The sequence below is a fragment of the Impatiens glandulifera genome, chromosome 1 (assembly GCF_907164915.1).
Source record: "Impatiens glandulifera chromosome 1, dImpGla2.1, whole genome shotgun sequence".
NCBI lineage: Eukaryota > Viridiplantae > Streptophyta > Magnoliopsida > Ericales > Balsaminaceae > Impatiens > Impatiens glandulifera.
In genome coordinates this window covers 1,041,442-1,107,613 of record NC_061862.1, presented here as the reverse complement: position 1 = coordinate 1,107,613, position 66,172 = coordinate 1,041,442, and the positions used below count along the sequence as shown (strand labels likewise).

The 66,172-nt window shown below is 34.0% G+C and overlaps 3 protein-coding genes across 3 annotated transcripts; all 3 read right to left on the bottom strand.

The window, feature by feature from the left end:
- Positions 1-30,485: 30,485 nt before the first annotated feature.
- On the bottom strand, positions 30,486-31,889 carry LOC124921208 (peroxidase 72-like). Its single transcript, XM_047461837.1, has 4 exons — positions 31,520-31,889; positions 31,252-31,443; positions 30,994-31,159; positions 30,486-30,901 (listed from the first exon to the last, which is right to left on the bottom strand). Exons 1-4 carry the CDS (start codon positions 31,760-31,762, stop codon positions 30,486-30,488), a joined length of 1,017 nt encoding a protein of 338 aa, XP_047317793.1. The 5' UTR covers positions 31,763-31,889.
- A 13,074-nt stretch (positions 31,890-44,963) lies between these two features.
- On the bottom strand, positions 44,964-46,699 carry LOC124920655 (peroxidase 72-like). The gene is made up of 4 exons (XM_047461195.1): positions 46,106-46,699; positions 45,835-46,026; positions 45,582-45,747; positions 44,964-45,489 (listed from the first exon to the last, which is right to left on the bottom strand). Exons 1-4 carry the CDS (start codon positions 46,346-46,348, stop codon positions 45,074-45,076), a joined length of 1,017 nt encoding a protein of 338 aa, XP_047317151.1. The 5' UTR covers positions 46,349-46,699; the 3' UTR covers positions 44,964-45,073.
- A 374-nt stretch (positions 46,700-47,073) lies between these two features.
- LOC124921274 lies at positions 47,074-55,974 on the bottom strand. Its single transcript, XM_047461908.1, has 17 exons — positions 55,758-55,974; positions 53,521-53,756; positions 53,381-53,419; positions 53,244-53,297; positions 52,785-52,859; positions 51,838-51,903; positions 51,636-51,678; positions 50,769-50,814; positions 50,036-50,129; positions 49,904-49,956; positions 48,817-48,901; positions 48,594-48,696; positions 48,420-48,512; positions 48,148-48,214; positions 47,847-47,913; positions 47,718-47,771; positions 47,074-47,479 (listed from the first exon to the last, which is right to left on the bottom strand). The coding sequence occupies exons 1-17, from the start codon at positions 55,972-55,974 to the stop codon at positions 47,351-47,353; spliced, it is 1,521 nt and encodes a 506-aa protein (XP_047317864.1). The 3' UTR covers positions 47,074-47,350.
- Positions 55,975-66,172: the final 10,198 nt, after the last annotated feature.

The following is a 66,172-nucleotide window of genomic DNA, read 5'->3' as shown; positions in this document are numbered from 1 at the left end:
GCCTAGGGTGTTGGTCATAGGTCTGGACCATGAAAGATATCAGATCTTCACGTCTTTTTAGGTGCGACCATTTTACTTTAAAAAGGTAATGTTTCAGAACAGATATCTTTAAGCACTGATAGTTATTCCACTTTTGTTTGAAGTTCAAATAATCTAAGATAACCTATTTCCGAACCGGTCAGTTATCAGTTGTTCATCCCGATGCGGTTATTTGGTGCATGCACCAAGTAACCGGTCGGTTTACTCTGTCTGATAAACCAGGCGGTTCTTTCACAGATACCTTGAAAATTTGAAGTCCAACAGTTTAGGAGGAACTACCGGTTTTGTCTGTCTGAACCGGTTTCCTTTTAAGCATCCTTAGGAAGGATCTGACTAATATCGGTTAATCCAAGAGTAAGTCTGAATTGAGAGAACTTAGCTTCCTGTAGAGGCTTAGTGAAGATATCGGCTACTTGTTGATCAGTTGGTACGTATTCCAGCCGGATGTGCTTCAGCATGACATGTTCCCGGATGAAGTGATGCCTTATGTCAATATGCTTGGTTCTGGAGTGGAGAACCGGATTGTAGGTGATTGCTATGGCACTTGTGTTGTCACAGAAGATCGGAGACTCTTCGGCTATGACACCGAAGTCCGTCAGTTGTTGTTGGATCCAAAGGAGTTGTGAACAACAGCTTCCGGCCGCTAGGTATTCAGCTTCTGCAGTTGATGTGGCCACCGATGTCTGTTTCTTGCTATGCCATGAAACAAGCCGGTCACCTAGGAACTGACATGTTCCGCTGGTGCTTTTTCTGTCAATCTTACAATCTGCATAGTCTGCATCTGAATAACTCGTTAGGTTAAAGGACGAATCCTTTGGATACCACAGACCGACATCAGGTGTTCCCTTTAGATACTTCAATATTCTCTTTGCGGCTGTGTAGTGGGATTGTTTTGGATTTGCTTGGAATCTTCCACACACGCCGACTGCAAATAGAATATCCGGTCTACTTGTTGTCAGGTATAGGAGAGAACCGATGATGCCCCGGTACGCAATCTGGTCTATCGATTGACCCTCATCATCCTTGTCCAATTTAACCGATGAGCTCATTGGAGTAGCCGCTGAGGAACATGTGTCCATCCCAAATTTCTTTAGGAGCTCCTTGGTGTACTTGGGTTGGCTAATGAAAGTTCCTTCTTCGAGTTGTTTAACCTGAAGACCTAGGAAGAAACTTAATTCTCCCATCATACTCATTTCAAACTTGTTAGTCATCAGGTTTGAAAATTTATCACATAACTTAGGATCGGTTAAACCAAAGATGATTTCATCTACATAGATTTGAACAAGTAGGATATGTTCATTCTTTTCAAATTTAAATAACGTTGTATCTACCGAACCGATTGTGAAATCATGTTTTTATCAAAAATGCGGTTAGTGTGTCATACCAGGCTCTAGGTGCTTGCTTTAGACCGTATAAAGCTTTATTTAGCCGGTATACATGGTTTGGAAATTCAACACTTTTGAAACCGGGTGGTTGTTCAACATACACCTCTTCACGTAGGTCACCATTCAAAAATGCACTTTTAACATCCATTTGAAAAAACTTAAAGTTTTTGAATGCAGCAAAGGCTAGAAAAATCCTAATAGCTTCAATCCTAGCTACAGGGGCAAATGATTCTTCAAAATAAATGCCTTCTTCCTGTTTGTAACCTTGTGCCATTAATCTGGCTTTGTTCCTCGTGACCAAACCGTCTTCATTGAGTTTGTTTCTAAATATCCATCTTGTTCCTATGACCGGTTGATCTTTCGGTCTAGGGACTAGGTACCAGACTTTGTTACTCTCAAACTGGTTTAGCTCTTCTTGCATTCCCAAGATCCAATCCGGATCTGACAATGCTTCATCTATTCTTTTCGGCTCAGTCTGGGATATAAAAGCGGAATTAAAATATTCCTCCAGAAGTTGACGCCTAGTTCGAACAGGTTCTGAAGGGTCACCTATAATTTGCTCAGGAGGATGTTTAGTGTTCCTTTTGAAATTCGGTTCAGGGATGTCTACCAGATTACAGTTTGCTTGATCAAGGCTAGACATGTCGGTAGGCTGAACAGGATTGTCAGACCGACCGATTTCCTCGGATTGGACCGAAGTGTCAACTTCCTGTCGTGGGACAGCTTGATCCGGCTGGGTTTCAATATTACCCATCTGGTCATGGACAAACCGCCTAAAACTAGTGTCTCATCTTCACTATCAGAATGGATATTGTTGTTTTCCAATCTGTTGTGTAGATCAAGGCATGATGCAGTGTTACTTTCAACCGACTCATCGAAAACAACATGAAGTGTTTCCTCCATGGTTAAAGTTCTATTGTTGTACACTATATATGCTTTACTTACTGCTGAGTAACCTAACATGATCCCAGTATCGATTTTTGCATCAAAAATAGAGAGAGGGGTTTTACCATTTATATGTATATAACATTTACAACCGAAAATCTTGAGGTATTTAAGGTTGGGAACCCTGTTAAAATAAACCTCATACGGTGTTTTGTTGTGAAACTTGTTAATCAAAGACCGGTTTTGTGTATAACATGCAGTGTTGATAGCCTCAGCCCAAAATTTCTAAGCAATGCCCGAATCGGCTATCATGGACCGTGCGACTTCCTTGAGAGTCCGGTTTCTTCTCTCGGCCAGGCCATTTTGTTGAGGAGTCCTAGCACTAGACAACTCGTGTCTAATGCCGGATTCATCAAGAAATTCGGTTAAGGTACTATTGGTAAATTCGGTACCTCGATCACTTCTAATACTATTGATGCGAGTTGATTTTTCATTTTGTAAGCGTTTAAGCAATGTGATCAGGTTTGATGCGGTTTCACGTTTAGATGGTAGAAATATTACCCATGTAAATCTAGAATAATCATCAATAACTACCATGGTGTAAAGCATACCTCCTAGGCTAATGACCTGAATCGGTCCAAATAAGTCCATGTGAAGAAGATCTAAGCATCGTCTAGATTGGATATTTCCTTTACTCTTAAAGGTTGATTTAGTCTGTTTACCCATTTGACATGCTGAGCAAACCTTATCCTTGTTAAATACTATGTCAGGAATACCTTCTACTAGTTTTTTACCGCGAATGTAGTTTAATGTTTTCATGTTCAGATGGTTTAATCTCTTATGCCACAACCAGGTTTGATCAGTCTTGTCTATCATGCATATAGGATATTCTACCTTAGTTTTCCAGTCTACTTTGTAGATATTTCCTAGCCTATTTCCGGTGAGCAGTATAGTACCTTGAGAGTTCTTAACTAAGCATGCATGTTTAAGAAATTCTACCGTGTATCCAGCATCACACATTTGACTAATACTTAGCAGGTTAAAGCGTAGGTTTTCAACTAAGAGCACATTATCAATTGTCAAGTTACCATGGACAATCTTACCCTTGCCCATAGTTCTACCTTTTGAGTTGTCACCGAAGGTGATTAGTGCACCGGTTTCTATTCTGATGTCGGTTAGCAGATTGTTGTTCCCGGTCATATGCCTGGAGCAACCACTATCAAGGTACCATTCAGAGTTTCCTAGCTGTTTCTTTATATCCTGCAAAATGTACATATTTACAATTGTTTGGTACCCACATTCACTTGGGTCCACATGCGGTTAGTCCTTTGGGTATTCAAACTTTGACAAACCGGACGGCCTTCTTTGCTAAGGTTTTAACCGTCCTTTTGGCACTCGGTTTTGAGTATCTCGGTTTTTCTACGAAAGTCTTAAATGAGGGTGATCTTTGTTTTGACCTATACGGTTGACGATTGACTTTCCTATTTTTGAGCAGGTCGGCTTTTCTCTTCTCAGGGTCAAGCCATTTCTCAGAGTCGGTTGGACCAACATAGTTGTAGTTTAGTTTTTCTTCCGTATAGTATGCTGTCAACTCTTCTTCAGCGGTTAAGGAGCTTTTAATGGATTTTATAAGAGGAAGGTTACTCCTTGTAAACCTTACTTTCTCTACGGGTTTTTGGTCTTTGGATCTATCCTTTTTGTATCCTAAGCCGAACATGCAGAAAGGATGTCTGTAATGACTACACATTTTCTTTACTATATCACTGGATCTCTTATATGCGGTCATCTTATACTGGAGTCGGGCATTTTCTTCTTCGGTTAGTTCTTTAGCTGGTTCACTAGACTGTTCGGTCTTAAGTGGTGGTTCAGGTTCTGACTCGGTTTCTAAGATAGGAGTTTTATCAGGTTCTATGACCTTTGGTTCGGTTAGGACGGGTTTTACTGGTTCTGTCGGAATGGGTACTATGGGATCGGTTCTAAGGTTGAGTTGCTTAGGTAATAAGGCTAACAGATTTGTATACTCTTCTACCATATCATTCAATGCATTATATAGCTCATCTTTAGTAAATTTTTCACAGGGAGAGTTAAATACATGTTCCTCATTTGCCATGAGGCATGTGAGTTCATCATCACTGTCACTGTGAGCCCATAAGCTTCCTCCATCATCGGCTATCAATGCTTTCTGGACCTCACTTCCTTCACCGGTTTGTTGATAGTTATTTCGGTTATCTTGGTTGTCCGGTTTCCAGTTATCCCTCCTTGGTTTTCTGCATTCCCACTTAAAATGTCCCAAACAGTTACAGTTATAACATCTTACATTGGATTTATCACCATAGTTGTAGTTTGTCGGTTGGCTTCTTTTCATGAACCTCCCAAACTTCTATGCAAGCATCGCCATGGCATCCTCGGTGAACTGTTCGGCGGTTCTGATTGGTGCAGGTGCAGGTGCATGTGCAACCGGTTCTATGGATGTGATCAGTGCTCTGGTTGAGGTTGAGACGAGACTTCTTCTTCAGTTCTAGATCTCATTTCGAACTCATATGCCTTAAGATCTTCGAATACATCATGCAGCTTCATCTTGTTTAGGCTGTTTGATTCCCTCATCACCATTGTCTTTATGTCCCATGCACTTGGAAGAGATCTTAAAGCTTTCACGATGACCTCCTTGTTGTCATACCTCTTACCAAGAGTTGCTAGCTCATCTAGCACACCAATGAACCGGTCACTGTATTCTTTCATTGTTTCTCCCGGTTTCATTTTGATGCTTTCAAACTTCTGAGTAGCTACCATTACCTTGTTTTCTTTTTTTCTTTCATTTCCCTCAAATATCTGAATAACCGTGTCCCATGTCTCCTTTGCGGTTTTGCAGTCTCTGATCTTGCAGTATATATTTCTGTCCACACTGTTGGAGATCCGGTTTCTGGCATGGTTATCCAGGTTATTTCTTCTCCTATCTTCAGCTGTCCATTCCTTTCTGTCCTTATCAATGATTATTGGTCCTTCGGCCAGAATGGACTCCATCTCATCATCCAAGGTGATTAAATGTAGGTGCATGCGTGTCTTCCAGTTGGCAAAATCATCACCTTCTAGCATAGGAGGCCTATCGAAAGACATGCTTGCTTGAGTATTGAAACTAACTACTCTGATACCAATTGTTAGGATATAGGTCGTCGCTGGAGGACCGGGGTTGGGCCGGTCAACGCGTCTCACTCAAAGGGTGGTGATTAATCCTGTTAGAGATTAACACCGGGGTTTCAATACTACACAAACTGTCACAAACCCTTGAACTGAGTTCAAGCGCGGAAGAGGTTTGTTTCAGGTTGAAGCAGCACACTTGTATGATAGGCAGAACTAGTTTCGGATGATGAAGGTTTGAAGATTGATGGGTCGGTTTTTGTAACCTGGTGATCCGGTTTGGATAGAGTTAAGTAGGTTAGAGCGGTGTAGGTAAGTTAGTACAGGTCAGTTAGAAAATGGAACCGGCAGAAAGTAAATGACAAGACAAATTTTATGGATGTTCGGAGATAAAACTCCTACGTCACCCCTTCCTCTCGAAACCGCGAGAAGGATATTCACTAAGGAATACAAATACAATCCGATCGAGACTTATTTCCTGCTCGATAATACCCTTACAATTTACACCGAAATTGTAAAATACACACTTCAACTTTAGCACTTATGCTTTCTAGAGAGATAACACACTATTTTCACTTGTAGGTTAAATGTTCACTATATTCTTTCAAATCTCTCTTGTGTCCCATCTGAACTCTTCTTCAGCTGCTCCTTTTATAGGTGAAATATGCCAACGGTCATATTTCACTCCCTTGAATCTGATTGGCTGAGCAGAGGTTCAGTGATTCAGACCCTGCGGTCATCTTTTCAGACCTGGCGGTCAACTCTACAGACTGTGCAGTCTGTTCTTCCGGTGTGTAAGACAAACCTGCTAGGTTTGTCTTTTACTCAATGTGGTAACTGTTGGTTAGACAGTTGTCTATACTTGGAAGATCTCCTTTCTGACTTATCCCGAAGTGGAAAGATCCTGTAGGACTGTCTTCTGCAGCCTGCAGACTTTCCTCAGACTTGTATGGATATGAAAGTGTTCAGTCTGTTCCTTTGGTATCATCTTCAACAGATACCCGAATTGTCTTCTTATACTGTTCGGTCATTTGACTTAACCGAATGGCTTATGGTGTGATTGGTTTAACCGGACAGATTCCGGTTATTCCTTTACTTTGTGGCTGATCGGCTGTCTGGTGTTTCCGGTTTTTAGTTCTGGCCGATCCTTTGTTTGTGCAGTGATGATCCAAATGTTCCTGGTCGGTTTAATAGCTTGACCGGTTAGTCTTCTTAGCCAGTTCATTTGTTTGACCAGGCTGGTTCCTTGTTCCTACATGGAAGGTTTATTTATGTTAAGTTCTGTGAACCGGTCTAATTTTATCTAACAAAATGTATTATCTGTAACGGTCATTAATTAACCGTTACAGATATGCCTTCATTTATAACGTTCTTATTGTTGCATATCTGTAACGGTTTTGTTACAAAACCGTTACAGATGTATTACCTATAACGGTTTCCTCAATAACCGTTACAAATAAGCCAGCCGTCATTCCATTTTTCATCTCCATATCTGTAACGGTTTTCATCATAACCGTTACTGATATTACTTAAATAAACTTTTTTGGATCAGGTATCTGTAACGGTGTCTCAATAACCGTTACAGATATTGTAAAGGAAGACGAAAAGACGTTGACTATCTGTAACGGTTTCCGAAAGCCGTTACAGATAGTCTGTAATAAACCCGCGAACACTTTCTTTTCTTTCTTTTCTTTTCTTCCTCCGTGCTTTCGCTCCTCTTCTTCCCGATCAGCGCCGCTGTCTATTGAAGTCGCCGCCGTCTGTTGAAGTCGCCGCCAGGTAAGTTTTCTTCCCTTCCCATATTCTTCCTCCACCGATCATCGAACCGCCGTTAATATCCGCCGATCATCGATTCTATTTTCTTCCAACCGCCGTTCTTCGAACCAAATCTCCCTCCGGGTAAGTTAAACTCTCTTCTCCATCCGCTGTCTATTGTGTATAAATATTTGTGTACATTTGACTATATTTGTTTAGGATTTAGGATTCTGATTTAGGATTTCTTTTTAGATTCTGATTGATTCCTACATCTATTCATTTGTAAATAGTTGTTTTGTTCAGTTTAATGATGGTATTTTGTTGTTTTTTACAGAGGGGAAGGTTTTGAAAATTAGTCCACAATCCATTCATATTGTCGTTCTTGGATTAGTATCAGCTGTTAATTATTAAATATTGATAATAGGTATTCAATGACAACAAATATTGAGAATTTATCGAGCAACAGTACCTCTAATTCAACAGATTATATAGAGCTCGATAATTCAAATACAACACCTGAAACAATTCCCGAAAGTACGGTAAATGTTTCCAATTGTTTAGAAAGGAGAAGAAGTGTTGTTTGGAATCATTTTGAGATTGTAGACAGCAATGGAGTTAAAAAAGCAAAATGCAAATATTGTAGTAAGTTGTTAGGAGGTGAATCAAAAAATGGAACTCGTCACCTACATGACCACTTTAATCGTTGTCTACAAGGACCCAAACATTTGGGTTTAAGACAACAAGTTTTGACAAATACTTTGTCAAAAGATGGTAAACAATGTATTGGAAACTACACATTTGATCAAGATGGTGCTAGAAGAGAATTAGCAAACATGATTATCATGCATGAATACCCTCTTGCCATGGTAGATCATTTTGGATTTAGAAAATTATTGGGTCTTCTACAACCATTGTTTAAGGTTCCAACGAGAAATACATTAAGAAGTGACATATTGAAAATTTGTGAATATGAAAAGACCAAAATAATGTCTATGATTGATAACAATGCTAGTAGAGTTGCCATAACATCTGATATGTGGACAACTAGCAACCAAAAAAAAGGATACATGGTTGTTACAGCACACTTCATTGACCATACCTGGACATTGCAAAATCGAATATTGAGGTAATATACAGTTTTTATTTATAATTATTATTATTTATTTGGGCAGTTCTAATTTATCTCATTTAAGCCTACTTTATCTTATTTGTAGGTTTATTTATGTGCCATGTCCACATACTAAAGAAAATATTTCTCATGTTTTGTTAACTTGTCTGATGGATTGGAATATTGACACAAAGTTATCCACTATAACTTTGGATAATTGTTCAACAAATGACGCTTTAATGAAAGACATAATAGAGAAGCTACAGAGAAACAAGTTAATATTGTCAGGTACACTCCTTCATATGCGTTGTTGTGCTCACATATTAAACTTAATTGTGAAAGATGGACTGGATATAATTAAAGATGGAATTGAAAAGGTACGTGATAGTGTATCTTATTGGACTGCAACTCCAAAAAGAGAAGAAAAATTTGAGGAAATTGCTAAACAATGTCGTATAGATTATGCTAAAAAGTTGGTTCTTGATTGTCCTACTAGATGTAATTCAACATTTTTAATGCTTGAGACAGCCTTAGTATACAAGGATGTGTTTGTTAGAGCTGAGCAAAGAGAGTTGCAATATAAAAGTATACCAACTAGTGAAGAATGGGAATTTGCCGACGAAATTTGTAAGAACTTGAAGTCATTTTATAACGTGACTCAATTATTCTCTGGCACAAAATATCCAACAGCTAACATGTTTTTTCAAAAAATATGTGATATATATATGAAATTGTCTTCATGGATCAATTCTTCTAATTGGGTTATTAGTCAAATGGCTGCTAATATGAATGTGAAATTCAAAAAGTATTGGGATGATATACATGGCTTAATGGGAGTGGCAATTGTTTTAGACCCAAGATATAAATTGGATTTATTAGAGTTCTACTTTCCCAAGATATATGAAGATTCTTTTGTGTCAAAGATTGAAGAAGTTCGTCAATTATGTTATAACTTGTTAGAAGAATATCATCACAAGACTGATTTTGGTAAACGATATGGTGAGGGTAGTTCTTGTTTGAATTCATCAAATTCTGACAATGACAACACTTTAAGTGATCTCCAAAGGTTTATGAAAAGGAAGAGATCAAAGATTGTACATGTGAATAGTGAGTTGGATGCTTATTTGGAAGAAGATACTATAGATTGTGGTGAAGATTTTGATATATTGATATGGTGGAAGATGAATGCTTACAAGTATCCACTTCTTCAAATTATTGCTAAAGATATTTTAGCAATTCCAGTATCCACTGTAGCGTCTGAATCTGCTTTTAGTGCTTCTGGAAGGGTGTTAAGTTCTCACAGGAGTAGATTAACTCCAAATATACTTGAAGCTCTAATGTGTACTCGCAATTGGTTATGCGAGTTTGAAAATATAGGTAATTTGAATATTTTATTGATTTGTTTTTAAACTCTTTATCCTATTAATAAATTTAATATATTATTCTTCATTTTTATTAGATGTTGATGATGAAGATGTTAAAGTGGAGGATGAAGAAAGAGGTATGAATTTTTATGATGTTATTAATCAATAAAATTGTCTTGTCTTGTTATTTATTAATATTCTTTTTTATGAATGTAGAATCTAATGTTATTAGTGCCAATTGAACATGGTACTAGCCTACTAGGTCGTTTTTGAATGTAGTAAGAGATGATGAAAATGAGAAGAAGAAGAAGGTTAGATTTTTTTTTATTAAATATGTAATATATATAATAATACTTCATTTTATTTATTAATATATTTTTTTATTAATACAGAATGTGATCCTAACCATTGAAGAATGAAGATGAAGAATGGAGATTTAGTCCAATTAGAGTTTTTGTTATATTTTGAAACATTATTATTATTGGAAGTTTATTTGTTTTGGTATTTAATACTTTAAAATTATTATTATTGAATGTTATTTTTGTTTGGTATTTAATATTTTGATAATTTATAACTCTAAATATATGAATTATTTTATTTTATTTTATTATTTATATTTTAAATTTAAATTGTTATTCGGTTTCGGTGCACCGCGGGGAAACCCCGTACCCGATCGGGGCGGGGATGGTTTATATTTAAAAACCAAGTTGGAAATCAGGGCGGGGATCGGGGCGGGGTGGGTAAATTCGGGGCGGGGATGGTATTGTCATTCACCGAACCGAACCGCCCCATTGCCATCCCTAGTTGTTATAGCAGAGGAGGATATTCCTGAAAACTTCAAATACAGAGTTGTAAGTATTTTTAAGGTTATGGAATTAGGTTTTGGATGAATTAGCTTATACCCATGGGTTTCTTATAGATTTTGATAATTTCCTCTTCTTCACAATCTGTGGTTGAAATCTGACTTAAGTTTCTGAAACAGGGTTTTGCTTGCATGTTAGGGTTTAACTGTGTTTTCTTCAAATTTGACTGTTACTAATAAGGTGTGATGCAGCTTGATATACTTGTACTTAAGTGTTTTGGTACTCTCTGGATTTTGTTTCATTGAGAAAAAGTATGCTAAGTTTGGTACTCTCATTGTTTCAGATTACACATAGATATTATTTCAATAACATTTAAACATATTAGACCTGTTCAAACAATATAAGTTTAATTTTAAGTTAATTTAGTATTATATCATAATCTACACTGAAAAATCCCTAAGCTGATAATAGCTTTTCCCTACCATATAAACAACCAAATTCTTGAGTCAGATCCTTGCTTTAATTTCACTGTTATGTTTTAAATAGTTAACAGAAACTTAATATTCATGTTTACTAAACTTCATTATATGGTAGATACTCATATAATGTTACATTGAAGATAGCAAATAATAATAACATATAACTTGTTTAAATCAACAATATCTTCTCTGATCTTCCTTTATGCTATCTTGAATTGTTGAATCAGGTTGCATTAATTTCAATTCTTGCTGTTTGAATTTGTCATTGTCTTTGTTGCCGCGGATTGTAGTTTGCACTTCAAAATTCAGGTTAGTTCTTATTTACAATCAATGTTAGATTGTTATAAGTAGATTATTGATGTTAGGTTAGTAGATAATTTGTAGGTTAGGTTAGTGGATAATGTGTATGTTAGGTTAGTGGATAATTTGTATGTTAGGTTAGTGGATAATTTGTATGTTAGGTTAGTGGATAATTTGTATGTTAGGTTAGTGGATAATTTGTATATATGTTAGATTATCGATGGATTGATAGATTAATTTAGATTATTTGTATGTTAGATTATTATTGGATTGATAAATTAAGTTAGATTATTTGTATGTTAGATTATTGATGGATTGTTGGTTTATTTGATTAAGTTAAATTATAGGATTATTAGATTAATAAATGATTTGTATGTTAGGTTATTGATGTTAGATTGTTGAATTATTAATTTGTATGTTAGGTTAGATGGAAATCCCAGACAAAACATGGATGACTATACTTCGTACCGATCCTAAATATAGTGAGGGGGTTGACAAATTCATAGAATTTGCTGAAAGGTCTACGGGTAGATCATCGATTGCATGTCCTTGTGTAAGGTGTGCAAATCGAGTATATGAGAATAAGAGTGTGGTTAGATCTCATCTAATTGTATAGGGCATAAGACAAAATTATGGTTTTTGGTATTTTCACGGTGAAAAGAGATCAATTGGACGTCAACTTGTAAATGTTGTTACCGAGAATGTGGAGGAAGATGAATCAGATGATGAAATTGAAGACGAACCGATCAATGAACCACCAAATAACGAGACTAATATCATGGAAGACGAACCTGTTGAAGTTTGTGAGGATCATCTAATGGAAGATATTATTGTTGAGGATCATTAAATGGAAGATATTATTGGTGATTTGTACCCTAATGTCAACATTGATAATGAACGGCCGAGTGAAAATGAGCCTCCCGTTGATGATGCTAATACGTTTTACAAATTGTTGGACGATTCGAAACTACCTTTGTATGAAGGTTCTCGCATTTCCAAAGCCTCAACTATTCTTAAACTTCTTCACATCAAGAATGTAGGTCAGTGGACAAACACGTCATTTGATTTATTGTTGAGTTTATTGAAGGAGGAAATACTGCCAATTCATAATCAACTACCGAATTCGTATTATGAGTGCAAGAAATTCATTAAAGACATGGGCCTATCGTACAAAACAATTGACGCGTGTAAGAATGATTGCATGCTTTTTCGTAAAGAAGATAAGGATTTGCAGCAATGTAAAGTTTGTGGGCTTTCTAGGTGGAATGTCAATAAATCTAATGGTGCAATTCAAACGAAGGTGAATGGTAAGTATATACCCAACAAGTCGCTGCGCTATTTTCCATTAAAACCGAGGTTGCAAAGATTATACATGTGTTCCAAAACTGCTCCACACATGACTTGGCATAAAGATAACAATTCCGAAGATGATGTGTTAAGGCATCCTACTAATTCAATGACATGGAAGACCTTTGATAACTTGTACCCAAATTTCTCAACAGAACCTCGAAATGTGCGACTTGGTTTGGCTAGTGATGGTTTTCAACCTTTTGCTAGCGGAAAAACATCGTACAGCATTTGGCCCGTTATTCTCATCCCTTACAACGTCTCTCCTACCACATGTATGAATAAAAACAATTTTCTTCTTTCAATGCTCATTCCAGGACTAAAAAGTCCCGGTGATTGTATTGACGTATTTATAGAGCCACTTATTAAAGAGTTGACGGAATTGTGGAATACCGGTGTGAAGACATACGATGCAAGCAGAAAACAATATTTTAATTTATGGGCAGCTCTTATGTGGACTATTAATGATTTCCCGGCTTATGCAAATTTGTCTGGATGGAGTACAAAGGGTAAATTGGCATGTCCGTCTTGTAACCAGAACACCGCGTCTTTGAGGTTAACAAATTGCCAGAAGGAGTGTTACATGAATCATCGACGATTCCTCCCGTCTAATCATCGATGGCGCAAAGAGACCGATACGTTTGACGGGCATACGGAGCATAGAGGTCCTCCTGTACTATTATCGGGTTCCGAAATTCAATTGCAGGCGCGAGATCTAAAGGAAATTTGTTTGACAAAGTACCTGCCTAAGAAAACGAAAGTTATACATGAATCCCGAGGTGATAATTGGAACAAATTCAGTATATTCTTTCAATTGCCTTACTGGAAATCTTTGATGTTGAGACATAATTTGGATGTAATGCATATTGAGAAAAATATATGTGATAGTTTGTTGGGAACTTTAATGAATTTCAAAGAAAAGACCAAGGATGGAATTAAAGCAAGGAAAGATTTGGTCATAATGAACATAAAACATTCCTTATATCCGGTTGAAGTTGATGGTGTTCTTCGGTGTCCTCTGGCCCCCTATGCATTGTCCTCAGAACATAAGAAATGTTTATGTCAGTTTTTGAAAGATATTAAAATGCCCGACAGTTTTTGTTCAAATATTGGGGCGTGTGTAAACATGGAGGAGAAAAAAATTTCAGGATTGAAGAGTCACGATTGTCACATTCTATTACAATATCTCCTTCCACTAGCTACACGTGGCCTACTTCCCGATGATGTGTACGATGCCGTGGTGAATTTAGCAAGGTTCTTTCGATTGCTTTGCCAAAAAAGTTTACAACGCGGGCAATTGGAAACATTACATGACGATCAAGAGTCGATAAATACAAGTACAACATTCTCCATTTTCATCACTATGGAAGACTTATCTAATGGCACATCCTACACATATGAACTGGGTGATCGTGAGCGTGCTCATTGGTACATTTTAAAAAATTGTCGCGAAGCTGAAGAATATTATAAGTAAGTCCATTAATGTCATTATGAGGTATGATTTTAGTAATAATTTAATCTGTCATTTGCGCAGCAATTTCGTTCAATCATGCCCTCCTAATATTTCCAATGAGGCTCGGGATAAACAATACGTTAGATATTTCCAAGAAAGAGTAAGTAATCGTCTCAACAATTTTCTTTTTTAGTATATGACAATTAGTTTAACAATAATTTCTAATTAATATATAGGTGGAGCAACTAACCGATCAATCCGATAGGACAACGAATCTTAAGATTTTAGGACGCGGGCCTACATTGTATGCAAAGAAATATAACTCGTGCAAAATAAATGGGTACAAGTTTAACACTGAAAAACATGACGAGAGCTTGACTACCCAAAATAGCGGGGTTTTGGTTATTGGTAATAATGGGACCGAGACTATTAACTACTATAGAGTGATCAATGAAATCATAGAAGTGATATTCTTTTGTGGAAGACGAGTGATTCTCTTCAAATGCAAATGGTTTGATGTTTATCACAAAGATCGGGGCATTAAAGTTGATAAGTATGGTTATGTTAGTATAAATATCAACAGGATTCTACAGACTCAATTAAATGAATCATTCATAATGGCAAGCCAAGCACAACAAGTCTTTTACTCTACAGATATGGCATCAAGGCTTGAATGGAAAATTGTGACACCAATAAATCCCCGTTATTCTAATTAAGGTTGAATTATTTTCTATGAAGGGTTACTTGTAAATTTGTCTTATAAACATTACATTCAATATTTGCAGCTATCATGGCACCTAAAAGAATGCAAGGTAAGAGTTTAAGCAGCGCGCTAAACGACCTTGTACAAAGGACCGAGGAGCATTCAGAAGATCCCGTGCAATTGTGTAACTCTATCGGGGAAATTGATTTGGACCTTGATGATGTCATGAATGTTGATAGTGTACCAAACACTATCCCCGATGATGATGATGATGAGACACAGCCCCCGTCTGAGGAGCAAGATGAAGGTACTTGTGTTTTTGCTTAAGTTAGTTGTTGTGACCCTATATAATTTTTTGTTTAATTTTAGGATCTATTTCGAGGAGGAGACGGGGCAAGAACAAGAATAAAGCTGTTGGTAGATTGCAAGCGGGGCAAAAGATGACTCTTCAATTTAACCCTGTTGATGGTAAACCAATGTGCGAGAATAGGACAGCTTGGTCGAGGCATATTGGGAGTGTCATTCGAGACTCCAATGCACTACCTCATAGGACTTTGCGTTGGTCGGACCTGAGCTCCACACAGCTAGATCACATATGGATGGCTATCACGGTAACTTTTTATATTATTAAGTCCATTATGTATTCAACACAATCTATAATCGTATTTTATTGTTCACTATTTAGGATCCTTTCGTGGCTGTGGGGGATGACATCAACAACTATCGAAGACAAAGTTTATTTCAAGCCAACAAATTATGGGATAGATGGAGATGTCATTGGAACACCATGTACATTAAAGCCCGTGAAGGTAACGAGCAAGCGATTAGGGCAAATCCCCCTCCCGAGATCGAAATAAGTGATTTGAATTATCTACTTGATCGTCGCTTTCTCACGCCGGAATTCAAGGTAAATTAATGTGTTTATAAATAGCTCTTACATTAATCATTCATTAAACACTAATGTTTTCTTATTTGTAGAAAACAAGTACTGTGAATGCGCAAAATAGGTCGCATGTTGTGTACAAGAATCATGCGGGCAACATCTCATTTTCGCAAGTGGAGAAGCAAATGGTTTGTTTTATCATTGAATAACAAAGTTTATAATGTTATTACGTTTTTATTAATTATTAAATTTGTACAGGAGAAGACTACCGGTACGTCGCCTAATTTTGGGGAATTATTTCTGCACACTCATACAAAGAAACTGACTCTGCAAGATCCAAATCCGGAGGTTCCCCCTATTATTCAAGAAAAAGTGGTAAATCGTGTTTATTAGTTATATTTCTTTTATTTATTTTATGTATGTATGTAATCAAATGTAATTTGTGTTTGTAGACTGCCTTGCGAACTGCTATAGAAGAAGACCCGAATAGAAATGAATTGCAGTTGGCTGAGTGCGCATTCGGGTCTTAGGGACATGGGCGAGTTGTGGGTTTGGGCTCTGGTGTCACACCTAGATCTTTTAGACCTGATGCTCGTGGTGGTACTAGCACACAGTGCAGTGACACACAAAATTTCCGTGATCAAAACGCACTTTTACTAGAGGAGATGCAAAGGATGCGAGAGGAGCGTGAAGCTGAGAAGCTTCAGTCACGGAGAGAGCGCGAAGAAGCCTTACTCGAGCGTCAAATGGAGCGTGAGGAAGCACAAATGCAGCGTGGAATGGAGCGCGAAGAATTATTGATGCAGCGTCAAGATGAACGAGAAGAAGCTCGAAGGGAGCGTGATAGAATGCGGGATGAGATGCTTGAGATGAGATCGACGATGAACTTCTTATTATCCAGGATTCCCCGTGATCAACTTCCACCTGCCCCTCCCACTCGAGATGATGCCCCTCCTACTTAGAGATGATTCCCTTCCACTTGATCGTCGCTTTCCCACTTGAATTCTGGTTAGTCGTCTAATGTAATTTGAAATACGTTAATTAATGGTTTTTGTGAATTTGTGATATGATTGTAGTTTTTGGATGGATTATAGTTTGTGGATGGATTGTAGTTTGTGGATGATTATTGTGGATGATTATTGTTTTGAATTTATGATTGTAGTTTTGGGTTTTTGGTTATTGATGATTGTGTACTTTTTGGTTTTTGGTTATTGATGATTGTGTATTTTTTGGTTTTTGGTTATTGGTTATTGATGATTGTGGTTTTAAATAGGTAAAAATTTGTAAAAAAAAAACGATTAGGGTTTAGTAACGGTTAAATAATTTCAAAAACCGTTACTATAAATCTAACTGTAACGGTTTAACAAATGAAAACCCGTTACAGAAACAAAACAAGAATCTGTAACGGTTTTCGAAAACCGTTACAGATACCACATTCTTTCAGTAACGGTTTTTAGCCGGCTAAAACCGTTACTGTTGTTCCATTACTATCTGTAACGGTTTTCGAAAACCGTTACAGATTCTTGTGTTGTTTCTGTGACGGTTTTAAGACGGCTAGAACCGTTACTGTTATTCCTTGACAATTAGTAACGGTTTCCGAACGCCGTTACTCATACCTCTGAAGTTTCTGTAACGTAACTTTTAGTAACGATTGGTAACGGTTTTATTTGCCGTTACAGATATGTTTCAGTAACGGCGTTCGATACTTTCAGTAACGGTTTTCGCCCTTACTAATACCTCTTTTTCTACTAGTGTTATACACTTTAATTTATCATATTGTAATACTTGATAAATTTCGTTATTTTTTGAGACATCAAAACAATAATTTATTTTTCCGAATCCTAAACATCACACAAGGTCACAAACTGTACTAAAGTAGTTTTGAAAAATAGACATTTTTTACTATTTTGAGATTGAATTAAAATTAAAGTATAGAACTTGAAATGCGACTAGAAGAGTTTTAACTGAACTTGATGTAAAACAGAAACGTAGAACAGAGCATGCGACTTAAAATGTTACAGTTTAGGGTTTCTGGATGATAAGCGAAGGATATCAAATGATGACGACGATAAGCGAACGAACAAAGCAGACTAAAAATGCGGGTTTCTGAACGATAGACGAATGATGACAAACGATGGTTTTGGGAATTCCTTTTTTTTGGGTTACGAGGTTTAATAGGATCGAAACGTCATTACGCACTCCGATATTTGAAAATAAATAAAATTTTGATAAAATTTTAGGTTACGAGGTTTAATAAGAATACGAAGCATCATGTAGCACCTCCGATACTTGAAAATAAATAAAATTTAATTTTCAACCTGCCACGGGAATTGCATGCCTAATCGCACCCTTATCATAATTCACCTTTTTATAGTTAAATAAATAAATAAAAAATGATAGTTAAGTAAAAAAATGTTAAAAATATAAATTGAATAGATCATTTAAATAATCTTACAATTTCAATTCGAAACCAAATGTTTGTTCATAATCCAAATACAATAAAACTCCAATTTGAAACCACCAAATTAGTATTTCCGATGGTGTCGATTTGAATTAAGCAAATTTCTCAAACAAAAGATTAAAGGAAGAAGAATTATAGAGGGAAATTTGACGAAATGACCATAATATTAGGTCTAATTCAAAAAATGACACACGCTTCATAAACCTTGCAAAAATGGGATTTTTGTTATGAGAAATGTCCGTCTTGCCTTTCTCGCGCCCACTTACTACTCACTAACGCATATTACCACATCCGCATTTCATGTAAAACGCATGAGTTATTATACGCGTATTACATTAAACACGGATATTGTAAAATGCATATTTTCATTATACGTGTTTTACAATATTTGCGTTTCATGTAATATCCGTATAATAACTCACGCGTTTTACATGAAACGCGGATGTAGTAAAACGCATATTTCATATATATAAACTTAATTTGCTCTCATTTTAAAAAGAGCCTTTTCATTCACGACTCTACTCTCCAACTCAGTTCAACATCATCATCGATCAACTCTCATCATCGTTCGTATTTCTTTTCGTTCATATATTTAGGTGAGTTTAGGGTTTATGTGTAATATTTTTATTATTTTGGCCGTTTATGTGTATATTGATGAATAATCCTTAGCTTTTAGGGTTTATATGTGTATATGATTTTGTTTATATATATCCGATATTCCATCAATATTTGCGTATTACATCTACATAGCATTTTGTAATGTTCTTATTTTGCATGCATGTTTATAATATCCACGTATTGAAACTTGATTTGAATTGTTTGTTATGGTTTATTCAATTTTTGCGTATTATCTGATTTTACTTACTTGAGTTGTTATGTTTACTCCAATGTTGTTTGTTTTTTTATTAATTGTTGTTCATTTTTTGTAGACGACGTCAAACATAATTCCTGAGTTTGTTGCTAAGGTCTAATGAAAAATCAATCTGTCAAACATTACCACCAAGTTTGTTGTAATGGATCTAATGGAAATGGTAGAGCAAACTCAATTCCGATTTTATTCAAAGGAGTCACGTTAATGCGGTTCTCAGGACGATAATCCATCGAATGCTCCTGATGAATAGTAGCTTAAATTCTATGCATGTGAAGTTCCTCGTGAATGGAGAGTAGTTGTGTTTCAGGATAAAGAAGTATGCCTTGGTCATAGGTTTTAAATTTGGAAGGTTCTCTACGGTGAAAACTATTTTCAAACAATTTGGGACATGTGACCAATGCATACTCCTTCATCCTAAAGCACAATTCCTCTCTATTCACGAGGAACTTCACCTGCATAAAATTTCATCTGCTATTCTTGAGGAGCACTTGATGGATTATCGTTCCTGAGAACCGTAGTGACGTGACTTATTTGAATAAAAATCGGAATTGGTGGTAATGCTTGACAGATTGGTTTTCCATTAGACCCTATCAACAAACTCAAAAATTATAATTATGCCATTTATAAAAAAAAAAGAACAACAAGTAAGTAAAAAACAAACAACATTGGAGTAAGCATAACAACTTAAATAAGCAAAATCAGACATTATGCGAAAATTGAATAAATCATAACAAACAATTCAAATCAAGTTGCAATACGCGGACATTTCAATATACACATACGTACAATTCTCGTGAAGTAGCATTACACGAATATTATAAACTCTAAACCATGCATGCAGAATAAAAACATTACAATACACTGATGTAGATGTAATACACAAATATTGATGGAACATCGGATAAACGATATCATATACACATAAACCCTAAAAGCTACATAAACCATAATATCTAAGAATTGTCCATTAGTATTCACATAAATGACCAAAATAATAATAACATTACACATAAACCCTAAACCCACGTGCAAGTTGGAGAAAGAGAGAGTCGTGAATGTAAAAGTTTTTTTTTAAATGAGGTCAATTAAGTTTATATACTATGAAATACACGTTTTACCACATCCGCGTTTCATGTAAAACGCGTGAGTTAATTATACGTGTATTACATAAAACACGAATATTGTAAAATGCGTATAAACTCACGCATTTTACATAAAACGCGAATGTGGTAAAACACGTTAATGAGTTGTGAATGAGCGAAAGTCCTATTTTGGCAATGTTTATGAGGCGTGTATCATTTCTCAAATTAGTCCCATTATTAAGATCATTTTGTATATCAAAATAAAGAGGATAGAGAAAATTAATTTTTAAAATAAAATATCATATATATAATTTTTTAGGATTTAGGGTTTAAAATTTAAGGTCATATATATAACTAGTAAAATACCCTACGTTGTATGGGAAAAAATATAAATGAAGTTTTTATATGATATTTAATTCAATATGTTTATATATAATGAAAGAAAATATTTATATAAAATTAATAATAAAATAATATATATTTATATTAAAAGAAAATATATATACATATATGAACTTACAATATTTTAATTTTTTTATAAACGAACTTATATGAACTAAATATTCTTATATAAATATAAACATGAACTTACACTATTTTAATTTCTTTATTAATTCTATAAGTTTTGTTCTTTTAATGTTAAAGAATGAAATTTTTTAATGTAAATTTAGTGGTGTTCTGCAAAATGTGTTCATAACAATCATTAAGAGATACTAAATCGTTGGAATAAGCACATCTTCAACAAAAACGGTGTCACCCTCCTTTACACCAAGTTTAGACAAAGACTTTTATACCCACCTGCTTCTAAGATGTGCTGAAATCTTCTTTTTAAATTTATGTAATTGTAATGAAAAGTGATCAGTTATGTTTACATGTTGTGTAGATGAAAGTTAAGATTTCAATTCCATTTAGGCCATCTGGTCCATTAGAATCATTCTATGTCATCTCCATCTACAAAATGTATTTTCATAACTCAATCATTAAAAAGATACAAAATCGTTGGAAGAAGAAAAACCTAAATTTAACCTCTCCAACAAAAACGGTGTCACCTCCTTCACACCAAAATTTAGACAGAGACTTATATACTCCACATACTTCTAATACGTGCTGAAATCTGATACAACTAAAATTATTTCATTACACACTCTTCACAATTAACTACATTATAACTATCACTTTATTATTGTCACTATATTTAACCCTAATACATTTCTCTCTTGTATCAAAATCTTCTTTCTGAATCTATGCAATTGTAATGAAAAGTGTTCAGTTATACAATTATCAATTCAAGTTTAGTAATGAAAAGAGAATTCAACATAAAAAATAAAGGGTTTATGTTTTGTATCATCATCACAACCAAAAATATGTTTATAGGTTCATTCATAAACACTTTTGCATTATACTTCTGAAAAAACGTTAATAAATTTATGGATACAAAAAGATGTATTTGACTGAGATATGAAAATAGAAACCTCCCACTTTGAAAGAGAGTAATATTTGAAAACAAATTTGTATCTAAACATTAATATGCTACTTCAAATATTTTAGAGACATTAAGATTTCTTTTAAAAAAAGGTAAGACCTTGATTTTATATTATTTCTCTTTGAGTCAATATGAGTTTATAAGCTGTATATATCACTTCTAAGGTACTATTTCCCGTGACAACACTCATACAAAAACATTTAATACCACATCTTTCAAAATTTCCTTGAATGATACCCATTTTTCATGTGTTTCAGGATGATCTATTTTGTTATAAACTACCAAACATGTTTCTGAATATATGTAACTGAAATGAAAAGTTGTTAGTTATATAATTATCAATTCGTATTTAGTAATGAAAAGAGAATCTAACATAAAAAATAAAGAGTTTATGCTTTGTATCATCATCACAAACAAAAATATGTTTATAGGTTCATTCATAAACACGTGTGCAATATACTTCTAAAAAACTGCTAATAAATTTATAAATACAGAAAGATGTTCCTAGTTGAGATACAATAAAAATTGAGACATTCCACTCTAAAAGAGAGCAATATTTGGAAACAATTTTGTATCTAAACATTAATATAAGATTTTAAATATTCTAGAGATATTAAGATTTCTTTTAAATAAAGGGTAAGAACTTTATTTATATTGTCTTCTCTTTGAGCCAGTATGAGTTCATAAGCTGCAGGTATCACTTTGTGGGTACCCTTTTCAATGGCAGCACTAATACAAAAAACATATAATGTCACGTCCTTTAATATTTTCCTTGAATGATGCCCATTTCTCATATGCTTTTGGAAGATTAATTTATTTATAATCTACCCAACATGGTTTTTCAGAAAGCTCTAGAATAAACAATTATATTTCAAGCCGAACTGAATCATATTCGTATTTTGGCAGTTCAGATGAACTATCAATAACTGTACCTGGTTTTCATAATGGTTATAAATAAGCAGTAGCACAGTATGATGACATTAATGAATATATAGTTTCATTTTACCAAAACAAAACATCTTTCTGTGTGACTAAGAAATTCATGGATTAAACCAAAACCTTGGTGAGCTCCCTCGAGTAAACCAGGCAAATCTGTGAACCATTTTTATGTCATAATCGAATTAAACAATGCCTAGAGTTGGAAGTAAAGTGATGAATTTTTATATAATCTCATAATTAACCCTAGATTCAATTATAAAAAAAGTTTAAAATTGGCTCAAACTTTAAGCAATTAGGAAGAATAAATTTATTTAGGCAACTTTTAGAAATAAAAAGTTGAGAAAATGGTGGAAGGTGCACTCTCCTCTGAAAATTATATAAAAAATTTATTTATTAAAGGAGATGAGAAAGTAAGAACCTCTCTTTGTCATTTCGTCGAACACTTGGTATCCTACAACTATCACATCACTCCTCCGATTCTTCTCATCTCTCATCTTCCTCGTCGTCTTCATCGCCATCGTCGTCTCATCGGGAGAAAAAGACAATGCACTCACCATTTACGATGTCCTGCAACAGAACAATTTTCTCAAAAAGTGTAACAGAATACAAGATCAATCGAAACTCAGAAAAATCAATGTGTACCTTAAGGATACCTATAGTTACAGCGTGGAATGTTAGTAGAAGACGACGCGATGAACGCCACATCCTCCTGTGCATCAATCTCATCTTTCTCGCACAGCTGGCTTCTGCATTACTTATTTATCTATCAAATAATATAAAGATAAAATAAAATATAAATTAATTATTAAAGTTATAAAAGAAAATAAAAAAATATTAATTAGAAAGAACAAATTAATATATATAAAAACAGAATTAGTAATTTCAATTAGTAATTATGAAATGAGATAGTAATTATGAAATGAGAGTTAAATTAGTAATTATTATAAAAGAAAATTTGAGAATTACTGTTATTATTAGGTATATTATATATATATATATATATATATATATATATATATATATATATATATATATATATAAAAATATATATATATATAAAAGATAAGAGAGAAAAAAAATTAGGAAAGTAAATTAATATATATAAATTTAAGGTGAGAGAAATGTTATTTGTTTTTAAAATATTTAATTTTTAAATAAATTAAAATATATATAATTTTTTCTTTTATTAAAAAAAATATAAAACTTATTTGTGTGAAAATATAAAAAAAATTATATTTATATAAAATTATTGATAAATGAGAATTATTATTATTATTATTATTATTATTATTATGTATATTATAAATATTTTTACATAAAAATAAATTGATATTTAATATTAAATATAAAATTATTAATAAGGTAATTTATATTTTATGTAATTTGTGTGAAAAATAATATATTTATATGAGAAAGAAAATAAAATAAAAATAAAATAAGAAAGATAAATTAATAATTATGGTGAGAGAAATAAATTAGTATATATATATATATATGATGAGAGAGAAAATAAAAAAATATATTAATTAGGAAGAAAAAATTAATATATATTAACGAAAATAAAGATAAATTAGTAATTATGAAATAAGAGTTAAATTAGTAATTATTATAAGAGATAATTTGAGAATTATTATTAGTAGGAAAAATATAAATAATTTTTTTATAAAATATTTAATTTAATAAAAGAGAATATATTTATATGAAGAGAAAATATATAATATAAATATATAATTAATTATTAATAATTGTTTCATAATATAAGTAAATTTTATGAAAATAAATAAATATGTAAGCGATTAATTTCCTGGAAAAATATAATAATTATTAATTTATCTCTCATTTTGTAATTACTAATTTCTTTTTCTATCAAACTTGTTTTTTATAAGACAATATGAAAAATATATATATAAATGAGAAGAGAAAGTAAAAAAAAAAATTAATTATTAGAGATACAAACTTAATATTAAGTGTTCTCTCCTAAATTTATATATATTATTTTTTTCTTCCTAACTAATATTTATATATATATATATATATATAAATTTGTTAACTTTAATAATTAATTTATATTTTATTTTCTATTTCATTATATATATATATATATATATATTATATTTTATCATTAATTTCATAATAATTCAAAAAAAATTATATTGTCTTACAAATAAAATTTATATTTATTTAAAAAATAAAATAGAAAATTATTTAAAAAATAAAATTTTAAAAACCAATATTAAACATCACCCCCAATTCATATACGCTTACCATATTTCTACACATTTTATAAGAATTTCTCTCTCTTATCATAATTACCTATACATAATTAATAGTTTATTTCTCTTACCATAATTATTAATTTAACTTTCCTAATTAAATTTTATTTTATTTTATTAATTTTTCTTTCTTAATTATATATTTTTTTTATATTATATCTCTTATATATATTGTTTGTATTCATTAATTTTATATAAACTTATATTTAATATTAAATATTTATTTATTTTTTTATATAAATATTTATGATATAATAATAATATATATAATAACGTTTAATATTTAATATGATTGATTAAACTCACATTAAAATTACAAATTTCTACCTCTTAAATATTAAATATTCATTCCTCTTTCATATTAATAATATATCTTTCCTAATTAATTTCCTTTTTTATTTTCTTTCTCATCCTATATATATATTTTATAACTCTAATAATTAATTAATTTTTTATTTTCTTCTTCCTTAATATGATAAGAGAGAAACAATTATAAAATGTTAAAAAAATATAATAAGCCTATATGAGCTGTGGTGAGAGAGTGGATGTCACCCTACATTTATTTTCGTCATAATATATTATATATACGAAGAGAGATAAAATACACAAATTAATTATGAGAGATAAATTATATATATATATATATATATATAATAAATATGAAGAGAAAATAAATATATATATTTTAACTATTTTTTAAAAATTAATTTAATAAATATGGAGACTAATAATTTAAAAAAGATTTTCATTACTTATTTAAAAGGAAACTTAATATATAAATGAAAAAGTGATAAAATAAAAAATTAATTAATTATATATATATAATGAGAGAGAAAATAAAAACGGAAATTAATCAGGAAATATATTATAGATAAATTAGTAATTATAGATAAATTAGTAATTATGGAAATATAATTATGATAGGAGAGAGAAACTCATATAAAATGAGGAAAATAATAATTATATTAAGGAAGAGAAATATATATATATATATATATTATAAAATAAATGTATATATATTATGATAGAGAAATAATTAAAATAATTAAATTAGGAGGAACTTAAAATCAGAGCTTTCGATTCTTTGCATCATGTTATTTAAATAATAATTCAATCTTTTTTTATTAGACGTATGTACTTGTACAACTAGCTCATTTAAACGTTTGTACTATTAAAAATTGGCTCATTTAGTCTCTTTTAGTAAACCATTATTAATTTTTGTTTTTTAATTTATATATTTAATAATTAAATATTAATATATTTTCTCTCTCATTCCTTCTCATTTATTACTAATAAATGAACCTTAATTTTTTTTTTTTTATCTTTTTTATTATTTCTATATAAATATTTATTATTGATTATTTTAATTTTATTTTATATATATAAGCATTCATCATTAATTATTTTAACTTTATATTTTTTTTCTTTCTTATATTCACATAAATTATTAATTATTTTAAAATTGTTTGGTCCCAATATGATTGAATATAACAATAAAAATCCTTTCAACAATAAAAATTCTTCAACAAAAATAAATAAATTAATTAAGAAATAAAAATTGGATAATAATAAAAACTCATTCATCAAACCCAAAAGAGTAATAATCAAATATTAGACAAAATAATGCACTTACTACTAATACTATAAGTCGTGAATAAAAGTTAAATAAAAAATTATTAATTTTATTTTTATTTATATTAAATTAAATTAAATAAGAAAAAATTATTCAAAAAAATATTACAGTAAAACATAACATTTATAAATAAGTTGTTAAATATTTAAAAAAAATGAGAATTTAAGCTACGAGAAATAAAAACTAATAAAAAAAAGGAAGATAACGTATAAAAGAGAAATTAATATTAAAATAATAAAAAAAATAAGAATAAAATAAATTATCTGATTTAATTAATGAAAAATGAGGAGAGAGAAAATATATTAATATTTACTTAATAAATATATAAATTTAAAAATAAATATATAGTACATATGTTTAAATGATCATTTATTAGTACATACGTTTAAGTGAGCTAATTGTACAAGTACATACGTCTAAGTGAGCTTTTTTCCTTATATATATCTCTAATCTCTAGTGGTGGTGAGACCGGCCAAGATGCCAAGATGTATGTCGTCCAACCTGACCCAGTTATTTAGGAGTATCGAATTCCTCCCGGGAACACACGAAAGAAAGATATGAATTGGGTAAATAAAAATGGAAAATGGATGTTTCCAATTCATCAAAATGTGAAGCTTTTTCTAAATCCATATGATCTACTAAAGTAGATCGGTATTGCCCATATAATGAAAGCAGATCTTGGTCTATGGAGTCCCAAGAAGGTAAGAACTCCAACTTGTCCGATGCTTCTTCGGCCAAATACAATATACAAGTGGAACCTGCACTTTGAGCAAGCTGTGCGAAAAAACGCTTCTTTTTTCCGGTTCCGTAACAACTTGGGCGAAATAGGGTTCTACCGGGAAACCATAGATTTTTTAGTTTTTGTCATTGGTTACTTGTCGAGCCACTGAAATGGAATAAGATAAGAATCTCCAGAGATCTTTCCTCTCCACTTACTCGTAACAGGCTTTCCCTCTGTAGAAGACTGATTCTTTCTTTTCGTGAAACTTTCGGAGTAAATAAGACGACCTTCGTCAACACCCGTACGAGAGCTGATTTAAGCAGAATGGAAATTAAGGTTAGATTTAACACAAAAGGACAATGAGACCATCCTCTAGTTAGCATTGCATCCCCTTTAACCGTAAAAGATAAATAGTTTATGGTTCGTAAAATATATGCTGTTTATTTTTTTTGAAAAAGAGAAGAAATAGAAAGCATACCACAGGTCGATGAGAGAGTGAAATTGCTTTTAAAATTCATCTGCTCCAGTTCGAAATCCTCAGCGGCGAATCGAAGATCCCTCAGAAACGTAAAAGTAAAAAAGGAACATGTGAGAGAAAGAAAAGTTCACAAATATTTGTATTGTTTTTCTCTTATTTATGTTTAATTCTCATTAATTTATTATTTATTAAATTTAAAGTTTTTCTTTTATTTATTTCTAATTTTTTATTTATTAAATTGAAAGTTTTTTATATTAAGATAAATTAATAAAAATAATAATTAGAAAAGAGAAATTAGTAAAATAAAATAAAAATGAATTAGTAAAGATAAATTAATAATTATGGTAATAATGATAAGAGAGATACAGTTATAATGAGAGCCTGGATGTCACCCTACATTTATTTTCGTCATAATATATTATATATACGAAGAATATATTATATATACGAAGAATATATTATATATACGAAAAGATAAAATACATCAATTAATTATGAGAGATAAGTTATATATATATATAATAAATATGAAGAGAAAATAAATAAATATATTTTAACTATTTTTTTAAATTAATTTAATAAATATGGAGACTAATAATTTAAAAAGACTTTTCATTACTTATTAATTACTTATTAGGAAGGAAACTTAATATATAAATGAAAAAAATAAAAAATAAATTAATTATTAGTTATACAAAATTAATTAATTATATATATATATAATGAGAGAAAATAAAAATGGAAATTAATTAGGAAATATATTATAAATAAATTAGTAATTATGGAAATATAATTATAATAGGAGAAAGAAACTCATATAAAATGAGGAAAATAATAATTATATTAAGAAAGAGAAATATATATATATATTATGAAATAAATGTATATATATATATTAGGAGAAAAAAATAATTAAATTAAAAAAGAGAAATGACTTGATGTATGAATGATTTATAACTTTAACCTTTTAAATTAAAAGTTATTAGTTATATATAGATTATTTGTATGTTTATCAAAAACCACGTCATCTCGATACAATATATGAGAGAAGCAAAATGGAATAGTCTCTTAAGACAGCAGAAAGTGAAGAAACAAGAAAATTTTGAAAACGAAACGTTCTGAATCCTTTTTCAAGGGAGATGAAACAAAGAACGAAGATCATTCATTCCAATCAATCTCCATGATCTCTTTCAACTTTTTTATGTTTATCTGAACCGAAAATGAATAGCAACTGCGAACAGTCAATCTTTATTAGAGGCGGAAGAAGTCAATCAGAAAAAAAATGCAAAAAAATTGAAGAATTTGTTAGAGGATGCTTTGAGGATATTCTTCGATGCAATGCAATGAAGCGCGAGAATGTCCGATCAAAGCAAAACCTACATCTCTATCATGAGATTAGTTTTTGCCTCGTAACTAAGCCAAATACGAAACGGATTCTCTCTTAGTTGAGAGAAATTCATATAGCTACTCAACAAGGCATTTGGTTGGATAACAAGATTATCATTCTATAATCAATCAATCTTGCAATTGCAATTGAATACAAAACTAAATGGAACTAGATAACTTACGATGACTTTGAGAGCAGCCGACTGCGTAATCATAACCACCTAGGGTTTTGATTTTCATTCTTAGGCCATCTCCAACCCAAATACCTATTCTTAAACCCAAAATGCAGTAAACATCCCATCAAACAGTAATTCATCTCCAACCCAAAAACCCAAACTCAAACTCAAAAGAATATTCTCAGAATATTCCTTTTTATAATAATTTTTAATTTTTTCAATATTATCTATATATTTATCTAAAATTACAAATTGAACCCATAACTTTACATCAACTTATTAATTACTTTTAAATTCTAATTATAAATCAATTATTTATATAACTGCATTAAACAAATTAAACATTATTAAATAAACACAAATTACATTTCACAAACAAAAAATACAACAAAACAAATCTTTTGGATTATTGTACTTTTTCGGTTGTTCTACGTGTTTTATTTTATTAAAATTGTTTTTATTATCTATTATTTTTTTATCAATATTGTTTATTATTATAAATTTATAATACTTAAAAAATATAAAATATAAATATAAACAAATTTAAATATAAGTTAATCATATAAACAAATTAAAATTATCATGAATTAAATATATAAATAAATTAAAATATAAATAAATTAAAATATAAATTATATAAATAAATTAAAATATAAATAAATAAAATAGGTATACAAATTAAAATATAAATAAGTTATGTAAATTAATTAAAAACAAACTAAAAGGACTAAAATGAAAATTTTGAAAACTTTTGAGTATGTGAATAGTGTCCCTGCAAATTTGGGTATGGAGGAGAGAGAATTTGCAGGAAAACTCAAAATGCAGTTGAGTTTGCAGGTGGGTTGGAGGGCTAAAACCTATTTTGGAGATGAGTTTGCAGGTGGGTTGGAGATGATCTTATGGGCTTCCAATGTATATATATATATACCGACTCATATTTGTGCTTCCATACATTATTTTGCCCTCGACTTTTTGCGCTTCATCATATTCTCCACCCTGAATTTCCTTTCATCATTTTTTACCCTTAATCTTTCAAATGTTAAATTGTCTTCCATCATTCTTGGTAGATCAGAATCAGATGACCCCACGTTTTTTTATTCTTTAATTTTGTATGTTATACTAATCCGAGGAGAATGAAAACAAAGTTATAGCAATGTAATATGTCAATTATGACAAAATGAGAAATAAAACTATGGATTAATGAAAGAAGTTGTATCCTTTGAAAATAAAAAAAGTAAGCATTAAACAATGATAGATTTCATTGAAACGAGGCAAATACAATAATACAAGTTAACAAGAACAACAACCCAAGTCAAAATGAGTTCTCTTTAGAAGCCAAGGAATCAATAGGTGTTGATTTTCCTGCAATTCTTTCGGATCTCTCCCTTTGGACCTGTCAAAGGAGAGATGTTTCCCATCTTGACCATAGACAGAGCAAATTGGTGTAAGAAAAGGTCATTGTTATAAGCATAAGTCTTCACCAGCTCCATGGACTGTTCGCTCTTGGTCAAGAGAATTTGGTCTGAGCTCAGGAGTCCCTTGTATGCCAGCAAGTTCTTGAAGTAACTGTTGTCAAACTTAAATGGCGAAACATGGTCCAAGAAGAACAAGTTCTGGTCTCCTCCAGATCTCGGGCACCTGCCTCTCAATTGGGCCGCAAAAGTCTGGTCTAGCGAGTAGTCGGGCTGACCATTCCCGGTCTGGTTGTATAGCCTCTGCCTGAAACTGGTGCACCTTGAGTTTCCTATGGTGTGACTCCCTGTGCCAAGGTTTAACCAAAAATTTAACATGCAATAAAATGGTAAAAGACAGTTGGTAATAATAAGTTAGTTAATTAATTATAATTATTACCCGACAGGGCAACCATGTCAACTATGTTTAAGCCTTGGAGCTTGAATTTGGTGAGGATGGTTTGGAAGGTGTTGTTAGGAGCAGGAATGTTGTTATTTGAACCACTCAAGCTTGCACCTTTTGAATCTCTTCTCCCCAAAGGCACTTCCCAGCTTGGCCCTCCAGCCTTAAATTTGAATTTCAATTAGAATAAATAAAAATATGGAAGGCATGGCTTGAAATGAAAATTTGAATTGAATTGAATTGAATATTTCGTACTAAGATGGTTGAGTCTCGGGCAGCTATAGCCAAAATGTCGGCACAAGAGACGGTGTGGGGACACTCTTTTTCGAGAGCATATTTGATTTCATCCACGACCTCAAAACCTCGAATTGAGTTCCTGTTTGGGTTAGATATTTTCTCGCTTACTAGACTACCGGTGCTGTCTAGAAGTATCGACGCATCACAACCCTGCATGTAGAATTGAATTTTAAAACATAGGACTTATAAGAGTAAAGTTATAGTGTAATTAAAATTAAGCAAGGACCTTGACAAAGCAGTCGTGGAAATGAAGTCGAAGCAAAGAAGCAGCCATTCGGGGGTCCTTGGCAACAGCCTTGGCCACAATATGCTTCACAATCTCTAGTGCGTTTGGGCAAGAATGGTCATAGAACTGTGGGTAGAGATAACCGCCACCGTTGATTGGTTTGTGAGCCAAGCTCATGTGAGGAGAGGCTATTGCAGTTACTACTGCAACCAGTAAGAAGAAACTTAGGATGGAATTGGCCATTTCTTCACACTTGGTTTTTCCTTTTCTACTAAATGTGAATGTTTGATTGATGTGAGGATGGAATAAGATGATATGGGTATTTATAGTTTAAGCTATAGGAAGTGTAATGTGGAGTTGGAGGGAAGAAGACAGCATAATGGAGCTGGTATAGATTAGCAATATAACTTTATAAATAGGCATATCATAAAGGAAAAACTTTGACTTTTTTAAGGGGTTCTAATTTACTCTGTTTTTTTTGGCTGATTCGTTAATTTTAGTTTCTTTCATCTACTTTTTCCTTTAAAGGAAAAAGAGAATTTTTTTGTTTGAATGGTTGATTAAAGAGCCTTAAACAGACTGTGACTGTATATTTATTCTTAGACAATATCACACCTTAAGAAAAACGGGTGCTTGCCCTTATTTCTTAACAATAATTTATTCTAAGCTAAATTTGCAAAAGAATCATCTAAACTCTTTTAACTTATAAATATCGGAATCAAATAAGTTATCATCACCCAACAATAATGGACTCTTTAGAAATCGCTGGCTGTCGAAAAGACATTTGGTAACAAAAGACAACAATTCTTAACAAGAGTTGTCTTGTACTATTTTTTTGTGGGGAATAAAGCAAAAAGAAAATAGAGTTAGTCAACCTGAAAAGTTAATAAAATTGCCATGTCACGAGAGCTTGGAATAGTGGGAGTAGAGTTACCTGCTTTTTGACAAATATTAGTTACCTACCAGAAGATCAAATATTGGTCTAGATGTTTGGAGAACAGCTCATCCCACGCAATGAAAAGAGGCGAAAACATTTGGGAGGAGGTTATCAAGAATGCAAGTAATGACCACCCAATCCAGGGCAGTATTTAAACCACCCCACCTCCTTGTGAAGCGACCTCAAGTCCAAAAGAATCAAGGAGTAAGGGAGGAGTCGACAAAGAAATTCTAAAAAAGTCCGGAAGAGCCAAAAAGAGAAGAAACCAATGGGAACCGAATCAATTAAAGAAAACCAACGAAAATCTTGAAATATGGGGATTCTTGATGTTGTTCCTAGAACATCGTTAAGGTCAAGCTCTCCTCAAAGAACTGAACAAGTTATCCCTTCTTCTAGCCTAACATCAATAAGAGGTGGATGCTAATCATAAGTTATTGGGTTCGAGCCCGTCAGACAATAAGTTCTACGTCTAGTTAAATCTGAATAAGTTCGATATACCAGCAAGCACTACTCCAGAATAATTGGTAAATTTGATCGGAACATGGAGGGAGAACACTCGCATTAGCTTTAGTGACAAGGATCTGCCAGAATCAGGGCCCAGCCATGCCCGGGCCTTATACGTTAGGGTTGAGGTGCAAGTATGTACCCCTTCCCTTGTACTGATAGACAATGGCTCCGCCTTAAATATTTGCCCACGACGGACTGCTTCGAAGATTGGAATGGATTTGAATCAGCTGACACCCACCGAAGTCTGCATGCATTGCATGAATATTATCTTGGCCAAGACTGAAGTTCTTGCAATGATGAATATCCTTTGACAAGTTTCCCTAAAGTCGACCACGTCTTTACTTCGGATCACATCCCGTCTTTATGACGAAACTCTTTATCAATGACCCATCCTCATATCACCTCCGGTACCTCCTCTACTTCGATACCTTTTCTCATCCAAGGAAAAGTGGAGCCCATATACCCCCCAAAATCGGTAATCTACCCAAACTCTCATGGACATTCTCGGAAGAGAAAGAAGCTTGTTGCCTCAAGTCAATCTCCATCCTTCTCAGAATCAATCATCCGAGATGGGATTCTCAAAGCAAAGATCGTGGAAGGCAGCTGACCAACTTACGAAGTGAAAGGAAGATCACCAACGACTTGCATTCGGGCTGAGACATTTCAAGACAATTGAAAAGAGGTTCGACGAAATCAATCCCCATGCCCAGTTACCCTGATCCGAAGTCAAGAAACTAATCCTGATCGATTAGAAGGAAATTGAAGGGATAATAAATCTTGCACTGAACTCCAGCATTGGCCATTAGGGATGCGGTGCATCTTTGTTTGCCGGGCTAACGCTAACTTTTCTTCAGCGTAATGGCTCCGCTCAAAAAGAAAGCCGGTCGTTCCCACCGGGTTTAAAGAGATAAACTGAGGACAATGAACGTCGTGACCATCCTAAAGAAGGCTCTACTTCCTCCCGCCGACCTGGCAGAAATACTAAAAACCCTTAACCTTATCCTGGAGCGCCTTCCTCTCCTCCGCTTCGTATCTCCGGGGTCCAAGGTTCTCTTCCATCGATTCCTCAGAGAGCAGAGAGCAATAGGCTCGTACCGACCTAACCCCATTTATTCTATTTAAAAACTAGCTGCCTCGTCTCTTTCTGGCTTATGAGCTCGCCTAAGGCTTAGCTAAATGCTGAAGTTTACTAGAAAGGAGAGTGTGATGTGTCCTTCCTTCCTGCTTTATGAGAGATTAAAGATAGGCCTGAACTTCAGCAATATAAACTTCCACTTTCCGGCTGATATTATTATATATTTATATAATAATATATTCGTCATGGTTTCACCTACTGTAGACACCCTAATTTTCCCCCCCGGGCTGAGATCTCGAAAGGTCTGACTGGATGGCACCGAGTTGTGCAGGTACACATATGCCGAGGTGACCAATCAGGATGCACAGGACGTCTGAGCAACGAGAAGGCCATCTGAGTCATACTAGGAGATACACGGAGGCGATCGGTCAAGACGTACTGAGACGACCAATCGAGACATATGAAGTGTTTGATCCTCGAGGAGGTTGAGGGCATCAATCAATCTGTAATGACTCGAGACTGAGAAATGTTAGGGCATTCAACCAATACAATACTACCGACATGGACGTTAGGGGCGAGACGAGGTGAACCGCTGAACTGCCACTCTGAAAGGCATTGAACAAAGGGACCCTGCTCAGGGAAGTACCCCTTTTACCCTTATGTCCTCAGTTAGCCAATATCTCATCAAACGCAAAAAATCTAACCGGTTGTCACTGACACAGGTCAATACGAATAATGACGAGGTCAAATCCGAAGACGCTCGACCAACGGGTGAAGATCGATGTAATTGAGCTCGACCTTCGGGTTCATCACTTCTCCGCTCGACTAAAAGGTTCAGAACGAATGCCAACATCCGGATAGATACTTTAAAAGCAAGCACTAATATCTAAGATAGTTTCAACGGCTTGAACAGGAAAAGCACTGACAACAGGACCTGTAAAACAAAAAGAAATAGTTAGAGTTTCGGTTCCTTAGGCTTTCCCATCAAGAGCTCAATGAAGAACTCTAAGACAGACGCAAGCCGTACTTAGATGACAGGTGGTATACTTTGATCGTGGGCTATAGCCATTCGTTAAACGACCACGTTAGCCACCGTAGGACCTTTTTTAAGGTATTAAGAAGAACCTCTATATAAAGAAAGAGAAATGCTCCTTTGGACAGACGCAAATCCTATTCCTAGGGCATTGGATGGGCATCAGAGCCATCGAGGAGTGGAACGCACTACCAAGGTGAGTAAGCTAAGATATTTTTTAGGGCTCGTGAATTATTACCTTTGATTCATCGTAAGTTACTCGAAGAGGGCTGCTAAAAAATATCCTAAATCAGTACGGACCAATCATGGCACTGCACTAATCTCCAGAGTGTCAAAGAGCTGGACCTAAAGCAGACAGTAATGGATGACCCTATTGCAACAGATTACACTAAGCCATTTGAAGTACACACGGAAGCTTCAGACTATGCCATAGGCGGTATGCTAGTACAATAAGGTAAGCCTATCACATATAAGATAAGATCCAAAAGCTCAATGAGACTAAGAAGCGCGTGTGATTCAAGAAAAGGAGATGACAACAATAGTGCACTATTTGAAAATGTGGAGGTGGTTCACGATTCGTGGTCAATACAGATATTGCGGCGACAAGTGACTTTCTGACCCATAAGAAACTCGCGCCAAAATAGGGACGATGGAAAGCAAGACAAACTTGCCAAGTTTGATTGATATGGTGCGTGAGTATAATCTTGGACGGACCAATTAAAAGTTGGGGTTAAGTAGGAAAGCAGAACTAGCAGCATTGTTGTGTGAGGCAATGGTAGCCACCAGTAAGGTCACGAGTATCGTAGTGCATCGTATTCGAGATGGGATTCTCAAAAAGACCCGCGATCTACCTTATGCATCTAGCGACGAAATGCAAAACTCAGCTTGGATCAAGGATGGGCTCTTGGTCATAAAAGGGAATCTACTTCGTTTTCTTCATTTACTTTTGTTTTGATATGTCGTGGAGCGATCAAGAAGTGCCATGCACGAGCAGAGCGAAAACAATAAGAAGAGCTAGTTTTTCTTGGGGGAAATGTTAGAATCTTTAATCTCTATCTTTATTTCTTAAGTCTATAATCATTATACTCTATGTTGATAAATTGAGATAAAATAAGTTGCGGAAACGTACCTGAATCTGGAATGAAGAACGGTTCATTAAGTCGTTCTTCGTTATTCTCTTCTTTTTGATCTTCTCTTGATTTTTGGATCTTCTCTTGATCTTGGATCTTCTTGTTCTGAATCTGGACCTGGATTGGAATGTCTGATGTGGGTGGGGTTTAAGTCTTCCAACCCTATATCGATTAGTCTTTTTGAATGTTCTTGAGAGATGAACATAAATCTTTTTGTCTGATGAGAGAAAAATAATAGGTATGTTATCTATATGGGTTGTGGACCTAGCTCTAATATACTCATTTATTATTCGGCCTGATATTTCTGCTTTTACACAAATATGTCCTCATATTTATTATAGATGTCTAAATAAGTCCATAACATTTATATACTTTAATAGATCACTTTAATTAAGCTTTAATCTTTATTATGATAACAACTAATATACAATTATTAAATAATATATGTACCCAAATATTAGAAATAATTTCAACAATCTCCCACTTGGGTCATATAATATTTCCTTCAATTGTATATTATAACCTTAAGAGCTCAAAATATTATTATCATTTCCAAATACATCTATATCAATCTCGTCCATCAATTATATCAACATAGGATTAAAGCGATTTTTGTTACATTAGTTCGTAACTAAACCCTCAATAGTCACATATGTCAATACAATCAAATGACATAGATTAAACATGGGTGTGTAGTGTGAATTAATATGTAGTGTGATCTTTAACATGTCTAATACCAACTGGTCCTTCTTTAATCCTTATAAAGATCAATCTGAATAAATTTATAATCTTGATTTCTTTAAAACTAAATCTTTAATTTCTTTAGAAACTGATTCTGTAATGTGTACATAAATTCTAAATTATATCTATACAAGCATCACAATACAAACTCGCACTAAAACTGTATATCATCTAAATATGCAGTATCTATACAATATGTTAATGAAATAGGTGCAACATCTGTAATTCTATAACTTCAATACTTTATTATCTTTTAAGGTATTTGCTAAGTGAATACCATTTATGTTATTTTTTGTTTCAATCTTTTATTTTCTTACACACAATATGATGTGAGTTCGTATAGAGACTAAGTCTCTTTTTACTTAATTGTAATTCACATCAAATTAACTTAAGTGTGGATAAGAAAATCCAAATTAAATGCATGAAAATACATTAGTGCAACTCTAACTTTAATGCATTTAATTTTGAAACAAAATAAAAACATATATTATGGTATATTTCTTATGATATCTTTCGTCTAAAAATACCCTTAGCAATTTCAACCCTTTTAGATATAATTCTTAAAAATAACAATTCAGATACGCCTTAAAACTTTATCATATAAAATAAACTTAAGATGTTGACAAGAAAACCGTATAAGGAGAAGTGTTAACTTAATTAGATAACAAAACAAATGAACAACCATACTCACAAAAAATTAATAATCACATAAATTCAAAATAATGGTACGTCTCATCATAAGATACCAAACGCAACATTATTATTTAGTCTTTGGACATTAAATATTAACTTGCAAACGGTACTCTTTTGTAGTAATCAAATATTAACAATAAGTCTTTTCAAACAATTGGTTATCTTTGGATAGTCTAATTATTCACATGGCACATCGAATAATTGTTACATATTTATTACCACATGTGCATAATGTTATTCTGACTAATTATTTATCTTTCTTTGGGTCGTTTAATAACCGCATGAATTACATACACACTACCTTCTTAATTTATAAAACATATTAACATGTACAAGAGAGCCTACTTTGGTAGGATGTTGCTTCAATTAATTGATTTAATAAATTAATAACTTATGTACATATTTTAAGTGGGTAACTCAACCAATTATTAAACTTCTTTTTGTCCGATTAATAATCGCATAGTTACAAACACAACCGTCTTAATCTTATAAAACAAATATGTTCTATAAATTAATAATTTGTACATTATTTAAATTTGCAATCCGACCAATTATTAACATTCCTTTGGGCCGACAACCGCATAATTACAAATTTATGTGGGCTAAAATTGTACCAAATTTTGAATGTGTTATTAATACTAAAAAATATGAATGTTGTTTTATATATTAAAATCACATAAATTCCATATGCGTGTAACACAAAACAAATAATTATGATTTTACTCATCACTCAAATACTTCTTAATATCAATCAACACAATATATATAAAGACCGAAATATGTAAATATATATAATTGATAATTCATCCAAATATAATAATAATAAATACTTAAATAATTAATTACATCAAATTCTAAAATTCTAAAATTCTAAATTTATCATTGATTTTCTTAATTCGGGATAAATGACTTAATTTTTAATAAATAAGTTATTGACATTTATTTATTTTTTATAGTAAATTATTATTAAGAATAAAATAATAATATTTCTTTATTTTTTTCCCTTTATTCTTAACTTTTTCTTAATTTCTGAATATATTCATATAAATAATCAATACATTAAGTTCTTTATTCTTGACTTTTTCTTAATTTCTGAATATATTCATATAAATAATTAATACATTGATTAAGTCATAAATAAAGTGTATGTATTCATCTGTTTTTATAATAATTCATTAAATATATTACAAAGTTACTTGATGTAATCAATATTTATAAAATATTATAAATATGATAAGTAACTATTTTTCTTTACTTTAAGTCTCAGATCATAATGTATATATACATAATTTTATAATTTACTTTATTTCATAATTTCTAATTTTAATTTCCATAAAATATTTTAATTTTTTTCTTAATTGTATATTAATGTATTAATTTCAGTATAAATATTACTTAATTTTTAATTAATTAAAATAATTATTATCATTATTTTAATTTCTTAACTAATAAGTGATAATTAATTATTATTCTAAAACTAAATTCCTTAATTCCTTATAATTATTATGAATTCTTAAATTTATAATTAATTCTGAATATATATAATATATTAATTAATATATATAACTCCCGAATAATAATAAATAGATGTATATAGGGGTGGGGAAAATTACCGATATTAATGGTATATCGAAAATACCGTAATATATAAAAAATATAGACTTTTAAGGTATACCGAAAAAAAGATAAGATATGATACCATAATTACTTTTACGTATGAGATTTTTAAAATTTTGGTATATCGAGATATACCGAAATACCGAAATAATATTTATAAGTTAATATATATATAAATATATATATAATACTTATAAAGAAATAATTAAATAGAATTAAAATTAATTTAATTATAGAAATATAATTTTTGAATAATATCAAAATATAATTATATTGAAATATTATTCAATATCTTTTACCTTACCAATGGGATTCATTTTTTTTTAAATTAATATCTTTTTTAGGTATCAAAGGTATAATACCGTACCGAAAATAAGGTATACCGAAATTAAGGTAAGGTAAAAGTATGAATTTTTTGTATACCGAAATTAAGGTATATCAAAACAAGGTATACCGAAATCAAGGTAAGATAAAGGTATGCATTTTTTTCATACCGAAAATTTAGGTAAGGTATAAGATATAGATAAAATATTAAGGTATACCGTACCCACCCACCCTTATATATATATTAACCGAGATATACATAATATATTAATTAATCTTTATATTAACTTCTGTATCATTAATTTCTCTCTCTATATAATTAATTAATTCCTTAATTAATAATAATTAATTATTATTCTAAAATTTGAATTAATTATTTAATTAATTATAATTAATAAATTCCATATATATATATATATAATTATGGTTTAAATAATTAATATAATAAAAAAAATAATTAATATTAAAATAATTGATTCACTCTAATTTTTTTAACTTTTTAACCGTTATTACCACGATTCTTTAAAACAAATATTTAATTTCTTTAAGTGTCTAATTAATTAGATATATATTATAGGTAAGAGAATGTAAATCATTTTTTAATTACAATTCTTTAAATAAAATTTGTTATTTAAATACTTGATGTCTTATTCTTTTATTTTAATCTAGTCCAAAAGTTTAAATCAATATATATATCAAATATTGTTGTTATTATTCATTAATTCATTCTATCATTATCCTTTCTAGCCAAATTAGATCAATAACATATAAAAAAATGTCTATCATATTTTTAAAAATTCTTATAAATTTAAATCTCAATAGATCGACATAGAGAAGACTTTGATACCACTTGTTAGAATCTTTAATCTATATCTTTATTTCTTAAGTCTTATACTCTATGTCGGTAAATTGAGATAAACATAAGTTGCGGAAACGTACATGAATATGTAATTAAGTCGTTCTTCGTTATTCTCTTCTTTTTAATCTTCTCTTGATTTTTGGATCTTCTTTTGATCTTGGATCTTCTTGTTCTGAATCTGAACCTGGATTGGAATGTCTGATGTGTGTGGGGTTTAAGTCTTCCAACTCTATATCGATAGCCTTCTTGAATGCTCAATGTTCTATATGGGTTGGGATGGGTTGACCCTAATATACTCATTTATTATTCGGCTCATCAACGAAATAATAAATGATATTTCTATTTCTACACAAATATGTTCTCATATTTATTATAGATGTCTAAATAAGCCCATGACCTTTATATTTTAATAGATCACTTTAATTGGATTTTAATCTTTATTATGATAACAACCAATATACAATTATTAAATAATACGAGGAAAATTTTCGTGCGATGCACACGGATAAGAATAAAAACAAATTAAATTAAAAAAAAATTATAATAATATTTATTCAATGTTTAAAATTATTAAAATATAACGCTCTCGTTCCACATTTTATTCACTTCGATAAAACAACTTATTTTCTCACATGTTTATCACATATTTTTTTCGAATGAACCTTTCATCTCGTGACTTTACACTTTCACTTTGTCAATCAAATATTTTATTCATATTTTTTTAATAATTAGTATCGTGACCTCACACTTTGGTCAATCAAATATTTGATTCATATTTTTTTAACCACTTTCAAATGATACCGGTTTATTATCCCTCGACAAACCATATCTCAATCACACTTGGTTAAAGGTTGTACTTGTTTTGTTAGGTTGCAAGTTCGAAACATACAAATAGCATTTTTAATTTTATTTTTAACCGTTTTAAGTTTATGGGCGGGTCAACCCACAATCCGACCCAAGTATCCATTTACTCTCACATAAATATCCAAATTAACCACAGCCCTCGACCCAACAATCCAGACACTTTAAAAATTAAGTATCATTATATATATATATATTAGTTAGTTAAAAATTAGAACTTTTATTGTTAAAATGTCTCGCGTTCATCAAATTTGGTATTGAATCTTAAATATAAAGTGTTGTAAGTCTAGTTGGTTAAAGGGTTGTACTTGTTTTGTTAGGTTGCAAGTTCGAAATATACAAATAATATTTTTAATTTTATTTTTAACCTCTTTAAGTTTATGGGCGGGTCAACCCATAATCCAACCCAAATATTCATTTACTCTCACATAAATATTCAAATTAACCACAGCTTTCGACGGACACCTTAAAAATTAAGCATCATTGTATATATAGATTAGTTAGTTAAAAATTTGAACTTTTATTGTTAAAATTTCTCGCGTTCATCAAATTTGGTGTTAAATCTTAAATATAAAGTGTTAGTAGCCTAGTTGGTTAAAGGGTTGTATTTGTTTTGTTAGGTTGCAAGTTCGAAACATACAAATAACATTTTTTATTTTATTTGTAACTGTTTTAAGTGTATAGGCGGGTCAATTCACAATCCGACCCAAATATTCATTACTCTCACATAAATATCCAAATTAACCACAACTCTCGATCCGACAATCCGAACACTTTAAAAATTAAGCATCATTATATATATATATATATAGATATGTAATCAAATATTGGAAGAAATTATTTGATTGCGTATTAAATATATTACCATGTCTTTCTTGTTCCCCTAGCTATGACCAAATTTTCATTTGTTCGTTTCGTTATTACAACCTTAATTTTTTTACGTTAAAGACTAGAATCTACATGCAAATTATCATTAGATCTCTGTTGTTTTTAACAACGATGACTATTCATTTAAGTCTTCGGGTAGCACCACTAGATCTTCAACAATGTGAAAATTTTCGTATTATGTATGTATATATGTTCATGTGGCTCGGATGAGTATGATTGTTTATATCCCTACAACTATAAACACTTTCTTCTTTCTATTAACAAAACATCCTTTTTTCGCTCTTCTAGAACCGGATTCAGGTACTATGGGTTCAGATCCGTATTCAAGCTTCAATTGTAACATTCTTATGCTGTCATTTTCAATTCAATTTTGAGCATCTTGCTGCCGACTGTAATTTTACACCCCATCTTTATCAAGATGAAAGTTTTAAGCATTTCACTTGACGAATAATTTTGAGCAGAACGCTTGAACAATGTTTTAAATTGGATTTGGGACATTCCGTTCCCATAATCTGAACTAAAATAATTGCACATTGTGAACTGAAATTTGATAGGCGTTGAAGCTCAATTTCCCAGTCCTTTATTGTAACATTCAAGGTGAAACTTTAACATGTGTTGGCATGAGGTGTGAGCTTTTCAAGGTTATGTTTAAGCTCCAAATTCCAACATGACGCATTATTTACAATATTTTGAGGAATCTCTTTGCCATACTTTGGCATGGAAATGTGAATTTGTGTGATATTCGAGTTGGAATTTAGGGCATTTGAAAATGATATGTGGGCTGAAATTTAACGTGATTAAAGATCACACACTACCATGCTTTTGTAGAGCTCACCTTAAGTGTTCGATGAAATGTCTCAATGAATTTGAATCCGTTGTCACTATCGAGTGTTGACTCTCCTTATTTTCTTTGTGCAAGGTCATTCAAGTGAACAAAGAAGAAGGCTGACTTGAAGAGGTACCATATCAACCGAGAGGATTAAGCAAAGTCAATTTCAATCATTCTTGGATCGAACCAATTCACAAGCCTAATTCCACTTCTCAATTACATCGACCCTCAATTTTAACTCTATGATTCCATATATAGGCAGAAATAAATTGACTTTGAGGTTACTTGGCTCATCAATCAAGTAGGTTATCTAATTTCAAAAAATTTCCTCATTGGATTTGCCACCACTCTCTTTGATATTTTCGTCAGCCATCTTAGTGGCGCGCCCAATAATTCCGCTTGCACCTATGTCGTGGACCATCACCCGCCAATTCACAAAAATTATCCGGCCTTAACGGATGCGGGCTTGTCTTATTCAAGAAGTAAGTGATTTTCCTCCCTAGCCTTATATAAGCTTAGGCTAATTTTTTGAGTCTTTCTTAAAAAAAAAAAAGAAAAAAAAAGAAGGATCCATTGAAACTATCTCTCATTGGGTGTGTACATAGATTATTATCCTCTTTCTTTTTATTTTCATCTGCCCTAGGCTATCCGAGTTCACATGTCTAGTTGTGTCTACTTATTTTCATCAAGTTAGTCTGAAGAATGGAGGTACCGCTTTACTAGGGCTCTATGCCTGTTCTAACGAGTTAGTCAATCCACTTTTTGTCTGAATTTTGGTAGGCCAAGATGTAAACGAACATAGATAATCTAATGCACTCGGTAACAAGAGCTCTTGACTTTCAATTCGGTTCACTTGATTCTTACCATTGAACTATTGAAGACTAGCTTTCCACATTCTTCACTATCACCAGTGAAAGCCTTAATTAGAGCTACTAGAAAGAACTCAAGATCTGTTGGACGCCTATATAAGAGCAATTAATCTTCCCGGAAGCATGATCTTCTATTGTGTTTAACCAGTCTGCTGTGGGACTAATTGAATTACCTCCGCTTTCGGGACAGGAACTATAACCTACTTTAATAAAGCATTCTTAGTCTAAAATAACCAACAATCATTCCGAAGTAAGTTACAGGTCTAGCTTAGCTCTAAGCCTAGGATAGGAACCTTGTCCTGATGATTATCATGATGCCTGAACTGGTAGAATCCCTACTAATCGCCGATATTGATGCATTTTTTGCTCTTGTCGGAGTAACTACTCTTGGTGCTTTTATAAAGGCATAGTGTAAGGAAGCTTGGCTTCTTCTTATTCATCTGGGGCGGATCACTCTCCTATGTAAGTAGCTTGGTCATCATCTAGCGCAAGGCCTGTCTGAGCTCCCTTTATAAAAAAAGTCAAGGGTGTTTCGGGATTGTCATTTCAGGAGTGAGATATTTCATTGCCCCATGCCAAATCTATTCTGATGCTCTCAGGTGGGGAGGGGTCATATGAAGCCCAGATAACACTAAAAGGCCTCGTACTCTTTTTTCAGGTTGAATTCCTTATTCTTATTCAGAAGGTGATTTACAAGGTGCGTAAATCAATGGTGGAGTTCTTTTAGCTCCCTCGGTAAAGGAAGCTTTATTCTTCAAGGGTCTAACCTGAAGCATCTCAGTTTTCTATAGGGTATTTTCAATCTTACAAGGGATAATAATCGGAATAAGTTTTTTAGCTCAGTTCTATTGATTCACCCGTTGGGCTTATAGCACCCGACCCTGCTTTGGGCTGATCGGAGTAAGAGAATGAAAACATAGATTGTCAAGAATGAAACATAGTTATAACAATGTAATATGTCAATTATGACATAATGATAAATAAAACTATGGATTAATGAAAAAAGCTTTATCCTTGGAAAATAAAAGTAAGCATTAAACAAGGATATATTAATTGAAACGAGGCAAATACAATAATACAATAATACAAGTGAACAACGAGAAAGCAAATAACAATGAAAAACAACAACCAAATCAAAATGAGTTCTCTTTAGAAAACCATATCATAAAAGGAGAATTAGAAGCCAAGGAATCAATAGGTGTTGATTTTCCTGCAATTCTTTCGGATCTCTCCCTTTGGACCTGTCAAAGGAGAGATGTTTCCCATCTTGACCATAGACAGAGCAAATTGGTGTAAGAAAAGGTCATTGTTATAAGCATAAGTCTTCACCAGCTCCATGGACTGTTCGCTCTTGGTCAAGAGAATTTGGTCTGAGCTCAGGAGTCCCTTGTATGCCAGCAAGTTCTTGAAGTAACTGTTGTCAAACTTGAATGGCGAAACATGGTCCAAGAAGAACAAGTTCTGGTCTCCTCCAGATCTCGGGCACCTGCCTCTCAATTGGGCCGCAAAAGTCTGGTCTAGCGAGTAGTCGGGCTGACCATTCCCGGTCTGGTTGTATAGCCTCTGCCTGAAACTGGTGCACCTTGAGTTTCCTATGGTGTGACTCCCTGTGCCAAGGTTTAACCAAAAATTTAACATGCAATAAAATAGTAAAAGACAGTTGGTAATAATAAGTTAGTTAATTAGTTATAATTATTACCCGACAGGGCAACCATGTCAACTATGTTTAAGCCTTGGAGCTTGAATTTGGTGAGGATGGTTTGGAAGGTGTTGTTAGGAGCAGGAATGTTGTTATTTGAACCACTCAAGCTTGCACCTTTTGAATCTCTTCTCCCCAAAGGCACTTCCCAGCTTGGCCCTCCAGCCTTAAATTTGAATTTCAATTAGAATAAATAAAAATATGGAAGGCATGGCTTGAAATGAAAATTTGAATTGAATTGAATAGTTCGTACTAAGATGGTTGAGTCTCGGGCAGCTATAGCCAAAATGTCGGCACAAGAGACGGTGTGGGGACACTCCCTTTCAAGAGCATATTTGATTTCATCAACGACCTCAAAACCTCGAATTGAGTTCCTGTTTGGGTTAGATCTTTTCTCGCTTATTAGACTACCGGTGCTGTCTAGAAGTACCGACGCATCACAACCCTGCATGTAGATTTGAATTTTAAAACATAGGACTTATAATAAGAGAAAGGTTATAGTGTAATTAAACTTAAGCAAGGACCTTGACAAAGCAGTCGTGGAAATGAAGTCGAAGCAAAGAAGCAGCCATTCGGGGGTCCTTGGCAACAGCCTTGGCCACAATATGCTTCACAATCTCTAGTGCGTTTGGGCAAGAATGGTCATAGAACTGCGGGTAGAGATAACCGCCACCGTTGATTGGTTTGTGAGCCAAGCTCATGTGAGGAGTGGCTATGGCAGTTATTACTGCAACCAGGAAGAGGGAACTTAGGATGGAATTGGCCATTTCTTCGCACTTGGTTTTTCCTTGTCTACTAATTGTGAATGTTTGATTGATGTGAGGATGGAATTAGATGATATGGGTATTTATAGTTTAATCTATATGAAGTGTAATGTGGAGTTGGAGGGAAGAAGACAGCATAATGGAGCTGGTATAGCAATATACTTTATAAATAGCCATATCATAAAGGGAAAAGCTTTGACTTAAAGGGGTTTTAATTTACTCTGTTTTTTGGTTGATTCATTATTTTTTTTACAGTTACTTTCATCATTGACCATTTCCTTTACAAGGAATAAGAAAATTATAATCTTTTTTGGTTTGAATTGTTGACTTAAGAGCCTTAAACAGACTGTGTGACTGTATATTTATTCTTAGACAATATCACACCTTAAAAAAAACTGGTGCTTCAACCTTATTTCCTAAGAATGATTTTTAATCTAAGCTAAGCTTACGAAAAAATCATCTAAACTCTTTTAACTTAAAAATATCAGAATCAAATAAGTTATCATCACCCAACAATAATGTACTCTTTAAAAATCGCTGGGAGTCAAAAAGACAAACTTGAGCACATTTGGTAACAAAAGAAAACATTAATTTCTTAACAAGAGTTGTCTTGTACTAATTTGTTTTGTGGAATAAAGCAAAAAGGAAATAGAGTTAGTCAACCTGAAAAGGATACAAAGTTGATAAGGCATTAATCTATAAAATAGCCATGTGATGAGAGCTTCGAATAGTAGGAGTAGAATTACCTGCTCTCTTGACAAATTTGGGTTTGGTCTCATCATTTCTTAACAAGGATATTTTGGTCAATACAAAAATAAGTATGGTATATCACTCTTCTTTTCTAATAATAAAAAAATATATGTGGCTGGCTATGGGCGCTTTCAATCGACAAGAAAACCGAAACCAACTGTATTTTCTATGGAAAAAAAAAAAAAGAACTACAGTTGTACTACAGTTGTATGGCGGCACCTGGCCGAGCTTTGGGAAGAAAGAAAGATAAACGCCTCAAATTGAACCATATCTTCCTCCGGTTGTCCCTTGAGAAGAAACAGGTGGCCTTTCCCAAGAGACTTGATTCCCAGAAGGACCATTTGAGTCTTCTGGTTGCGAATAGCCATATCCTCCTCCGCTCAACTTTCGTCAATTCATCAATAAAGAAAAAATACAACAGATTGTTAGTCACAATATGATAAAGCAGAATGCTCTTCTTTTTTTTGTATTCATGTTTGATGTACTTGTCTTTGATGCTAAAGTTCTGTTTGATATCAGATATAACTTCATCATTGACATACTAAAACTGTAAAAAACGTTTTCCTATTTTTGTTCACAATGATTACTGACTAGGCAAAATAGAGGGATATATATGACTTACAGCTTCTAGAAACGCCGATAAATATGTCATTCCTGGCAATGCATGGAGCCCACGCTGCAATAGTAAACAACCAAGCACAACAGTTCGGCAGAAAGTTCTTGAAAAAATTAAATAAAAATTAAAATCTACCTGGCTTTCGTATCGTGTCTTATAAACAAATCCTCCAGCACAGAACAGCATTGAGAAAACTATAAATCTGTATTAACAAATGAAAATAGATAAGCAAAATTTTTGTCAACCACCAAGACAGTTCTATTAGGGTTACAGGTTGATTTGGTAAGATATTTCGAGAGATCTAATCACCACAATGGTACAAGACATTGACTGCAATTCTTTGACAAGAACCACAATGCCCATGATGCCTAAATAAGAGAGAATAGGAGATTTGAATGCCAGAAATAGTTGAAACGAAATTTACAGCTTGGCTTACATGCAAGAGATGATTCCAAATATAGCCCAGCCTCTTTCATCATTTCCTTCTTCTTTCTGCACGTATTCTGCAAATTTCAAACAAAACCAAGGTAGATGGTAAATAATCTGGTACCATTGAACATAGTAAGAGTGCTGGCGTGAACTCTGCATTAGTAAATGCATTTCAAAAATTGCACTTGTACAGAAAGAAGCTAATTAGCAAAAAAAAAAAAACATGAAAAATCATAATGCCTTCCAGGACGAGCAATATAAAAAAAAATCCATTCTTACCACACATCTTCGTAAGAGTAAACTGAATTGGCTCATAATTCTCTACTGGGATAGTGATCTCAACTTCATATGGAACATCACTGGCCTTCTTACCTGAAAATCTTAAATCAAGATTAAGAAAACAACAATTCTTAATAATGAGACATCCATAAAAGGATCCAAATCAGTCCATACATCTCCAGTTAACCACCATCAGTACAGGGGACAAAGTAGTTGGAGGGGTTCCAGTTGTCGCTGAGCCAGACAACTTAACCTCAAGCCCATGTTCTGGGGAAACCTGTAAATAAAAGACAATTTATAACAACCTGTTTTTTTCTAGCGGGTAAGGCAAGAATGTAGAAGAGTTTATAAAGATTGTTATATCCAGCCTAAATCTGAATAGCAGAATTTTATTTACCTTTACTATTGGTTTTTCCACTGAGCCAGACAGGGAAGCAATTGCAGTCATATAAAGGTGTAAATGAGTTTGCTCAGTGTTGAAGCTGCAAAAGTATAATAAGTTCAGCTTCCATGTCATTGCCTAATCAAAGATTGAAAATTTTAAAAGATAAACAGATTGAACTCCAGAATAAATTATATAATGCATCAATGTCGCTGATATACTAGCATGAAGATCAGAATGTTACAGCATAAATGCCCTAAAATAATATAAAAGAACATATATCTGACAGGAAAATGTACAAGCTCTCTGATGTGCCCGAGATAAATTTTGATTTTATGAATGAGAGAGACATGCAAGAATCTTTTGATAGTGTTCCATGATCCAAAGGTTTTCATAATTGTGCCATATAATAAAGAGAAGCACCATAGTAAGGTTATCAAAGATAATTTGTTTGTCATTTATCAGGACAAGGTTATTCCAGAGGCAATGCCCTAAATCAGGAAACACTAACACGGGATACAAATAACAGAAAAAAAAAGAAAAAAAAAATACACAGAGGAAATACTTAAAGATAGAGGGATGGAAGTGAGAAGAGGAAGAAGAGGTTCCCTAGGGTTTTGCGACGGATAACTATCTTCATTACATAATTATTGAAGCTTGAATACAAGGTTATTCCAGATGCAATGCCCTAAATCAGGAAACACTAACACGGGATACAAATAACAGAAAAAAAAAGGAAAAAAAAAAGGCACAGAGGAAATACTTAAAGATAAGAGGGATGGAAGTGAGAAGAGGTTCCCTAGGGTTTTGCGACGAATAACTATCTTCATTACATAATTTATTGAAGCTTGAATACAAGTAAATCACATTGACATGCTGAAATCTGTACAAGTAGGACAAATAGAACATGGTATACTAGAAACACAGCCAAAAGTATGGTACTAGAAAACAAATATCATAGGCTGTCTTTCATGATAGTAAAGTATAAAAAACTGAGATATCTGAAATTGTTTTCTTCAGACACAGATACAAAAGTTCTAAATAGAAAAAGATGCAAATGAAATATCAAATAAAGATAAAAAGGCGTCTATATATATTATACCTATAGTCATTGTGGAGCTTCTCAAAACCCAGTTGAGTCATGCCATTATAGACCTAGTGCAGAAGAATCAATTATTATTCATCCATTATTCTTTGTGGTACTTAATTTTCTTGAAGAGAGACATATTCTTACAATTTCCCATGTCCGTGGGTGAAAACCCACCGTAAATCCTTCAAAAACTCGAGGACCTGGTTTCTCACATGGAATAGCAAGCTCAACCAGAACTCTGCAGAGAATAGTCAGAAATGTGACAAGATTTTGAGCAGTTAAATCCAATTATTAAAATAATTGATTAAGGAAAACCTTGAGACTTGTCCTGCAAAACATTACCATAGATGTCACAGCATTAAGTAAAAGATCTGATTCTTCCTAGTTTATTTTCTTGTTCTTGCATTCTTTACTAGAACTCTTCAATGAGTTGTCCCACAATGGAAACTTGACACATCATACTAATTTGTATAGTATACAAGCTCTACAGTCTCAAAAACAAATCATCCATGCCTTCAAGGATCCAATTAAGACATTATTTATCAAAGCTATTAGAGTTTCTACTTAGTTCTCACATAAAAAAATATTGCTATGAAAGTTATGTATCACTAACTAATGAGCTTCATAAATGGACTATTGGTCCTTTATTCGAAAAAAAATAGCATTTTTGTGGCCTGCATTCACCATAAACTAGTAGAATCACATATGAAACTGAATCAAACACCTCTCATAGCAATGGGATCTTCATGAAACGGATTGAGATACAACGAATCAGCCAGAAAGGGAACACATATCAAGTAGAAGTATGTAACTTCAAGAAATTGAATTACAAGTTCAAGGCCACAGGTGCATAAAAGATAACAGGTATATGAATAACCTGCAAGATGATTCATATGAGACACTGCATATGCATCCAAGTTTTCCTGGAAGTAATCAGCAGAAACATAAAAAGGAAATAATGTGGTAAGATATTTCGGTAAAATCAAAATATCAAGAAACACTTGTATTCATCAAGCATTCCTGAAAAATGGTAAAGGTCAATATATTTTATTATTCTTGAGAAGGGGGACACATGGTGTTGAGAAAAGTGAATCAAGTTCACAAAAACCAATCATATCAACAAGTATATATTAGCAGTTTTTTCAAGTATACAAGGGATGAAATGATAACAAACAGAAATTTCAAGGATAAGAAAATATCCAATTAGAAAAGGATTTGACTAAAGCTAACTTGCAAATAGTTATCACCACTTACTAGAACACCTTAAATGAGATGCGATTTGGTAAAGACAAATGATGTTGTAAGTAGAAACGACTTGAGATAGAAAAGAAGATGAAAAACACATGACAAGAGAATCTGCTCCCCGTATATGACCAAATGATTTTTGAGAAGTTAAAAAAGTTTGTTAAAATGCAAACTAAATGCTTTAATGTGCATGAAGCTATTTGGAGTCGAGATTTCATATAAAAGCCAATATCCTCAAATGACAGAATTCTTATGTGCATCAGCCTGACCATCCATGAGAAGAAAGATAATAGAAAAGTGCAACTTTTCTTTTGAATTGCTAGCTAGTAATGGAAATTGAATTTCCAAAAGCAACACCACAAAAAGTGAGGGGTGATAGCCATACACTAAGTCACCTAGAATATCCAACCTAACCTATTCAATTTCGTTACCAGTTGTAAGATGCCTATGATTAAAGGGAACTTGAATTTCAAGCATGAAAAGAGATTCCTCTTGTTACCTTTACATGTAGCACTAGGACAGCTCCCGCATTTGATATTTACCTGAAATTCATAGAGGTGATTCACAACTTAAATTTATTACAATGTCTACCCGTGAAGGCTATATTACTGGGAACTAGCTAACAGCTAGTAGCACACAACCTAGGAATTAGATCTCAAGGAGATATAAAAGGAAGTACGATCCAGCACTATCAAACAAACCTGAGATGAGCGTCCCATTTTATCATAACTTTGCTCACAATTAACAAGGTCACCTCCATAGAATTCCTGGATGATTGGAATATCTGTATTATGAAACTGTCTTACAAGTTTTCAAGCTAAGAATAGAACAAATAGGAATACAATTAAGTTAGAGATTAAGGCCTTCCATTTTCTAGTGTAAGAGACCTAAGGAAGCAATGAAAATATAAATTAATGAACTTGAGGAATGTTTCAAATGTTTTTTCAGCTGCTTTGATGAAGATGCTTTCCCCCTATTCACTAAGCAACATGTCTGTATTTTGATTTACGACCAAATAATACAAACAGGCTGAGAGGAAATTAATCAATTTAGTGCAATGAGAAATGAAATAGAGCTGAGAGCACACTAATTAGTGTGCCTAAAACAAAAGTTGGTTTTCATCTTCAAGCCTTCCCTAAGGCAAGGAGTTGATGCTTATCTAACTCCCACTGTGCTCCAGGACTCCACTTTACAATGATACAGAGGGTGATTTCCTACACTTTCATCTTTTATGTAACTTTACAAATGTTTGTTTCATAAGTATTTGTAAGCGATCTACTAAATTTTCCGAGTGACCAGACTAATTTTGCAATCATGTTCAAAGCTCAGCTCATTGCAATAGGTTTATCTAAATGTCCAAGGTATTGTGACTGTCAATGTCAGAGAGCAAATAAATTGTGCAAAGCCTCTAGGAAATTAGAAGGTATATAAATATCTCTCTAATTGTCAACTAAGAAACTATTTATTCTTATGTGCATAACATATTGCAAGAAATCATCAATTTACAGGAGTATTAGAACCCAAATCACATAGTTCATCGTCTATAGAAGAGGTTGCCAAATCGAATTACAAAAGACAAGTGGATATAGATCAGCAAAAAGAAAAGTGAAACTGGCATATTTGGGACTTATTAGAGATCACTGCAGACCTTCACAAATGCATTAGGCCCTGAAGAAGCAAGAAGCCTATTGAAGCTATCAAACCTGCCAAAATCCTGATAACCCTGCAAAATTATTATTGGTCATAAAGATATGAAAGTATTGAAGCAAAAAAGCAAGAAAAACCTTTTTTTTTACAATGATAAACTAGACCATATCACACAAATACTAGCTAATGAATTGGTCAATAGAAATATTCTGGGTTGGTTATTTATCAATAGTGAACCCAGCATCAAGATTGGAAGCTCTGATTTGTTCATAACACTAGTGTAAGGAATCTTATGAGTTCCATAGCACCCCCTTCACAAATTAACATGGTAGAGATAGCTAGGTTGGTAATAAATGAAAGGGTTCACTTGCTTAAAAAGAAAACACATAACTACTGGTAACATATAGTGAAATTTCAACCTAGCATTGACGCTTAGATAAGAATATAATATCCACACTACCTTCTGTGATCTAGACTCTACATCTTTACAGAATCGAACAACGATATCAGAATCCTGCAAGAGAATAAAGTGGTGGAACATAAAACACTGAAATTGTCACTGATCCCCAGAAATGATCTTCAACAAAAACCCATTACCTTATCTTCGTACACAAATGGATGTCCAAACCAATCGCTCTAACAGGCATGCTAAGTGAAAACAATATAAATGCAAGAGCATAAGCGATGAATAGTATCTTAAAGCATATCCAGAGTTTAGTTAATGTTGTACAGGATACGAAATCATGAATGTGACTTGAATTGTCAATTGCATAGCAATTTGAACTTGGAACCACAAGAGAAGCCGCACGTAACGCTGCTTCAAGGAAAACAAATGATAGTACTGCAAATCGAAGTGATGGGTCACAAGAAAAGATAACAAATTTGAAATCGAAACGAGTGAGTGCCTTCAATTGAAATGAAATAAACCTGTCGCCAATGTTGGAAAATCGAGATTCTGCTTGGAGGTCCTCATCTCATTAAAGATTGAAGTTTATTTCTGCAAATTGAATAAAGAGAGTGCATTTTTAGAGTGGATTAGTGCGGGAATAGATTAGCCCTAGATTTTACATTAGAAAATAACATCCTCGTCAAGTGGTCTACCTGATTCGGCTTCCCGGCATACCGGACGAGAGCTCATTCATTACTGTTAAAATATGTTAATTACCACTTGATATATCGAAATGACAATACTAACTCTGTTCGATTTTTTTTTTAAATAATAATAATAAAAGTTATTTTGATTTTTAAGATTGATGACAGATTAAGTTCTCTGATATCCACGTCGATTAAATGATGCCATGTTTAAAAAAAAAAATCAATTTTTTATTTAAAAATAGCTTGCATTTCTCTTCCTATCTCCCTTTCCACAAACCTAGTCAACTTCTCTCCTATTTTTGTCGGGAAATTTGAGCAAATGACCCTAAAAAGAGGCCTAAATGCACTTGGTGAAGGTGACTAATTTAAATAGCGCTGGTGACCCCCTTTTTTTCTGACAAAAATACCCATATTGCGTCACGCATCCTCCAGTTGCGTGACGCACCCGAGGGCATTGTGAAAAGTCCACAATGCCCTTACTATATAATTAAAAAAATTTCATTTCTTCCCATTTCTTTCTTTCTTGTTCTCTTTCTTCACTTCCCATTCTCCTCCTTCTCTCTAAAAAGACCACCCCCGACGACGATCCCCGACGAAGACGGCGGAATCCCAACGAAGGAGATGTCCGCTGCTACTGGTATTCTTCCTCTTTCCTTTATTTCTCTCTTTCGACGCATTGTTTGTTAGGGTTTAGTGATTAGGGATTGAGTAGGTGAATGCCACCGTTGCGGCGGAATCCGGGTGCGTCATGCAGTTGCGTAACGCAGTTGCATCACGTAGTTGCGTCATGTAGTTGCGTCACGTAGTTGCGTTACGCATCTGCGTAACGCACCCCAGGCCATTTATAGTTATTACTTGCATTTCATTGTTACGGTGTCTCTCGATTGATAGTATCATTTTTTTCAATTGCAGCTGAAGTATTTGCTGACATATTTGTTGTGTACAATGGAGAGTGGAAAATTGTAGCCGATGGTACCAGATCTCTGCACAATCATGCAAAACTATGGATATATCCCAATGTATTACATTTGCTGAATTAGTTGATATAATCTATGAGACGATTAACGTGCAAAAGTCTACATATGATTTAGTGATTAAAGTAATGTATGATCCTTCTGCAAAACTTCCCCCTGTTGTTATTGAGGGAGATAAAAATGTGGCCATGTATTTATCACGGTTGATTTCGGGTCGAAGTTCGTCACCTTCATCACCACTTTGTGTCTCGTTAGTAGAGAAGTACCCATCATCATCTCAGCAGAATGAGCCATCATCATCTCAAATGTACGAGCCATCATCATCTCAACTGTACGAGCCATCATCTCAACTGTACGAGCCATCATCTCAACTGTACGAGCCATCATCTCAATCGTACGAGTCATTAGCTTAGAATTAACTTGTTAATGTTGTTTCTGGATATCAATGTTGTTTTTGTAGAATTATTACCAAGTCAAGTGTTGTGTTGTGGTGTTAATGTTGTTTTTGTAGACTTATTATCAAGTGTAGTGTATTAAGGATATCAATTATTCAGTCTTTGTAATACAGGGTGCATTCAGTCTTTCGGGTGTTAGCTGGCTGATGTAATACAGGGTGCATTCAGATAACTGCTAAAGGTTTTAACTGCGTTACGCAACCGCGTAATGCAACTTCAACGCAAATGCCTAACAACTTATTGCATTAGTGCAGAACCTATTACATTAGTGCAGAACCTAGAAACAATAACATATATAACATCAACAACGTTTGATATCATTACATCAACCATATTACAAAAGTTTGAGATTAACATTACAAAAATTTGATATCATTACAAAAGTTTCATAAATAACCTATGGATCTACAAGTCCATGAAATAACCTCACCGCTCACTTTTCTCTCCAACCTTTCATCTCTTGTGAGGTCACTTCTGCTAGATTCAGGTTTGCAGTCAAGTACTCTATATACATTAGTACAAAGACACCACAATCTCCACTCTTAATTGCTTTGGGGACTTCTAACTCTGAAAGTCTTGTGTATGGCAAAACGGAATCAGGGTTAAGTAGAGGAAATCTTTGTTTATCTTCATTAGGCAATGCCTTGTCAAATATAACCGGAATCATTTCGCACATTGGTTGCACAAATTCATCAAGATTAACATAACATCCAGGATCGCAGTCATATACGTTTACGCGCCATTGTTGTAGACGGACAACACAAAGTATCCATTGGACGTCTTTGATGTACAAAGGAATATATATATATCATCGCATACTTTCCAACTGTTCATAAAGTTTTTTTCATTGCCCCAGAAGAATTCTAAAAAGTTTTCAATGTCATACTCAATACGACTTTCTAGAAATTTAAGGTAACCAGCAGTGAACCTGGTGTGGAGCCAACAATCTGTAATAAAGAAGTTATTCTTATACGTCTTTAGATATAGCCAAGATCTTCTTCTCAGAATGAAGCAGCCTGCATCGATTTCCTACACGAGAGAAAAATATTCAAAATACAATCTGCAATTGTGAAATTATTCTAACATGAATATTACTTACCTGATCTTGCAGCTAGTTGAACCTTTTTAGCACTCAGCGAAATAAGTCTTTATCACCTAACGTAGTATGGAGCTCAATTTTTGTGCCGTCAGTTTTTGGATTTTTAAGTCATGTTTGCAATTCATGAAGAAGTTGATCGTCATATTTTAGAAGGGGATTGACGGTGATAGAATCTTTTAACTTGGGCAGTTTTAGATTAGGGTCGGTGAACTCTAGATCATTCTTTGGCCTCCTATTACTTCTCGTGACCAATACGATTTTCTTAGTAAGAGGAGGAGTATTGTATATTTTCAGTTCATCTTCCTCATTTTCCTCTATCTTCTTCCCCATCTTCTTCCCCACCTTCTTCTGAACAGTCTTTTTTAACGACTTTCTCTTCACTGCTTTCTCTACTTCTTCGTTGTTCTCTACTTCTTCTTTTCGTCTCCCCTTCTTCTTTCTTCTCCCCTTCTTTTTTCTCCCCTTCTTTTTTCATCGGTTCAAACTTCTACACTTCTTCCATTTCCTTCTCAATAGGATCAATAGGATCTTCAACAAGGTTCTCAATAGGATTTTCAACAAGGTTCTCAATAGGATCTTTAACAAGGTTCTCAATCGGATCTTCAACAAGGTTCTCAATCGGATCCTCAACAAGGTTCTCAATCGGATCCTCAACAACGTTCTCATTCTCATTCACTGCCTCTTGAAGAATGTTCTCTATCGGCAGATCATTCTCATTCTCAATCTTCTTCTGCTCCAATTCAACATTGTCTTGCAAAAATGGCTCCATTATTAACCTTCTCATTCTCCTTTCCCTCCTCTTCTTCATCACGAATGTCATTCAGACCAATGTTATTCTCATTTTCCCCTTCTTCATCACGAATGTCATTCAAACCAATGTCATTCTCCTTTTCCTCCTGCTACAAAATTGAAAAGAATTTAGATTCAGGATGCGTCACGCAGTTGCGTCAAGCAAGATGCGTCAAGCAGCAACCAAACAGAACCAAACAACAACCAAGATGCGTCAAGCAAGATGCATCAGACATAAAGTAGTAAAAAACAGAAAGCTCAAAAGGTTGGCGAATTACCTGGTTGGTGACATGGTTGGCAAACTGGTTGCTTAGACTGAGAATCATCTTTTCAAACAGAATAAAGTAGTTTTGTTGATTCAATTTGATGTCTCTTATGTCTCTCTTCATCTCTTCGACATCTTTCTTTATCTCTTCGACATCTTTCTTTATCTCTTCGACATCCTTCTTTATCTCTTCGACATCCTTCTTTATCTGAACAGGAGATGCCGGTGTCGGTGCCGGTGTCGGTGATGATGGAGGTGTTGAAGTTGCGGATGGGGGACTAATGTGACGCAGGCTACGACGCTTGGTGTCTGCTTTGTTGGGGGGATATATCATCATATTCAACCTTCCTCTTCCTCTTGGAAGGTTGGACAGTAGTAGGTTCTTCATCAACATCTTCATCTTCATTTGATTCATCCTTTTTCTTTCTCCCCTATCAGTAACTCCCTCAAACAAATCATCAAATGAATTGTCAATTTGTTCAAAATCCTCCCCACTGTACAAACTCGTCTCCGTGGAGGACTCTTCCATCTTAGAAAACACAGAGCTATTAAAGGCAGATTGTACCTCCTGAAATGTGTTCTTCTTTTTGGATTGATACAATAGTATCCTTGGACAAAAAGGGCCATCAACATTCTTCCTTGTGACGAATTTAGGGACAAAGTTTTGAATAACCTCATAGCTCCACACTTGTAGTGCTAGTACAAACGCATAAACGTTATAAGCAAAAGAATTAGTAACTCCACTCCCTTTCCTGGACATATATACAGACCTGTGATGTTTCATGTCCTGGTCAAGACCCCTCATGGTGAATCTAAAGGACAACTTTCCCCATGGAAATCAGAGGAAATCTTCAACATCTTCAACCATATGGATGATTTTGACATTTAAAATCTGTTTTGGGTCATATGAGAAGAGGTACTAGTTAATCAAGCAGATCAGTCCGATCTTCCACGCGTCTTCCTTATCGGTGCATTTCATAAAAATAGATTTCAACTCCTGCATTCGAATTGTCATATTCCTTTTGAAATATTTTATCAGCAAGGGTGGACAACCTCGACATTCATCTTTGTATTCAGGTAATCTGTCGAAGTTGAGGCCTGTAATCAATGCGTACTCTTTCATACCAAAAGTATGTTCCTCCCCATTCAAGTTGAAAATCATCCTATTCAAATTGGCTTTAACCTTCCGAAGCAGCAACTGATGTAAAATTGTCCCTGAGAACAACAAGTCTGGGACTCCTTTCAATAAATACTGAAATTGGGAATTTAGAGCCCTCTCCATAAGATCCAGCGCTTCAAACCTATTAGATACTTTTTTAGGGCTAGGACATATTTCAATGAAATCATACCAGGAAAATCATAAACCGTGAAGTCTGCCATCTACAAAAGGGAAAACAAAAACAACAATGTTTGTGTAAACCTTTCACAACAAATATAAACAAAGGAGAAGCAAAACAACCGTCAAAATAGCTAGAAACAACCGTCACCTGCGTGACGCAGCTTGCTTGACGCAACTGCGTGACGAAACTGAGTGACGCAACCGCAAGACGCAACCCTAAACATAAAACATGCATGAACCATTTGCAAGCAAGAAGCAACCTACCCTAAACCCTAATATAAACCATGCATGAACCATTTGCAAGCAAGAAGCAACCTTAAACCCTAACATAAAACATGCATGAACCATTTGCAAGCATGAAGCAACCCTAAACCTTAACATAAACCATGAATGAACCATTTGCAAGCAAGAAGCAACCAACCCTAAACCCTAACATAAATCATGCATGAACCATTTGCAAGCAAGACGCGACCCTAAAACCTAACATAAACCAACATAACTAAAACTAACCTGATGAAGTCAATGAATGAACGAGAAGATGAAGACGAGCAGGAAGAGACGTCGAGGCAGGTGCGTCGTCGAGGCAGGTGCGAGAGAGCATGAATAGTCATCGAGGCTTATTTGGGTTTTTATATAAAATACAAATAAATGTGACGCATCGTATCCTACTTGACGCATCCTCCGTGACGTCGTGACACATCCTACTTGACACATCTTACGTGACGCATCCTACCAACCAACCTGCATTCAACGAATCAGAGCGAATCAATGACGTTCTGTAAAGGAAATCAACACAAACAATCATATGTATAGGAAATCAACACAAACAATCATATGTATAGGAAATCAACACAAAATATAAACGAATATAGTGGTATGGTCGAATGAATTGTCAATTTGTTCAAAATACTCCGCGCTATACAAACTCGTCTCCGTTGGAATTTCTTCGCAGCTATAGGCCATTGAATATGGTGGAATGGTCGACGGTGCCTCTTCGATTGGTTCTTCGGCGATGAAAAAGAAGAGAAAGTCTTCTCCGCCACCATTAGGGTTCACGGCGGAGAAGACAGGGAAGACATGGATGAGAGAGAAAATGAATCGAAAATGAAAAAAAAAGTATGACTTTATAGGGTTTAGGGTGCGTCACGCAACTAGAGTTACGTTACGCAGGGGTATAAATGTCATTAAAAAAATGGGGGTCACCAACGCTATTTAAATTAGTCACCCTCACCAAACGCATTTAGGCCTCTTTTTAGGGTCATTTGCTCAAATTTCTCATTTTCACCTCACCTCAAATTTGATTACCATGATGACTCTTCAATGTTCTACGGAAGCACATCGCCTCAACTGACGTTATTCATAGGGCATGTGAAACTTCTCTCTCCATTGCATTCGCACACCGATCAGTCGTCATTCAAATGTTTCTCGGATTTGAAGAAGTAGAAAATTTTCACCGGATTGTCAAAAAGATGCGGCGGCAAAGAAGGGCAATGGAGGTAACTCAATAATAATATTTTCCACCGACCTCATCAGACATTCTCATGTCCCTTGTTTAGATCTTCATCATTAAAAGTCAACTACAATCTTTTAAAATGCACATGAATCTTTTTCTCAATATTATTAATCGATCCGTTTCATTTTCTTATCTTTATTTCTTATTTTCTATTGTAAAATAGAGTTCATTATTATTTATAAACCTTTATTGTTATACTTATCCACCTAAAAGGTTGGTTTATTAATTTAAAATTTTATGTTTATTAATATGAAGAGTAATATCTAATAAACTGAAGTGTAATGTCTTATATATTAAAATGTAATGTCATTTAAAAAGTGTAATATATATGTTATACTGAAGTGTAATATTGGGCTCAAACTCACCTCGAAAGATTTCTTTTCAACAAATTAAGGTCAAATTATTTATAATTTCTTAATTTTTTTTAATCTATTTCATTGTTCGATAAAATATTTATTTAATTTTCCTCCTTTATTTTTAAGCCACCCATTTTTAAAAAAAAAATCCATCAAAATTATTTTAAGTCCACCTCAACTTCAAACTCTAAATTCGTCCAGGTAGATAGGTAGTGTTGAATATTTGTTCTGAACCGAATATCTGACCGAGTTTGAATTTCATTTTCGATTTTTGAATCGAATTTTAAACAAATTTTTATTATATATATTATTATAATTGATTATATATAATTAGATAAAATTAAAAAATCAAATTTGGTTCAAATTGAAACAAAAATCAAATTCGAATCAGTTCGATTTTTTTAAAATTTATTTTAAAAAAATAACAATGGTACAATTTATCGTATATGTTAGATAAATTCAAACCGGTTCAAATAAACTTAACTTAAATAAACTTCCCATGCATGAACAAGGAACCGGACCGGATGAACAAGAGAACCGACTAAAGAAACCTAACCGGTCAAGCTACCAAACCGATCAAGAGTATTCGGAACGTGACCGCACAAAGAAAGGATCGGCCAAAGCTCAAAACCGGAATCATCAAACAGCCGATCATCCACAAGACAAGAATAACCGGAAGAAGTCCGGTTACATCACTACCAAAAGACATTCGGCCAAGTCAAATGACCGACCAGTACAAGAAGACAATTCGGGTATCTGTTGAGAACGATACCAAAGGAACAGACTGAACACTTCCATATTCATGCAAGTCTGAGGAAAGACTGTAGGCTGCAGAAGACAGTACTACCGGATCCTTCCACTTCGGGATAAGACAGAAAGGAAATCTTCCAAGTACAGACAACTGTCCAACAGACAGTGACTACATCAAGTAAAAGACAAACCCGGCAGGTTTGTCTTACAGACCGGCAGGTCTGAGACAGAATACCAGGTCTGAGGTTGACCATCAGGTCTGAGGAAACGACCGCAGGTCTGAACCTCTGAAACACTGAATCACTGCACCTCTGCTCAACCAATCAGATTCAAGGAAGTGAAATATGACCGTTGGCATATTTCACCTATAAAAGGAGGTAGTTGTAGAAGAGTAAATGCGGGACATTAAGAGACAACAGTGTGATATTGAGATATTAAGAGCATTTACTACAAGTGATAAGAGTGTGCTGTTTTAGAAAAACCTAAGTGTTGAAAGTTGAAGTGTGTTTTACAATTTCGGTGTAAATTGTAAGAGTGTTATCGAGCAGGAAATAAGTCTCGATCGGCCTGTACTTGTATTCCTTAGTGAATATCCTTCTCGCGATTTCGAGAGGAAGGGGTGACGTAGGAGTTTTATCTCCAAACATCCATAAAATCTGTCTTGTTATTTACTTTCTGCCGGCTTCATTATCTAACCGACTAACTTAACCACACCGCTCCAAACCGACTCTACACTAACCATACCGAATATCCAGATTACCAAAACTGACCCACCATTTCCAAATCTCCATCATCCGAAACCGGCCTTGTCTATCAAACAAGCGTGCTGCTTCAATATGAAAGCAAACCTCTTCCGCGCTTGAACCTAGTTCAAGGGTTTGTGACAGGTTGTGTAGTATTGAAACCCCGGTGTTAATCTCTAACCGGATTAACCACCACCCTTCGAGTGTGAACCGCTAACCGGTCCAACCCCCGATTCACCAGCGGCGATCTAGATCCTAACAATTGGTATCAGAGCAGTTAGTTTCAATACTCAAGCAAACATGTATCAGGATAGGCCTCCAATGCTAGAAGGTGATGACTTTGCCAACTGGAAGGCACGCATGCACCTGCACCTAGTCACCTTGGATGATGAAATGGAGTCCATTCTGACCGAAGGACCGATAATTATTGATAAGGATAGAAAGGAATGGACGGCTGAAGATAGGAGAAGAAACAATCTGGACAACCATGCTAGAAACCGGATCTCCAACAGCGTGGACAGAAACACATACTGCAAGATTAGAGACTGCCAAACCGCGAAGGAGACATGGAACACGGTTATCCAGATCTTTGAGGGAAATGAAAGAACAAAGGAGAACAAAATAATGGTAGCCACACAGAAGTTTGAGAGCATCAAGATGAAACCAGGAGAAACTATGAAGGAATACAGTGACCGGTTCACTGGTGTGTTAGATGAGTTAGCAACTCTGGGCAAGAAGTATGACAACAAAGAGGTCATTATGAAGGTTTTGAGATCTCTTCCAAGTGCTTGGGACATAAAAACGATGGTCATGAGGGAATCAAAGAGCCTACGTAAGATGAAGTTATACGATGTATTCGAAGATCTTAAGGCATATGAGTTCGAAATGAGATCTAGAACCGAAGAGGAAGTCTCGGCTTCAACATCAACCAGAGCACTAATCACATCTACAGAACCGGCTGCACCTGCTCCTACACCTGCACCGGCACCGGCCCCTGCACCCGTACCGATCAGAACCGCCGAACAGTTCACTGAAGATGCCATGGCAATGCTTGCACAGAAATTTGGAAGGTTCATGAAAAGGAGCCAACCGACAAACAACTACTATGGTGACAAATCCAATGTAAGATGCTACAACTGTAACTGTTTGGGACATTTTAAGTGGGAATGCAGGAAACCGAGGAGGGATACCCAGAAACCGGACTATCAAAATGACAGAAACAATTATCAACAAGCCGGTGAAGGAAGTGAGGTACCGAAAGCACTGATAGCCGACGATGGAGGAAGTCTATGGGCTCGCAGTGATAGTGACGCTGAACTCACATGTCTCATGGCAAATGAGGAACAGGTATTTGACTCTCCTTGTGAAGAATTTACTAAGGATGAATTATACAATGCATTGAATGACATGGTAGAAGAATATAAGAACCTACTAACCTTGCTACCTAAGCACCTCAACATCAGAACCGATCCCACAATACTCATTCCGACAGAACCAGAGGTACCCATCATAACCGAACCGGAGGTCATACAATCTGATGATACCCATACTCTAGAAACCGAGTTAGATCCTAAGACCGAACAACCTAGTGAACCGACTAGAGAACTAACCAAGGAAGAAAATGCCAGACTTCAATATAAGATGGCCGCGTATAAGAGATCTAGTGATATAGTAAAGAACATGAATAAACACTACAGGCATCCTCGTTGTAAGCGTGGCCTGGGATACACAGAAAACAGCCCCAAAGACCGAAAACCCATAGAGAAAGCAAGGCTTACAAAAGGAAACTTTCCCTTTATAAAATTTCTTAAGAGCACCTGTACCGCTGAAGAAGAGGAAACCGCATATTATAGGGAAGAAAAACTAAAATACGATTATGTTGGTCCAACCGATTCCTGGCTTGACCCTGTGAAAAGAAAAGCCGAAATCCTCAGATATAAGAAAAACTTTCCTAAACCGCGTAGGTCAAACCATAGATCACCGAACCAAAGACCATCACCATTTAGGACATTTGAAGGAAAGCCGAAATACACAAAACCAAGTGTCAAAAGGACAGTTAAGACCCTAGCAAAGAAGACCGTCCGATTTATCAAGGTCTGGATACCTAAGGGACTAATCGCATGTGGACCCAAGTAAATGTGGGTACCAAATAGTTGTAAATATGTACATTTTGCAGGACCCAAAGAAGCGGCTAGGAAACTCTGAATGGTTCCTGGACAGTGGCTGCTCCAGACACATGACCGGAAACAGTAATTTGCTAACCGACATTAGATCAGTAACCGGTGCTCTAATCACCTTCGGTGACAACTCAAAAGGTAAAACTGTGGGCAAGGGTAAGATTGTCCATGGTAACCTAACCATTGATAATGTACTTCTAGTTGAAAACCTACGTTTTAATCTACTTAGCATTAGTCAGATGTGTGATGCTGGATACACGGTAGAATTTCTTAAACATGCATGTTTAGTTAAGAATTCTCAAGGCATCGTACTACTAACCGGAAATAGGATATGTAACATCTACAAGGTAGACTGGAAAACTAGAGTAGAACATCCCATATGCATGATAGCTAAGACTGATCAAACCTGGCTATGGCACAAAAGACTAAACCATCTAAACATGAAAACCTTAAACTACATTCGTGGTAAAAAGTTAGTTGAAGGTATTCCCGATATAGTATTTAACCAGGATAAAGTTTGTTCAGCATGCCAAATGTGTAAACAAACTAGGTCATCCTTTAAGAGCAAAGGAAACATCCAATCTAGCCGATGCTTAGACCTTCTTCACATGGATTTATTTGGACCGATTCAGGTCATTAGCCTAGGAGGTATGCTCTACACCATGGTAGTTATTGATGATTATTCTAGATATACATGGGTAATATTCCTACCATCTAAATGTGAAACGGTATCAAACCTGATTACACTTCTTAAGCGTTTGCAAAATGAAAAATCAATTCGTATTAATAGCATTCGAAGTGATCGAGGTACCGAATTTACCAATAGTACATTAACTGCATATCTTGATGAATCCGGCATTAGACACGAGTTGTCTAGTGCTAGGACTCCTCAACAAAATGGCCTGGCCGAGAGAAGAAACCGGACTCTCAAGGAAGCCGCAAGGTCCATGATAGCCGATTCCGGCATTGCTCAGAAATTCTGGGCTGAGGCTATCAACACTGCATGCTATACACAAAACCGGTCATTGATAAACAAATTTCACAACAAAACACCTTATGAGGTTTATTTTAACAGAGTTCCTAAACTTAAGTACCTCAGGATTTTCGGTTGTAAGTGTTATATACACATAAATGGTAAAAACCAACTCGCTGTTTTTGATGCAAAAACCGATACCGGAATCATGCTAGGGTACTCGGCAGTAAGTAAAGCATATAGAGTATATAATAATAGAACTGCAACCATGGAGGAAACAATTCACGTTGTTTTCGATGAATCGGTTGAAAGCAACACTGCTTCATGCTTTGATCTACACAACAGATTGGAAAATAATGATATTCATTCTGATAGTGAAGATGAGACTCCGGTCTTCAGGCGGTTTGTCCATGACCAAATGGGTAATATTGATACCCAGCCGGATCAAGCTGTTCCACAACAGGAAGCTGACACTTCGGTCCAATCCGAGGGAGTCGGTCGGTCTGACAATCTCGTTCAGCCTACCGACATGTCTAGCCTTGATCAAATAAACGGTAATTTGGTAGACATCCCTGAATTGAATCTCAGAAGAAACAGTAAACATCCTCCTGAGCAAATTATAGGTGACCCTTCAGAACCTGTTCGAACTAGGAGTCAACTTCTGGAAGGATATTTTAACTCTGCTTTCATATCCCAGATTGAACCGAAAAGAATAGATGAAGCATTGTCAGATCCGGATTGGATCTTGAGAATGCAAGAAGAGCTGAACCAGTTCGAGAGTAGTAAAGTCTGGTACCTAGTTCCTAGACCGAAAGACCAATCGGTCATAGGAACAAGATGGGTATTCAGAAACAAACTCAA

Bases quoted from the DNA above. Each gene is read 5' to 3' on its own strand.
- LOC124921208 (XM_047461837.1), bottom strand. From the start codon at position 31,762: ATGGCCAATTCCATCCTAAGTTTCTTCTTACTGGTTGCAGTAGTAACT. The intron at 31,444-31,519 runs GTCCTTGCTTAA...TTCTACATGCAG, and splicing joins TCCACGACTGCTTTGTCAAG to GGTTGTGATGCGTCGATACT. The intron at 31,160-31,251 runs GTACGAAATATT...TTCAAATTTAAG, and splicing joins CCCGAGACTCAACCATCTTA to GCTGGAGGGCCAAGCTGGGA.
- LOC124920655 (XM_047461195.1), bottom strand. From the start codon at position 46,348: ATGGCCAATTCCATCCTAAGTTCCCTCTTCCTGGTTGCAGTAATAACT. The intron at 46,027-46,105 runs GTCCTTGCTTAA...ATCTACATGCAG, and splicing joins TCCACGACTGCTTTGTCAAG to GGTTGTGATGCGTCGGTACT. The intron at 45,748-45,834 runs GTACGAACTATT...TTCAAATTTAAG, and splicing joins CCCGAGACTCAACCATCTTA to GCTGGAGGGCCAAGCTGGGA.
- LOC124921274 (XM_047461908.1), bottom strand. From the start codon at position 55,974: ATGATTCCGGTTATATTTGACAAGGCATTGCCTAATGAAGATAAACAA. The intron at 53,757-55,757 runs GTTGGAGAGAAA...ATCTTTAATGAG, and splicing joins GACCTCACAAGAGATGAAAG to ATGAGGACCTCCAAGCAGAA. The intron at 53,298-53,380 runs GTAATGGGTTTT...ATTCTCTTGCAG, and splicing joins CATTTGTGTACGAAGATAAG to GATTCTGATATCGTTGTTCG.